Below are 72,089 nucleotides of genomic sequence, written 5' to 3'. Positions count from 1 at the left end.
CGCACCTTCAAAAAACTCTGTCACCTGTACCACCGGGCATAGCTGGTGCCCTGGAAATTCAAACAACACCACCAGGCGTCCACGGCCCACTTGATCCGTCTTTGAAAACCGTAGCCGGCATTCCACTCTATCCATCCCAAGCATCACATCCTCCATCAACAGTCCGCCTACCGCTTGCCTAGCCGGGCTAACCAATTCTCCGATGCGAAAGGCCCCAAAGACCGCCAATACGAAGGCAACCGTGAACAAGGCTTGTTCATAAGGAGATGAGCATATATCCCCCCAAACACCCACCAAACGAACCAACAATGGGAACGCTGTAGGCCGCTTTGTGTCCCGCGACCGGGCCCCCTTACGAAAACCCCTCATCGCCTGCCGCTCTAGAAAATCCTTTGTCGCGTCCCGAACCCCTTGCATTTTAAATAAGAAAGCCCAGGCCGCCAACTTGTAACTAGAGATGAGCGAACCGGTCCCGGTTCGGCTCGAGGTCGGTTCGCCGAACGGAGGTCCCGTTCGAGTTCGGCTCGTCGAACTGAACTCGAACTGCATAGGAAACAATGGCAGGCAATCACAAACACAGAAAAACACCTAGAAAACACCCTCAAAGGTGTCCAAAAGGTGACAAACAACTCACAACACAACACAAACACATGGGAAAGTGACAAGGACATATACTCATGCGAAAACAAAACAGCTGGACAAGGAAAAAGAGGAGGACACACAGATATAGGCATGGCACGCCCTTCTAAAATCATGTAAAACACCGCAAGGTGACTCCAAGCGTAGTCTCCCTTTTTTCCAAAAATTGTGCCCCACACACACCCACCCCTTCAGTGGCAGCACTTGTGCCCTAGTTGTACACTTCACAGCTAGATTTGCATCAAGCACATTCAAAAATACGCTATTCTTAACCGTCCCCAGGATGACACCGGGGTAGGTAGCAAAGTCTTTGCTGAACCATGACTTGTTCATCTTGGCTTCTTTTAAAAACAATGTAAGCAAGGGTTACTCCAAGCGTAGTCTCCCTTTTTTTCCAAAAATTGTGCCCCACACACACCCACCCATTCAGTGGCAGCACTTGTGCCCTAGTTGTACACTTCACAGCTAGATTTGCATCAAGCACATTCCAAATCCACAAGCATTTACTCTCCCCAGGATGACACAGGGGTAGTAAATTCCTTGTGGATCCATGACTTGTTCATTTTGATGAACGTCAGTCTGTCCACATTGTCACTGGACAGACGCGTGCGCTTATCTGTCAGCACACACCCAGCAGCACTGAAGACACGTTCAGAGACAACGCTGGCAGCTGGACACGACAAAATCTCCAAGGCGTAACTGGATAGCTCTGGCCATTTTTCTAGATTTGAAGCCCAAAATGAGCAAGGCTCCATTTGCAAAGTCATGGCATCGATGTTCATTTGGAGATACTCCTGTATCATCCTCTCCAGCCGTTGACTATGTGTCAGACTTGTTGTCTCTGGTGGCCTTGCAAAGGAGGGTCTAAAAAAATTATGAAAAGATTCCATAAAATTGCTGTTACCAGCACCAGATACGGTCCTACTGGTACGTGTAGACTGTTGAAGATGACGAGACCGTCCCATGTTTGTCAAGTTACAACTGGGAGAATCACTCCCTGCACCTGCACGGTTGTTTGGTGGAAAAGCGGATCTAAGATCGAGTAACAGCTTCTGCTGATACTCCTGCATACGTGCGTCCCTTTCTATGGCTGGAATTATGTCACAAAATTTGGACTTGTACCGGGGATCTAATAGTGTGGCAAGCCAGTAGTCATCATCACTTCTAATTTTGACAATACGAGGGTCATGTTGGAGGTAGTGCAACAAGAAGGCACTCATGTGTCTTGCGCAGCCATGCGGACCAAGTCCACGCTGTGTTTGTGGCATAGAGGTGCTAACCGTTCTTTCTTCCTCTGACATCTCCCCCCAACCTCTTTCAACTGAAATTTGACCAAGGTCTCCCTCATCTGCTGAGTCTTCCATGTCCATGGACAGTTCGTCCTCCATTTCTTCATGTCCTCCTGCACCTTCCTCAACATCTCGCCTGCTACCATGCGCCCTTGTTGATCCCTGTCCCCCATGCTCCCATGCCTGGCGCCTTGGTGATGATGAACGTCTGGACCTTGGTGATGTTGTTGTGTCTTGCGCATATGAATCCTCCTGTAGTTCCTCCCCTTCCTGTTGTCCCACCCCCTGACTCCGAATAGTGTTTAGCGTGTGCTCCAGCATGTAAATGACTGGAATTATCATGCTGATAATGGCATTGTCAGCGCTAAACATATTCGTCGCCATGTCGAAACTGTGCAGAAGGGTGCATAGGTCCTTGATCTGAGACCACTCCATCAGGGTGATCTGCCCCACCTCTGCATCTCGTTGGCCCAGGCTATACGTCATGACGTATTGCACCAGGGCACGGCGGTGCTGCCACAGTCGCTGTAACATGTGGAGAGTTGAATTCCAGCGTGTCGCCACATCGCATTTCAGGCGATGAACCGGCAGGCCGAAAGACTTCTGGAGCGATGCAAGTCGCTCAGCTGCGGCGCTTGAACGGCGGAAGTGAGCAGACAGTTTTCGTGCCCTGTTCAGAAGGCCATCTAGGCCGGGATAGTGTGTTAAAAATTGCTGCACGACAAGGTTCAACACGTGAGCCATACAAGGTACGTGTGTCACCTTGCCCAGGCGAAGGGCCGCACCCAGGTTTGCAGCATTGTCGCACACGGCCTTACCAGGCTGCAGGTTGAGTGGAGACAACCATTTATTAAACTCGGACCGCAGAGCTGACCACAACTCCTCAGCTGTGTGACTCTTATTCCCAAGACATGTCAAGCTAAAGACCGCCTGATGCCGTTGCGCTCTGCTGCCAGCATAGTAATGAGGGGTGCGTGATTCCTTCTGCGCTGTGAGAACGCTGGTGGCCTGACCAGGCAGGCTTGGGGCGGAGGTGGAGGACCCAGATGAGGTGGAGGATGCAGAAGCAGTGGCGGAACTTGGACAGACAGAGGATTGACACACAAGTCGTGGGGACGGCAAGACTTGTGCAGCAGACCCTTCACCATCTATCACCATAGTTACCCAGTGCCCAGTGAGCGACATGTAACGTCCCTGTCCATGCTTACTGGTCCAAGTATCGGTGGTGAAATGCACCCGTTCACACACAGAGTTTCTCAAGGAAGCGGTGATGTTGTGTGCGACATGCTGGTGTAGCGCGGGCACACCTTTCTTAGAGAAGTAGTGGCGACTAGGCATCTGGTACTGGGGCACAGCGACAGACATAAGGTCTCTAAAATCCTGTGTGTCCACTAGGCGGAAAGGCAGCATTTCGGTAGCCAACAGCTTACAGAGGGATAGAGTCAACCTCTTAGCTTTGTCATGGGTCGCAGGAAATGGCCTTTTATTTGTCCACATCTGAGGGACAGAGATCTGGCTGCTGTGTGTAGACGGTGTTGAGTAGGGTGTCCCTGGAAAAATGCAGGTTTGTGAGGAAAGTGCAGGCGGAGACATGATGTTGCCTTCATCCAAAGTTGGTGCTATCGATGTCTGAGAGAGCTGTACACACTCACTTGTTTCCCCTTCCAAAACAACTGATGACCTACCAAGCAAACTGCCTGTTGCGGTTACAGTGGTGGAAGTTGTGGGTGGAAAAACAGGTGTGACAGCTGTCCCCACAGTCCTAGAAGATGACGAGCGCGCGGAGGCACTGGAAGGGGCAGGCGGTGGATGGTTCGCTCCGCTAGGCCGCATTGCAGCATGGTGAGCTTCCCACCGGGCCATATGATATTTATTCATGTGACGATTCATGGAAGAAGTTGTCAAACTGCTGAGGTTTTGACCTCTACTAAGAGAACCATGACAAATTTTACAGATCACATAATTTGGGCGATCTTTTTCTATGTTAAAAAAGGACCAGGCTAGGCAAGGCTTAGAGGCCATGCGACCTGTTGATCCACCCCGAATAATGCTCAGAGGCAGAGTGGTGACTGAGGATGCAGTTGTAGACGTGCTACCAGTACTCCGACTCTGTCCAGGAAGGCGCAAGGTAACTTCGTCATCAGTTGCATCCTCCTCCACCACCTCTGTTGACCTCCTCGAGTGCCTGACTGTGGGTTGACAGTAGGTGGGATCTAGAACTTCATCATCAATTGTTGTGTTTGCACTCCCCTCCCCCTCAGACCGAGCCTCTTCTTGCCCTGACCGAATATTTAAGTTGTCATCCCAATCGGGTATCTGAGTCTCATCTTCATCAGTATGTTCCTCATTGTCTATAACCACAGGTGTTACAGTTTGTGACAAAGGGTCAACATTATGCTCAGAAACTTGGTCCTCACGGCCTGAATCAGAGTCACAAAGGTTCTGGGCATCACTGCAGACCATTTCCTGTTCTGTAGTCACTGTAGCTTGGGAGCAGACCTCTGATTCCCAGGCTATAGTGTGACTGAAGAGCTCTGCAGACTCAGCCATCTCAGTTCCACCATACTGTGCAGGGCTGATGGAGACTTCAGAGCTGGGAGAAAGCAAGTTTGATTGGGATGACAACTCAGAGGACTGGTGTTTTTTGGATGCGGTACTTGAAGTGTCTGAGAGGGCACTTGTTGGACCACTTGAGATCCATTCAAGCATTTTCCTTTTTTGGCCATCATCTACCTTTGTTCCTGTTGTTCGTGTCCGTAAAAAAGGGAGCACATCGGATTGTCCACGGTAAGTAGTAGACATCTTACTTTTGCTGGTAGATGGTCTATCTTCAGCAGATGATAATGGAGCTTTGCCACCTTCACCACGGACAAAACCTTTTTTGCCTTTTCCACCATGCCTCTTCCCCTTTCCACCAGCATCTGTCATTTTGCCACTCATGTTGATTGCAACAAGATTGTGGACTGAAAATGTGGTAGTAAAAATTGAGAGGTGGTGTAGATTGCAGTGGTGGTCTAGCTTTATTAACAGCAGAATAATAAAGAATAAATATCCCTGACAATGCAACTACGGCCCTTAAACTGGCAGCAAAAATTGCTAGTATAATGGCTTAGTTATAATGAGTTGGAGTGTGCAATGCAGGCAGACGTGCTCTGCAAATGTCTTTGCACTAGTGGGACTATAGCAAAGTCCAATAGCCACGTTTAGGATGCCACTAGGTACACTGAGTGTTTGCTAGTATAATGGCTTAGTTATAATGAGTTGGAGTGTGCAATGCAGGCAGAGGTGCTGCAAATGTCTTTGCACTAGTGGGACTATAGCAAAGTCCAATAGCCACGTTTAGGATGCCACTAGGTACACTGAGTGTTTGCTAGTATAATGGCTTAGTTATAATGAGTTGGAGTGTGCAATGCAGGCAGAGGTGCTGCAAATGTCTTTGCACTAGTGGGACTATAGCAAAGTCCAATAGCCACGTTTAGGATGCCACTAGGTACACTGAGTGTTTGCTAGTATAATGGCTTAGTTATAATGAGTTGGAGTGTGCAGAGGACAGGAGGGTACAGTGCCAGGATTGTGGGGCTCTGGGTAGAGGAAAGGAAGCCTGCCTTTCTATTCCCTCCTAATAGGGAAATGCAGGGAGGAAATCCCTGACCTTAGCTACACAGACGCTGTCGCTGTTTTCAGGACCTGTCACCTATGGCTCTGACCCTGCCGGTACGAGCCCTTAAAAGGACTGATGGAATGTGCTCTCCCTAAGCTGTCTAGCGCTGTGTATGGAGCGCATACAGCTGTATCAGCGATAGGACAAAGGACGGAGCTGCGCCAGTGATGTCTGACACCAAAGACGCAGAAGAGATAATGGCGTCCTGGAGGAAAATGTCCGGTTTTATAATGCAGGGACATGTGACATGCAGATCCTATCACACATGCCGTTGCTTCTCTGGCTAAAAGTCCACTTAGCTGTGTGTGTGTCTGGGATTGGCTGACATGCTGGCCCGCCCCACAAGACGCGCGCGCTTAGGGAAGGAAGACAAGGAAAAAAAAAAAAAATGGCGATCGCCATTATAGAAACAGCAGTGATCTGAATGCGCTGTTCCCGCACACTATACACTGAAATGTCATAATAGTGTGATTCACAGAGTGACTTACACTATTACAGAGGAAACCAAGCTAGGAATTAGCTGTTTTTTTTGCTGCTAGAACCGTTCTCGAACGTTTCTAGAACTATCGAGCTTTTGCAAAAAGCTCGAGTTCTAGTTCGATCTAGAACAGGCCCCAAAATCACTCGAGCCTAGAACTGGAGAACCTCGAACCGCGAACCGCGCTCAACTCTACTTGTAACCTATGACCGAAAAAGACCGACCTGCTGAAAAATCCCCACTAATCAACGACAAAAACCCCCAACACTCGTCCCGTGTAACCAGGCTCCATAAAATCCGCCTTCTCCAACTCTCCCCATTCCTGCCACACCGACTGGTATTGGCATCAAGTAGCCTCGGCCACCGATCTCCTAATTCCCTCAAACGCTACACAGACGCCAGGTCCCATAGCCATTCCGGGCATAGTTCTCCATCCGCTGTCTGGCATTTGTAACACTCTCTTTGCCTGTGTCTGGCATTTGTAACACTCTCTTTGCCTGTACTGTCTGTCCTTTTGTGACGCTCACTTTATTATTAAAAATACTGTGTATTTCACCATATATTTTGCTTTTTGGTCTCCTTTATACCAGCGGTCTTCCTTTTACTCTATACATTGGTACAAGTGATCACTGGGATTTTTCTTGGTTTTATAGTTCTCCATCCTCGTCTGTTCCCGGCACCAGTCTCCGTAACCTGTGAAACTGAAACCGAGATAGCGCATCAGCCACCTCATTTTGAACCTCGGGCACATGCCGCGCCACCACACAAATGTTTAGCGCCAAGCAACGCAACACCAGATACCTCAAGTACCCCACTACCGGAGGTGATTTAGCCGACAGTGAATTGATAGAATGCACCACCGCCATGTTATCACAATGCATGCAAAGCTTCTTGCCTGCAAATTAGGGGCCCCATGACTCCACTGCCACTATGATGGGAAACAGTTCCAGCAGCGCGAGATTCTTTAACAGCCCCTGTTCCACCCAAAGCCGTGGCCATTTCCCAACGCACTAATGTGTTTGAAAAATTGCCCCAAAACCTGACGCCCCCGCCGCGTCCGTAAATAATTCCAGCTGTCTATTTGACAATGCCTTGCTCATCCATAACATCTTTCCGTTGTATTGGCTGAGAAACACATCCCGCACCAGCAGATCTCCTTTCATCACCTTCGTCACTCTGACAAAATGATCCGGAGTTGTCACCCCTGCAGCTGCGCTCGCCAATCACCTATTAACTATTCGCCCCATCGGCATAATGCGACAGGCAAAAATTCAATTTTTCAAGCACTGACTGCAAATCCCGCAACCGCACCTTCTTAGCCTGATACAAAACCGCACTGACGCCTTCAAATCACGCAGCTTGCCCTCCGGCAATCGGCATTCCATAGCCACCGTATCAATTTCGATGCCCAAAAACTCCGAGCCGTCACTGGCCCTTCCATTTTTTCCTTTGCCAACGGAATACCCAGGCTTCGCGCTATCTGCTCTAACGTAAATAACAACAAGGAACAAACCGAGGAGCCCGCCGGACCAACGCAAAGAAATCATCCAAATAGTGAATCACTGAATGGACTCCTGCCACATACCTGACTACCCATTCCACAAAAGAACTAAATGCTTCAAAATAAGCACACGAAATGGAACAACTCCATGGGCAGGCACCGATCCAGATAGTATTCACCATCCCACATGCACCCTAAAAGCTGAAGACTGTCTGGATGCACCGGAAGTAAACGAAAAACTGCTTCTACGTCCGCCTTGGCCATCAGGGCCCCCTGCCCGGCTACCCGCACTGACTCCAATGCTGTGTCAAACGAGACATACAGACCGCAGACAACTCAGGTGAAATCCCATCGTTCACTGACAACCCTGCCGGATAGGATAAATGATGAATGAGCCAAAATTTGTTCGGCTCCTTCTTAGATACCACCCCAAGTGGCAAAAAGCTCAAGCTGGAGAATGGCGGGTCCCTGAACAGGCCCGCCATCCTCCACAACTCCACCCCCTTCTGCAGCTTTTCCCCTACCATTTCCGGATGTTCTTTAGCAGACCTCAAATTACCCGGGCAAAACACCGGCGCCTCGGATTCAAACGGAATCCGAAATCCCCCTTAAAACCTGTCGCCAACAGCTCCGCCGCCCGAACATCCGGATATCTATTTAAATAGGGAAGCATCGCCTCTACCCTCACTGGCGTCCTCCCTTTTTCCATACCCCTCCCCCAACTTTCCTTTATCTTTTTGAAACACCTGGCAAAGAGTGGGAACCTCCACAACCGGAACACTCGTATTTGAACCGACACGACGCCCCAAACTTACATTGCCCCTCATTAAATTGCGAGCATGCCCCTTTTTTCTGTTCAGCCGGGGACCCGCCGCTCGCACCCGGGCTCCCGGCACCCCGTCGAACAGGCTGAGCCGGGACAGTCATTAACCGCATCCACAAGGATATATCCTTGTGGTCCCACCGGATGCCAGGCCGCAGAGCCTTCCGTTGCCGGAACCGCTCGTCATATCGCAGCCAGCCTAAACCACCATACAATCTGTATGCCTCGCTGATCGAGTCCATGTAACCGAAAAGGGCGGAACGATGCTCCGGCTCCTTTTCCCTAATCACACTGGCTAGGGTCGCAAAGGCCTGTAGCCACGTAGTAAAAGTTCTCGGGATCAACCTATACCTCCTTTTCTCCTCATCCTCCTTTTCCTTCTCAGAGTCACTTGGCTTCACTTTGTCCAAGTTAAACTTTTCCAAGGGGAGCAGGGAAAAAATTTCCACATACTCCCCTTTTCATATCTTCTCCCTCACCTCCTTTTTTAAATGTACCCCTAACGGACTTTCAAAGCACACGTATACTTCACTCCGTGCCCTATCGTCCAAACGTACAACCTCGTCCTCCTTTTCCTTTTCCGCGTCCTTGCTAACCACCGCCTCAGCCGCCGCGCAGTCCGCCTGACCCGCAACCGCCGGCACAGCTTCCTGAGCATCTACCTCGCATACCGGCACCACCGGCAGCACACCCACGGGGGGCCCACCCAAGCCCCCGCCGGAGACCCAGGCCCGCTCCGTCCTAACCGCTCAGCCAACAACCCCTGCGACACCCCCCAACAGCTGACCCCAAAAATTCCGCCCTGGGTAACCCCGACTGACTGATTGCCCCCGCACTCAGCATACTACCCCCCGTGGAGGAACCCCCGCCCCCGCTACCCACAACAGTAAACATATTGGTCGTCCTCTCACCGGGCTACCTCTGAACCGAATCCGGAGCAGCCGTAACACGAACGTCCTGCTGCCGCTCCATCCGTCCAGCCGCCTCCTCCGGTCCCTCTTCCTCATCGGATTCAGAAAACGCCGCTGAAGTCCTCAGGGGGGACCAGTGAGGGGACAGCCTGCTACTGGCGGCCATCAACCCCCACGGTCACCACACCCTGCTCCTCCGGGCGTCTCCCGCTGGGCCTCTTTCTTTTTCTGCGACGTGGTGTCCTGCCGCTGTTCTTCTTTTCTGCCTCCACTCCTGCCTGCTGCGCCGTCCCCACTTCAGTCATTTTTAAGGGTCTCCCTCCCTGACGACTGCAGGGAGGCCGTGCCGCTCCCGAAGTATGCAGGGAACTCCCCCCAGCCTGATCCCCGCTGGGGGGGAACCGTTACTACTGACCGTAGCATCCGGCCCTGCGGACTGCAGGGCCCTGCCCCCGGTCCTCTCTGGCTGCCGCTCCGATCTGCGCCGCCCCTCATTCTCCGATCGCCGCCCTGCCGCCTGCAAGGGGTCTCCGCTCCCGCTCCATAACGCTGGGCACCACCCCCAGCCAGCACTTCACTACTTCACTGGGGGTTGCCGTCGCTCCGGTCCGGGGCCGTGCAGGCCGCAAACCGGAAGTAGGCCTCGCCGAAGCTCCGCCCACTTCCGGCCCACGGGATCTCCGGCGAGGATTCCTCCCGGCGGCCGGTGACTCTCCAGACAGGTAAGGAGGGCTCTCCTGCCCCGGAGGGTCCCAGAGGGGGCTCCTAGATCTGTTCCTCCTCCCCCCGCTGGGGGAGTAGCGCTCCAGTGGTCGCGCCCGCTGAGCGCGCAGCGCAGGCCCAAGTGCTGAAGCAGCAGGCCTAACCGCTCCAGCCCCGCAGACCGCCGCCAGCTGCTCCCGCAGCGCGTCCACTCCAATGACTTCAGAGGCCCCCACAAGCAGTGCAGCCAGGGGCGCCATCTTGCAGGTCAGCAATGCAGCAGCACAGGTGGGACACACTGGTTGTAGGACAAAAGAGGCAGTGACCTATGCACAGCCCCCTTTATACCCCCTGCAACACCCCACCCCTTCTAGTCTATCCCCCAATCCCCATTGCCGTTACTCCCACCAATCCAAAAGCTCCATATACAACCCTCTAGCCATATACCTTAACCCTTTCCTACCCTGAACCCTACCGATCGTCATGGGGCCTATTCACCCCTATGGGGCTCACTGCCCATCTAAAAGTTAATTTATTTCAGTAATTCAATACAAAAAGGAAACGCATATATTACACTGCTCAAAAAATTAAAGGGAACACTTAACCAACCGAATATGACTCCGGCCTTAATCAAACTTCTGTGAAATCAAACTGTCCACTTAGGAAGCAACACTGACTGACAATCAATGTCACACGCTGTTTTGTAAATGGAATTTAGATGGAAATTATTGGCAATTATCAAGACACACTCAATAAAGGAGTGTTTCTGCAGGTGGGACCACAGACCACATCTCAGTTCGATACTTTCTGGCTGATGTTTTGGTCACTTTTGAATGTTGGTTGTGCTTTCACACTCGTGGTAGTATGAGACAGACTCTACAACCCACACCAGTGGCACAGGTAGTGCAGCTCATCCAGGATGGCACATCAATGCTGTGGCAAGAAGGTTTGCTGTGTCTGTCAGCGTAGCGTCCAGAAGATGGAGGCGCTACCAGGAGACAGGCCAGTACACCAGGAGACGTGGAGGGGGCCGTATGAGGGCAACAACAGAGCAGTAGGACCGCTACCTCCGCCTTTGTGCAAGGAGGAACAGGTGGAGCACTGCCAGAGCCCTGCAAAATGACCTCCAGCAGGCCACAAATGTGCATGTGTGACGCCCCGGACTAGTCGGGTCGTCCCAGGTAGTCACACACACAACACCACACCCCCTCCCGATTAGGTAACACCAGTTAACCTAAAAACCTTCTCACCGCCCTCCAGGTTCAATGTCCACAACAGGGGGGGCGGAGCCAGGTGGTTGGCTCCGCCCACCAAGGAGTTCACAGGCCTGGAGGCGGGAAACACAGTAGTCAAGTTCAGGTTCTAGAGGAGTGAAGTTCAAGTACGAGGAGAGAGCAGACAAGGTCACGGGCAGTCCTGTGTCCGTGCCCTGACAAGAGACTACCAGATGGCTGGGTTGGAGCCCAGTCGCCATTGGCAAAGAGGCAAACGGTGGTGGCCGCCTGCAGGAGACCGGGAAGATGACCGGTGGAACCGTAAGGGACCGGGACAGGGTAGTGGTCCGCCGGAACCGAACCGGGGAGCTAACTGGATACCGGACCACCAGGCAGGGTACTCAGACCCAGTACAAAGCCCTGAACAGACAGGGCCAAGTCGAATCAACTGATTTCGGACTGGACTTAAGGACCTATCCTACACAAGTCCCTTTAGAAGACAACAGCCCAACCATACAGGGTAAAGCCACCGCCAAGGCATAGAGACCCAAAGGGCCAGCGTCTGCGAGCAAATGGGCTCCTACGGCATATACAAGTCGGGGAGCGGACTACCGGTGTCTAGGCACAGGAGTCAAACATTTACACACAGAGGTGCAGGAGAAAGGCGGAAACCACCAACCTACTCTGGGAGAAGCTGCAGCCGGCTGTGGGCCCCGTTCATCACTCCGTTTGGTTTACCAGAGACTCCAGTGTCTTGTGTCAGATTGAGTACACCAGTGCCATCAGGCACCGCACCGCACTGCAACACTTCACCCTGCACCCCGGCCCTCGTCTACCGGGCACCGGGACCAACACCCCCTACCCATGGAGGGGTCAAAACCTAGCTGCGCCATTACACTGCTCCAAAGAGCCCCCATACCTTCACCGCAGAGGTGGTGTCTACAATCACCACAACCCGTGGGTGGCGTCACAAACTATCATCCCAAACCAAACACCCAAATCCCCGCGTGCAGCGCCAACTCCCTTGCAGAGCGATGTGACCCCGGGTTCGTGAGAGGCTCGAGCCACCACCCGCAGTACGAGCACGGATCCGAGCGGCTCGGCGGTCGCAGCCGAGCCCGCGGGGCGGTACACATGTGTCTGCACAAATAGTTAGAAACCGACTCCATGAGGATGGTGTTACGGGGGGACCGGCAGATTAGGACCAGGGGGTATATATCCTAATCGCCAGTCGGGGCCCACCGTGCTCCAGATGACAAAGGAGCTGCTGGCACCTGAGGGTTAGGCGGAGACTATAGAGCTGGATGGCTCTGAGATAACCCAGGAACTCTGGGAACCGGTCATGTGTGTTGGGACACGTCAGACCGGACGACAACCCGATTAGCGTTTTGGTGCACCTAGCGCTACACCAACCACGTATGCAGGAAACACGTCAGGCCGGGTGGTAACCAGGTAGCGTTGACCGGAAGACCGCCATGAAAGCGCCCTGTCGGCCACGTATGTAGGACACGTCAGGCCGAGCGGTCCTCCGATTAGCGTTTCTGGCCACCTCTCGACTGGCCACATGTGTGTAGGACACGTCAGGCCAGATGGGTACACCAGTAGCGTTGACCGGGAAGCCAAGGAGGATAAGGAACACCCTGTTAACTCCACAGGGGTCCTGGGGTACGCTGTCCGTGCACGTAGGGGGCACAACCGGACAGGTGGCGCAGCAGGTGCGTTGTCCGTGTGCGTAGGGGGCACAATCGGACAGGTGGCGCAGCAGGTGCGTTGTCCGTGTGCGTAGGGGGCACAATCGGACAGGTGGCGCAGCAGGTGCGTTGTCCGTGTGCGTAGGGGGCACAATCGGACAGGTAGCACAGCAGCCGCAGCCCAGGTAACGCCACTGGACTGACATAGCAAGACTGGAACGGCAGAAGGGAAGCACGGCGCCTGACCCTGATGTGCCGAGCCATGAATCTTGGCGTGACAGGCACCGTTCGCCTAACCCTACCTACTGCTTCCCAACATAGGCTTATGCCGCAATGAGGCTCAAACATGGAGGTGTGCTCTGACTGAGCAAAAGTGAAGACTGCGCCCCTCCATGTTGTCTCCAGCCCCTTTTATAACCTGGGTCCGCCCCAAACCCAGGGTGGAACCACCAAGGTCCAATAGCAGAGTGCCATGTCATCAGTGACGTCACATGCGACCTATCCGGAACCGCCACGTCATTGATGACATCATGGCAGCCACGCCCCAAACACTTCACCAGTCATCGTCTGACGACCAATACTAAGGTGCCAGATCATAGGGGTGGGCCTCTGCGAGCCAGTCCGGAGTTGCCACGTCATCAGGACACCTGACACCCTCTGCCCTATCAGGGCCTGCCACCTCACGGACATGCTCAGTGAGGTCCTTACCGGACCTAGCCTCTGATGCACTAAGTGCCTGAGCATGCTCAGTAGCCTGAGCCACAGGCTTAGAAAGCAGACTATCAGTTTGAGCATGCTCAGTAGGCACATCCCAGAACTTAGACACAGCACGAAGTCCAAGTACCTGTGCAAAGAGGCTGTTAGGGTTAATTGTGGGAGCATGCTCAGTAGCCTGAACTGAGGACTTAGTCTCAGACATAACACAATCAGGCTGAGCATGCTCACTAGGCAAAACACCGGGCTTAGACTCTGGCTGGGGTAAATCGGCGCACGCATGCGCACTAGCCGCCTCTCCACACTTAGACGTGGTGGAAGGAACAGCCAACTGGACGACCCGAGGCACGGCCAAGAACGGCAGCCGGCGCCTGGGCGCAACAGGAACCGCAGCAGGCTGCTTGCGGCTGCTTGCGGCTATGGCGGCGCCGGTTCGTAACAGATGGCATGAGGGCCCAACGTCCACAGATGGGGGTTGTGCTCACTGCCCAACACCGTGCAGAACGCTTGGCATTTCCGATAGAACAACAGGATTGGCAAATTCGCCACTGGTGCCCTGTGCTCTTCACAAATGAAAGCAGGTTCACACTGAGCACATGTGACAGACGTGACAGAGTCTGGAGACGCCGCAGAGAGCGATCTGCTGCCTGCAACATCCTTCAGCATGACCAGTTTGGCAGTGCGTCAGTAATGGTGTGGGGTGGCATTCCTTTGGAGGACCACACAGCCCTCCATGTGCTCGCCAGTGGTAGCCTGACTGCCATTAGGTACCGAGATGAGATCCTCAGACCCCTTGTGAGACCATATGCTGGTGCAGTTGGCCCGGAGTTCCTCCTAATACATGACAATGCCAGATCTCATGTGGCTGTAGTGTGTCAGCAGTTCCTGCAAGATGAAGGCATTGAAGCTATAAACTGGCCCGTCCGTTCCCTAGACCTAAATCCTATTGAGCACATCTTGGACATCATATCTCGCTCCATCCATGTCACGTTGCACCACAGACTGTCCAGGAGTTGGCGGATGCTTTAGTCCAGGTTTGGGAGGAGATCCCTCAAAAGACCATCCACAACCTCATCAGGAGCATGCCCAGGCATTGTAGGGAGATCATACAGGCACGTGGAGGCCAGACACAATACTGAGCCTCATTTTGACTTGTTTCCACTTTCATTTTGTGTGTGTCTTCAAATCCAGGCCTCCATTGGTTAAAACATTTGATTTCCATTGATGATTTTTGTGTGATTTTGTTGTCAGCACATTCAACTTTGCACAGAACAAAGTATTCAAAGAGAATGTTTCATTCATTCAGATCTAGGCAATGTTACTTGAATGTTCCCTTTAATTTTTTGAGCAGTGTATATAGTCATTACACACAGAGGCATCTATTTTTATATATTATATAGAGTCATTACACACAGAGTAATCTATTACTATATATTATAGAGTCATTACACACAGAGTGATCTATTCCTATATATTATATAGTCATTACACACAGAGGGATCTATTCCTATATATTATAGAGTCATTACACACAGAGGGATCTATTCCTATATATTATAGAGTCATTACACACAGAGGGATCTATTCCTATATATCATATAGTCATTACACACAGAATGATCTATTGTTATATATTATATAGAGTCATTACACACGGAGTGATCCATTCCTATATATTATATAGAATCATTACACATGTTACGGGGGGACTGGCAGATCAGGATAAGGTGGTAAATATCCCAATCGCCAGTTGGGGCCCACCGTACTCCAGATGACAAAGGAGCTGCTGGGAACCCGAAGGTTAGGCGGAGAATACAGAGCTGTGTGGCTCTGAGATAACCCAGGAACCCTGGGAACCAGTCACGTGTGTAGGGACACGTCAGACCGGACGACAACCCAGTTAACGTTTTGGTGTACCTGGCCCTACACCGACCACGTGTGCAGGGAACATGTCAGGTCGGGTGGTGACTGTGCCGCTCCGTGCCAGTAGCCGACGCTGCTCGAGTCCGGACCTTCAGGGATGGTGGCTCGAGGGTCTCCGGACCCGGGGACTTCATGGACACACCGAGTGAAAAGGGGGATGGACATATATGTATGTTGTAAGTTCGTGATGCCACCCACGGGGAGATGTTGTGCAGGAAGCTGTTAACCCCTCCGTGGGCATGGATGGTGGCCATGGGACCCGATGGCTCCAATGCAGGGGAAGTGACGGCCGCCAGGGGGGTGTTGGTGTACTCACTGTTGGAATTAAACACACGAGTCTCTGGTAAACCAAGGTGATGGTGGCCGGTGCCATGGCTGGCTGTACTCAACTCAGGGTCCCCCACCCAGCTGGTGGTCTCTATACTTCTCCTGCACTGTTTTCTTAGAGAATGACTTCCCCGTATATAACGTAGGATGGCTGGAAGTGGCCTAAGGAGCTGTGCCCGCAGACGCTCCTGGCTGGATGTGGCCTAAGGAGCCGTGCCCGCAGACGCTGGCCCGTGGGATCTATGGGCCTTGGCGGTGACCGCTTATCCCCAATCGGTGGGCTGTTGTCTTCTATGAGGAACTTTGGGTGGGCCAGAACCTCTAGTCCTGGCCTTAATCGGTTAATTAACCAGCTCCAGTCGATTCTGGTTTCTGGCTTCAGGGTCCAAGTAACCCCCTTTGTGCTACGGGTTCCGAGTTTGTTCCCCGTGTCGGTAACGGCGGGCTACAACCCTGGCCCAGTCCACCTCGGTTCCACCGAGCCGTCTTCCCGTCTCCTGCTGACGGAGACCACCGTCTGCCTCTTAGCCAGTGGTACCAGGGCTCCAACCCTGGAACCTTCAAATTGAACTCTCTCTCCTGCTGCTGGGACTACACCTAGCCCCAGCTCCTCTCAACTTGAACTTCAACAGGATCTCCGTCTACTTTCCCGCCATGGGCTGTCTAAACCCCTGGGTGGGTGTGCTTCAACCGCCTGGCCACGCCCACTGGTGTGTTTATCTGTCCCTAAGGGGGTGACTAGGGTTTAATGGTTTGCTGAATGTTTCCTAGATGTGGGAAGGTGTTATGCAGGGGCCTAATTGTGACTACCTGGGTTCTCCAGGGCGTCACATGACCAGGTAGCGTTGACCAGAAAACCGCCGCAAAGCACCCTGTCGGCCACGTGTGTAGGACACGTCAGGCCGAGCGGTCCTCCGATTAGTGTTTCTGGTCACCTCTCGAATGGCCACGTGTGTGAAGGACACGTCAGGCCAGGTGGTCACACATATAGCGTGGACTGGGAAGCCGAAGACAATAACATGGTCCGCACACCCAACCCAGGAACTCCCTGTTAATGTGACACCCTGGCCTATCAGATCGTCACAGGGTATTGTGCAATCTGCCATTCAGCACAGTATCCACCCTCCTTGGTTATGGGTCCTGGTCCTTTGGTGTTGCAAACAGCTAAAGCCAATCAAAACCCCTAGAAATACTTCCCATATTGACCTACCAGACGCACCATTGGGAGGCCTGAAGGGAATAAGGCCACCCACATGGGGGTTGGTGAGGAAAAAGTGAGGAAAGTGGAGTTGACAGTTGAGCAGTGGAGAGTGGAGGAGTGAAGTGGAGAGGAGCAGGGCTCCTGTGTACTAGGTGGCAGACGTTGGTCTGGGCCTGGTAGGAGCTGGAACCCCGGTCGCAGGGGATAGGGTCAAGGGGCACGGACTGCTGAGGAGGGCGGCCGGCGGGCTTGAGCTATTGTGACACCCTGGACTAGCCAGGTAGTCACAGACATAACTCCACACACACACACACTCCCCTGGATAGTAACACTAGTCAAACAAAAACCCTTGTTGCCTCCCTCCAGAGTCTGATGTCCACACCAGGTGGAGCAGAGCCAGGCGGTTGGCCCCACCCACCAGGAGTTCACAGGCCTGGAGGCGGGAAAAGCAGGGAGTAGTAGTTTCAGTTTGGAGGTGAAAGTGAGAGGACAGAAACTGTTAGTGTCTGGGTAGGAGCCCGGGCACTGTGAGCAAGGTAGGCATACGGTGGTGGTCGTCTGCAGGAGTTAGTGGATCTCTGTGGAACCATAAAACCGTGGTCGGGCGGTGGCACGCCGGTACCGAACCGGGGAGCGGAGTGAAGCTAAGCACAAAGGCAGGGTCATCGGACCCTGACTAGGCTTGGAGCCGCCGACAACGGTCAAATCCGAAAGTGACCGGAACCCCAGGGGTTTTCTAACAACCAAGACCTGACAGAAGGCAACAGTCCACACCGTGAGGATACACAGCCACCGCCATAGGCTAGAGATCCAAGGGCCAGCGCCTGCTGGCAAAACGGGCTCCTTCGGTACCTATACGCCGGGGAGCGGACTACTGGTGGGCAACCACAGGAGTCGGAACATTCTAACAAGGTGCAGGGAAAGATAGCCACCATCACCCTGTCTGGGGAGAACACCAACACTGCAGCCGGCTGCGGGACCCGTCCATCCAGCCGTTTGGTTTACCAGAGACTTTGTGCATCTGTGTCTGAGTTAGTACCACAGTGCCATCCGGCACCGCGCCGCGCTGCCCCTGCAACCCTGCACCCCAGCCATCCTGCCTCCCCGTTACACCACCGGGCCCCGGGATCACCAACCCCTACCCACGAAGGGGACAACATCCAAGCTGCTCCCTACCATCGCTCCTGGGATCCCCGTCATCATCAGCGGTGGTGCCCATTATCACCACGACCCGTGGGTGGTGTCACGAACTATCTCCCAAAACAAACCACCCGTTTTTCACTCGTGGGCGAGGAGCGCTGCTCGAATCCCCGGGTCCGGCCCACCGCTCAAGCCACCGAGCAGCAGCAGCAGCAGCGGACCCGAGCGTAGCGAGCACGGCCCCTCCGCCCGCGACAACTTGGCGTCTACGAACAGGATTAAAACCAATCTACCTACCGGTAAAAGTGTGCTTGAAGTCCCCGCCGGTGGCGTCCGGACGAAAAATTTGAAGTGCAGCTATCTTTGGCGCGAAGATTTCCCGCTCGAGCGTCTTCCCCGAGCAGGGAAGGCGCAAAATTGAAGCCCCGCCCCCTGAAGAGGGAAGTGCTAGAAAGAACCAAGGGGGGACGGGAAAAAAGATGTCTGCACCCGACGGAGCCGTTGGAGGAGTGGCGGTCGCAGCCGCAGCGGCGCCCGCAGACGGAAATGGGGCAGCCCGTGCTACGGCCGCTAGAGCGGGGGAGGCCGCGGGTCCAGCGGTCCCCCAGGTAATGCCGTTCTCCCTGCCCTATGTGCCTGGTGCTACCTGGCTACCGCAGTACGATGGGAAGCCTGATGCTTTGCAGGTGTTCCGTAAAAAGATTATCCCGGTCCTCGAATAGTATCCCTTGACTGACAGGCAACGGGCGGCGGTAGTGCTAGGGCAGCTAACCGGCGCGACTGAGCAGGAGACTAGGGGCTCCTATTTCCGATTCCCATGCGGCTTAAGGGCATTGGTTCTCTCCTCCGGTCTCTACCTATTCATTACCAGCCTAGCCATCTCACCATACTGACAAGGAGCTCCAACTTTGAGACAGTGTCCTATCACACTGCGCGGCATATTTCACACATACGTGTCCTTATACGGTACAAATGGCAAACCGCACATCCATATGATTGGCGGCTTTCACCTTGGCCTCTGGTGCTCTCACGGACATTTTAGTCCCTTTTCTTCATTGGGTGCTTCTACCCATTGCCTTAACATACCAAGCGCCCTCCGACATCTTACCCTGAGACAGTTTCTCCATCTACAGCGCAACTACATATACGTACTATGAGTTCCTCCATGACATAGAGGCATATACTTACTCATATGATAAGGTGGTTTCCATAGTAGCCGCATTCTAGAGTTACCTACACCTGACAACCGAAGCCCTCTTCTTTGGGAAGATCCATATTTCTCTGAATCGTCTCTAGCGTTGCTAATAGGTTTCTTTCTATGATAACAACAATATGGTACCTTGTGGTCCCTTATGAAGGCTTAATTTATAGCCGAAACGTTGGACTGTCATTCATTTTCCTGTCATCATGAAAAAACTTTATTACAACTTGCTATGAGAACCTTTTTTGAATAAAATCACAACATACAACAAGAATTTTGGATTATCTCCTTTTTTCCATACTGTGTGCCAGGATTCTTTTTGGTTTATACGGACATATTCTCCTGAGCACCAGGCATAAAGTAGTGAGCCCAGCATACTCCTCATTGCTGAGCAGGAGACTGAGACCTGGACCGACGCAGACCGGGCCTCAGTGACTAGCATTTTTGAGAAACTCCAAATCGCTTTTGAGACCCGCACGGAAGCAGAGTTGCGGATGCAGTTTTATCAGTGCCGACAGCGGCCTGCGGATAATATCAGACACTATGCCTTGCGCCTGCAAACAGCCCTCCGTACGCTGAAGCAGGTGGACACCATTAACGATGTGGACAGCAATAAGATGCTAGTAGAACAATTCCTGCAAGGGCTGGGGTCCACGGAAGACCGCAAGCAGCTACGGCTGTGGGCCCTGGAACACCCCAATCTGGACTTTGCAGTATTGAAAGAGCGGGCTATCAAGGCCCTGCAAGCCCCAACACCAGACGCTCCTGAGGCGGCCCCCATGGCCGGCTGAAACTGCTCCCATCTCGGTGGCAGCTGCACTCCTGGCTCTACCGGCCCCTGCAGCGCCTGTAGGGATGATGGAGGAGCTGGCTGCCCAGGTCCGCCACATGGATGGAGACCTAGCCAAGATCCTCGCCGCACTCCAGCTTCCGACGAGAGTTAAGCCCCCAGGGAGGATCCAGCTCGCCGACAGTCCGGAGAACGTCCCCTGGATGCAGTGGAGAAGGACCAATGACTCGCGGTATGGGCCTCCTATTTGTTACAGGTGCAGCAAGCCTGGCCACTACTCTAGGCGATGCCCGTTAAACGAGCAACCCCTGGGGCCAAGGGCCAATCCTCAGGAGTAGACACCAGTGGCCCCCCTGATTGGCGAGACTGGTACGTTGGGGCTCGCCCCATCATCCCTCTGACGGTGGACGGTATTCCGCTCATGGCCCTATTGGACACAGGATCCGAGGTAACCACTATACTGTATACATTCTACCAGCAGTATTGGGGTACTGGTGAACTTTCCCCCCCCCTGATGATAGCCTGACCCTTGTCGCGGCTAATGGACTCCCTCTGACCCAGGTGGGATACAAACAAGTGACCCTGACCGTGGGACGTGCGGAGCTAAAACACCAAGGAATGATTGTGGTGATGAATGAACCCAGTGACCATAACCCAAAAGTAATTCTAGGGGCTAATGTGATGGAGCATTGTATGAGTGAGGTGCTGAGTTTGTTGCAGCAGTTGGCCGCCACAGCAGGAGGCGGCCGACAGAGGGCTGTGCAGCATGAGATCCGGGCCCTCTTGTATCAGCAACAAGTGAATTCGACGGGTGGAGAGACGGGTGGAGAGATTGGTGGAGTAAGGGTGATGGATGTGGCCCCCTTGGTGGTGCCACCAAGAAGCGAGATAATGATTTGGTGCAGGGCAGCAGTAGGTCGACAGGGGCGCGACTGCCCGGCGATGGTGGAGCCCACGCCTTCTGAGCACTGACCCACGGTGATGGTAGCCAGAGGGGTGGTGGACGTCAAAAAGGGGAGAGTGCCTGTGAGAGTGCTGAATTGTGAGGAGGAAGAAGTTAGGCTTCCCCGTTACGCTACCCTTGCCAAGTTGCTTACCCTAGACCCTCGCACCATTCACGAAACCGCCCCTCCTACCTCAGCACCCCCTGCCAGTAACCATATACCCCCCGAACAGTTAGGGGAGTGGTGCCAGGAACTACATGTAGGCACTGAAGCCACACCCACGCATCACAAAGGGGGGGTATACAGGGTAGTACAGGAGTATGAACAGGTTTTCAGCAAGCACCCATTAGATTTCGGGAGGATTAAAGGGGTTCAACACCATATCCCTACAGGCATACATCCACCCATCAAAGAAAGGTATAGGCCCATGTCGCCAGCACATTATCAATGCGCCAAAGACATGTTGAGGAACATGAAGGAGGCAGGGGTCATTCGGGATAGTTGTAGTCCCTGGGCAGCCCCACTGGTGCTGGTGAAGAAGAAAGACGGCACCATTAGAATGTGTGTGGATTACCGGAAGATCAACCAGATAACGCATAAAGATGCCTATCCTCTCCCCCGTATCGAAGAGTTGCTAGCTGCGCTGAGAACTGCTAACTTCTTCTCTACCCTTGACCTTACCAGCGGGTACTGGCAGGTGGCGGTCGCACCAGAGGACCGTGAGAAGACTGCATTCGCCACTCCCATGGAACTCTGAGAGTTCAACACCATGCCGTTTGGGCTGTGCAATGCCCCTGGAACCTTCCAACGGCTCATGGAGTGTTGCCTGGAATATTTCAATTTCAAACTGTCTTGCTGTATCTAGATGATGTGATCGTGTACTCCCAGACGTACGAGGCCCACCTGGAGCACCTGGCTGAAGTGTTCGCGTCCCTGGCCAAGTATGGGATGAAGCTGAAGCCCTCCTAGTGCCACCTACTGAAGCCTAGGGTACAGTACCTCAGACACGTGGTGAGCGCAGAAGGTGTCGCCCCAGATCCTGAGAAGATCACTGCTATCCAGGACTGTCCGAGACCGACCACAGTGAGAGAGGTGAGACAGTTCTTGGGCCTGGTGGGCTATTATCGTCGCTTCATCAAGGGTATACGAAGATGGCTGCACCTATGCAAGACCTCCTTGTGGGACAGACCAAGGGTGGCAGGGCCCCTGGGCTCCTGTTTGTGTGGGAGGAGAAACATGTCCTTTCACCGGCTGAAGACGGCCTTGACAGGAGAAGAAGTCCTGGCGTACCCAGACTACAGCCTCCCGTTTGTCCTCTACACCGATGCCAGCAATGTGGGCTTGGGGGCAGTCTTGTCTCAGGTCCAGGACGGGAAAGAAAAGGTGATCGCCTACGCCAGCAGAAAGCTCCGGCCCACGGAAAGGAACCCCGAAAACTACAGCTCTTTCAAGCTTGAGTTCCTGGCCCTGGTTTGGGCAATCACCGAGAGGTTCCGACATTACCTCGCAGCGGCAAAATTCACTGCCTACACGGATAATAATCCATTGACCCATCTGGACACAGCCAAGCTGGCCGCTCTGGAGCAACGGTTGGTGGCTAGGCTGTCTAACTATGACTTCACTATCAAATACAGAGCCGGCCGCAAGAACACCAACGCGGACGCGTTATCCCGGATGCCTCACCTGCCGGATGGGGGGGCCGGAAGACGATGACCTCGAAGAAATCGAGTTGCCCGCGTTCCATCGGCCACCGGTCGAAAAACTATATGTCAAACAGTAACAGGCAAACCTGGACCCGCTACCCAGCCAGGGATGGCAAGAAGCCCAAGACCAAGCGCCTGCCGTCCAGCTGGTCAAGACCATGATTGAGCAGGGCTCCTCCGGAATGGATCCTGCAGCTCCCTCTGAGGCCCAGCGGCTGTGGAAAGAACGAGCCCGGCTGTACCTGCACGAAGGGAAGCTGTATTAGGAACTGATCAACCCGAAGACTCACGAGAAGGTTCGCCAGCTAGTGGTTCCTCAGGCCAGCGTACCCAAAGTCCTACAGGCATATTACGATGGCGCCGGACATTTCTGCTGGAAGAAGCTGGAGATGCTGCTGAGAGAGCGGTTCTATTGGAGTGGGATGCGAGAGTCTGTGGAGGCCTGGTGCCAAGAGTGCGGCCCCTGTACGCTGAGAAGGAAGGATGAAGTCAGCCAAAGAGCCCCTCTACAGCCGATCGTCACCCATCAACCGCTGGAGTTGGTTGCCTTGGACCACGTCAAGCTCACACCCAGCCGGAATGGATATTCCTATGCCTTGACCATTGTGGACCACTACTCCAGGTTCATAGTGGTTGTTCCAGTCAAAGATTTGACCGGCCGTACCGCAGCTAGGGCATTCCAGGCCTACTTCTGTCGACCGCACGGATACCCAGAGAGGGTGCTTACAGACCAGGGTTCAGCCTTTGAAGCAGAAGTGTTCCAGGAATTTTGCCAATTATATGGCTGCAAGAAGATCAGGACCACGCCATATCATGCCCAGACTAATGGAATGTGTGGCGCCCTGGACAAGCAAGGTCGTCACAGAACTACACCAACACACCCTACACCCCGGTTAGGCACACCGAAGTCAAACACAAAAATCCTTGTTGCCTTCCTCCAGGGGCTGATGTCCACACCAGGGGGTGGGCCAGGCGGTTGGTCCCGCCCACCGAGGAGTTCACAGTCCTGGAGGCGGGAAAAGGAGTCAGTTTAGAGATCAGTTTTGAAGTTAGAGGGAGTGAGGTGGTAGAGGAGCAGTCTGACGGCGTCCGGGTGTGTGGCCCGGACGGTACAGCAAGGTTGGCAGACGGTGGTGACCGTCTGCAGGAGAGGCTGATTGGAGCGAACCGTAAGGACCGTGGACGGGCGGTGGCTCGACGGTACCGGATCGGGGAGCAAAGAGAAGCCAGCACCATCCGGCAGGGCTTACGGACCCCGACCAGGCTAGGAGTCGCCGTAAAACTGGTTAAATCCGTTAGCGAAGGGAACCTCCAGGGTTTCCCAGCAGTCAAGACCCGATTGAAGGCAACAGCTCACACCGTAAAGGGAAACACAGTCACCGCCAAGGCTACAGTTCCCAGGGCCAGAGCCTGCGGGCAAAAGGGGCTCCTTCAGCATCCATCCAAGCTGGGGAGCGCCTTACCGGTGGGAAGCCATTGGAACCGTAAACACAACACAGGTGCAGGGAAAGGCAGTCACCATCAACCTACCGGGAAGAGAAACACCGCAGCCGTCTGTGGGACCCGTCCATCCAGCCGTTTGTTTTACCGGAGACTTTGCATTCGTCATTGGCTGAGTGAGTACCACCGTGCCGTGCGGCACAGCGCTGCCCCCGCGACCCTGCACCTCACCAGGCCCCGTAACCCGCCTGTCATCCCTAACCCTCACCGGGCCCCGGGACAACCAACCCCCCTACCCACGGAGGGGAGGACCAACATCCAAACTGCTCCTTGTCATCGCTCCCGGGATCCCCGTCCAGAGCAGCGGTGGTGTCACAACCTCACCACAACCGTGGGTGGCGTCACGGACAATATCCCTAAACCACACACCCAAACCACCCCCTTTCACTCACGGCGAGGAACGCCGCTCGAGTCCCCGGGATCCGGCCCACCGCTCGAGCCACCACCGAGCAGCAGCAGCAGCAGCCGGACCCGAGCAGTGGGTGAGCGCAGCGTCCCCTCCTCCGCCCGCGACAACTTGCCGTCACGAACAGGATCTTACCACTCTGCTGTCTGGTAGAGGTGCGCCCTGTGACCGCCAGAGGTGTCCGGCCGAAAAACTTGAGAAGCCGCCATTTTGGCCGCGAAAAGTCCTTGCTCAAGCGTCTTCCCGAGTAGTGGAGGCGTGAAAACCGAAATCCCACCCCTGTAGAGGAGGAGCCGAAAAAAGACTAAGGGAGACGGAAACAAGATGTCTGCGCCCGACGGAGCCGCTGGAGGAGTGGCGGTCGCAGTCGCAGTGGCACCCGCGGATGGGAATGGGCCCGCCCAAACCCTGGCCGCACTAGCGGGAGGTGCCGTGGCCCCAGCTCTCGCTCAGGTGATGCCGTTCTCCTTGCCCTATGTGCCCAGAGCTACCTGGCTGCCGCAGTACAATGGGAAACCTGATGCGTTGCAGGTCTTCCGGAAGAAGCTTAGCCCGCTACTGGAATTGTACCCCCTAACTGATAAGCAACGTGCAGCAGTAGTGCTGGGGCAGCTAACCGGCGCGGCTGAGCAGGAGGCGGAGACCTGGGCCGAGGGGGACCGGTCCTCTGTAGCCACCATCTTTGAGAAGCTACAGACTGCCTTTGAGACCCGTACCGAAGCCGAGCTGCGGATGCAGTTTTACCAATGCTGGCAATGGCCCGCGGATAGCATTCGGGACTATGCCTTGCGTCTGCAAACCGCCCTCCGCACACTGCAGCGGGTAGAGACCATCAATGATGCGGACAGCAACAAAATGCTAGTGGAGCAGTTTGTACAGGGGATGAGGTCCTCGGAGGACCGCAAGCAACTCCGGCTATGGGCCCTAGAACACCCTGATGTGGGCTTTGCTGTGTTAAAGGAACGGGCCATTAAAACTCTGCAGCCTCCAGCATCGAAAGTCCCTGAGCCCCATGGCTAGCTGAGACGGCTCACGTCGTGGTGGCCCCTGTCCTCCCAACACCTCCGGTACCTGCAGCCCCAAGCGGAATGATGGAGGAACTGGCTGCCCAAGTCCGCCGCATGGATGGGGACCTCGCCAAGATCCTCGCCGCACTCCAGCCTCCGACCAGGTCTCAGCCCCCGGGGAAGATGCAGCTCGCCGACAGCCCCGAGGACGTCCCCTGGATGCAGCGGAGAAGGGCCAATGACTCACGGTATGGACCTCCGATTTGTTACAGGTGCAGCAAGCCCGGCCACTACTCCCGGCGGTGTCCATTAAACGAGCAACCCCTGGGGCCACGGGCCAATCCTCAGGAGTAGAACCTAGTGGCTTCCCCGACTGGCGGGACTGGTACATCGGAGCCCGGCCCATCATCACCATGGCAGTGGACGGTATCCCACTGATGGCTCTCCTGGACACTGGATCGCAGGTAACCACAATATCATACACACTGTATCAGCGGTATTGGGGAAAGGACGAACTAGCCCCCCCAGATGCCAGTATGACACTGATTGCCGCTGATGGACTCCCATTGACCCAAGTAGGGTACAAACAAGTGGCCATGACTGTGGGACGAGCTGAACTGCAACACCAGGGTTTGATTGTGATAATGAATGAACCCAGTGATCATAACCCGAAGGTAGTGCTAGGGACTAATGTGATGGAGCACTGTATGAGTGACGTGCTGACCCTACTGCAGCAGCTGGCCGCCACAGCAGCGGGGAGCCGACAGAGAGCTGTGCAGCGTGAGATCCGGGCCCTTATGTATCGCCAACATGTGAACTCGACAGGAGGAGAAATTGGTGGAGTGAGAGTGATGGATGCTGCCACTTTGATTGTGCCTCCCATGAGCGAGATGATGATTTGGTGCAGGGCAGCGGTAGGGCTCCAAGGGCGAGACTACCCCGCTATGATAGAGCCCATGTCCTCTGAACACTGGCCCACAAAAATGGCCGCCCGAGGGGTGGTAGATGTCAAAAAGGGGAGAGCTGAACTGTGGGGAGGAAGAGGTTAGGCTTCCCCGGTACGCTACCCTTGCCAAATTGCTCACTCTAGATCCCCACACCATCCATGAAGCCGTTCCCCCGATCGCACCGCCTGCTGCCAGTCCCCACCCATCCCTGGGGGAGTTAGACGAATGGTGTCAAGAGCTACACGTCGGCACTGATGATACCCCCACACACCACAAGGAAGGGGTATACCGGGTGGTACGGGAGTATGAGCGAGTTTTTAGCAAGCACCCCCTAGATTTTGGGCAGTTTGAAGGGGTCCAACACCACATCCTTACCGGTACCCACCCCCCTATCAAAGAGAGATACAGGCCTATTCCCCCTGCGCACTACCAATGCGCCAAAGACATGTTTAGGAACATGAAGGAGGCAGGGGTCATTAGGGACAGTTGTAGTCCCTGGGCCGCCCCGTTGGTGCTGGTTAAGAAGAAGGATGGCACCATGCGGATGTGTGTGGATTACCGGAAGATTAACCAGATAACGTAGATCCGTCTATCCAGCCGTTTGGTTTACCAGAGACTTTGTGCATCTGTGTCTGAGGGAGTACCACAGTGCCATCCGGCACAGCGCCGCGCTGCCCCTGCAATCCTGCACCCCAGCTATCCTGCCTCCCCGTTACACCACCGGGCCCCCGGATCACCAACCCCTACCCACGGAGGGGACAACATCCTAGCTGCTCCCTACCATCACTCCCGGGATCCCCGTCATCATCAGCGGTGGTGCCCATTATCACCACGACCCGTGGGTGGCGTCACGAACTATCTCCCAAAACAAGCCACCCCCTTTTCACTTGTGGGCAAGGAGCGCTGCTCGAGTCCCCGGGTCTGGCCCACCGCTCGAGCTACCGAGCAGCAGCAGCGGACCCGAGCGTAGCGAGCGCGGCCCCACCGCCCGCGACACTATCACCGGGCAGGAGCCAGGGCATGATGGGGTATGTGGACCCTAGGCCGAGAAGTAGCTCCACGCAGCCCGGCAATTTTCCCGACGGGGGTGAAGACTTCAAGTGTCATCCCCAACTCACTACTCCAAAACCGGGCTACTAGCGCACCGATGGGAGATGACTCTCCCACTAGTCCAAAGGAATCCTAAGCGTGAACCCTGAGAGCAAGCTCACACAGTTAGCCACACGGGTCAGCGGGACCCGACAAGTTTTAAGCTTCCGGGTCCAACAGAGAAAATACAGGTGCCAGGAGAGGGCAACGGACCAACTGCAACACCAAGGGCACAGACACCAGCGTCCTCCCTCCCAGCTGCAGCAGTGCTCGGAATGTTGGTTTACAAGCTATCGGTGTGGTTATTTCAGGACTGTGTGAGTACCCTGAAAACCCCTCTCCTACATCCCAATGGCACCCCTACATCATCTCCCTCACCATCACCGGGCTCCGAGGCAAAAAAACCCTACCCACGGAGGGGTTAAAAACACCTAGCTGCCATTCCATTGCTACCGGGCGTCCCCAACAGCAGCGGTGGTACCTGAACTTACCACGCACCGTGTGTGGCATCACGAACTTTCCTAATCCCCTTGTATATATCTACCCCCTCTCACTTCGAGTGTCCGCGTGGGACTCCCAGGTCCGGAGGCCCCTAGAGGTACTGCGGCTCCGGATCCGAGTGGCTCGGCTGCTGCTGCGGGGGCAGTAACACCACAGGTGTTCTGGGGTACGCTGTCCGTGAGCGTAGGGGGGGGCACAACCGGACAGGTGCCGCAGCAGCTGCAGCCCAGTTAACGCCACTGGACTGCTGCAGCAAGACTGGAATGGCAGGAGGGAAGCACGGCGCCTGACCCTGATGTGCCGAGCCACGAATCTTGGCGTGACAGGCACCATTTGCCTAACCCTACCTACTGCTTCCAGACAAAAGCTTATGCCGCTCTATACATGGAGTTGTGCTTAGAACAAGCATATGAGAAGACTGCACACCTCCATGTTGGCTCCAGACCCTTTTATAACCTGGGTCCGCCCCAAACCCAAGGTGGACCACAATGGCACCTCCAGGGTCCAATAGTGGAGTGCCATGTTATCAGCGACATCACCAGCGGCCTATCTGGAACCGCCACATCATTGATGACCTCATGGCAGCCACGCCCCAAACACCTCACCAGTCATCGTCTGACGACCAATGGTGAGTTGCTAGGTCATAGGGGTGGGTCTCCGCGAGCCAGTCCGGAGTGGCCACAGTCATCAGGACACCTGATGCCCTCTGCCCTATCAGGGCCTGCCACCTCATGGACATGCCCACTGTGGTCCTTACCAGACCTAGCCTCTGATGTATCAAGTGCCTGAGCATGCTCAGTAGCCCGAACAACAGTCTCAGAAATCAGACTGAGCATGCTCAGTAGGCACAACACAGGACATAGACACAGCACGATGTCCAAGTGCCTGAGCAAAGAGGCTTTTCGCACTAAGTGTAGGAGCATGCTCAGTAGCCTAAACCGAGGACTTTGCCTCAAAAATGGCACTATCAGGCTGAGCATGCTCACTAGGCAAAATACTGGACTTAGGCTCTGGCTGGGGTAAATCGGCGCATACATGCGCACTAGCCGCCTCTCCACACTTAGACGTGGAGGAGGAAGTAGCCAGCTGGACAACCCGAGGCACGGCCAAAAACGGCAGCCGGCACCTGGGCGCAACAGGAACTGCAGCAGGCTGCTTGCGGCTATGGCGGCGTCGATTTGTAAGAAAACACAGAGTGATCTATTCCTACATAGTATATAGAGTCATTACATCTTTTCCCATCCCTTTGGGGTGTCCCAAAGCCCTGGGGTGGGCGAGTCACCTCTGCGGCTTCAGGCGCCACAGGGTACTGCACCTCACTTAAGGTGCAGTACTCATCTCGGATATCGAGGAGGTCGTGGCTGGTAACAACCACAATCACAACCACAAGCAACACATAACACGGGGTTCTCTCTGTCACTGGTACCAGGCTAGGGTAGGTATGAGACCTCATGCCCACTAGTTAGGAACCTGGGAGGCGGGGAACACACAGGGGAAGTAAGGAGTCATCCGACACACAATAGGCAGTCAGCACCGGACAGGGTCCATGTGAGGTCGCACTGAGGAGGAGTAGGCAGACAACAAACAGTTTTTAGCCCGTGGTCTGGAGCCAGAGGCTCGACCCGGGTTCTTAAAAAAAAAAAAAGGGGATCCCAGGGTTCGTGGGGAGTGCAGCAGGCACCCGTGACATGTTCCACGGACCAGGAGCTGGGGTGGAGGGAGACCGTCGAAAGGAAACCAACTGAGAGGACTGCCGGTCACGACTTCCGAAGTATCTGGAATCATCTGTAGCCCATCGCAGTGGGTATCGACATGTCTAGCAGCAGTTTGTATGGGGAGATAAGGTATGCACACCAGTGACTATGGAAGGGGAATACATGGAATAGCAGAAACTGCTGTGTGAATACTGACATGAAAAATTCAATAGCTATTTGTAAGAATGAAATGTGAAAAATGGAACCTGCATTACTGCCATGAATATATGAATAAAGAGAAATTTAGCTACTGAATTGATCAATGCAGAAGAGCCCCAACACTACGCCAAAGTATTTCTCTACGTTGGGGTCCCTAGCTTGTGTGTGTCCTCTCATGCAGTTAAAAAACTTACCGTGTATGGGACGCTGAGACCCAGGCTATATATGCGTATAATGTGGATTGGCAATAGGTGTGTATGGGGAGGGTTCACAAACGAAAAACTACTAACATTAAGGAATAACGTTTGGAACTCCATTCTATGTCTGAACTGGGTGCAAAAAACCTAAAAAACATCACTATGGGGAGATAAGGTATGCACACCAGTGACTATGGAAGGGGAATACATGGAATAGCAGAAACTGCTGTGTGAAGATACTTGGGGCTCTTCTGCATTGATCAATTCAGTAGCTAAATTTCTCTTTATTCATATATTCATGGCAGTAATGCAGGTTCCATTTTTCACATTTCATTCTTACAAATAGCTATTGAATTTTTCATGTCAGTATTCACACAGCAGTTTCTGCTATTCCATGTATTCCCCTTCCATAGTCACTGGTGTGCATACCTTATCTCCCCATAGTGATGTTTTTTAGGTTTTTTTGCACCCAGTTCAGACATAGAATGGAGTTCCAAACGTTATTCCTTAATGTTAGTAGTTTTTCGTTTGTGAACCCTCCCCATACACACCTATTGCCAATCCACATTATACGCATATATAGCCTGGGTCTCAGCGTCCCATACACGGTAAGTTTTTTAACTGCATGAGAGGACACACACAAGCTAGGGACCCCAACGTAGAGAAATACTTTGGCGTAGTGTTGGGGCTCTTCTGCATTGATCAATTCAGTAGCTAAATTTCTCTTTATTCATATATTCATGGCAGTAATGCAGGTTCCATTTTTCACATTTCATTCTTACAAATAGCTATTGAATTTTTCATGTCAGTATTCACACAGCAGTTTCTGCTATTCCATGTATTCCCCTTCCATAGTCACTGGTGTGCATACCTTATCTCCCCATAGTGATGTTTTTTAGGTTTTTTGCACCCAGTTCAGACCTAGCAGCAGTTTGTGACCTGTGAGTAAAGGGGACCTTGAACTGCACAGCTCGTGTCATCTCGTTACTGCCGGCGCCCTCACCATCGTGCCCCCAGTGCTAACAGCATTTGAGAGACTACCACCATCATCATCCTCCCTGGGGCCTAGCTCTACCTGTGTAGAACTGCAACATCTGAGCTGCGTAGTCATCCGCCTCAGCAGAGAGAAAGCACCTGCAGCGGCGGTCATATTGGCTGCACACCACTGGTGGCATCACAAACTATTACCCCCCATTGTCCCCATCCCCAGCCTTTTTATTGACACCAGGGGTCACAGAATCGGGCAAGGCCACCGCAGCGACCCAGCCCTGCGACGAGTAACCTCCGACCCCATGGGTGCATCACCTGCCTCGGGAAATTTTCTTATCACCCAAGCTCCTGGGAATCCCCAGTATAGAGGACAGAAATGTGAGCGATGAGTATATAAATATTTGTATAGAAGAAGTTCTTTCAATGCCATCCTGACCACACAAATAAAACTGTGTGGGTGAATGGAGAATTAGGCAGCTCTTGGGGAACCTAGAATCAAAATTAACCAAACTTTTGTATCAAAAATTATTTTTTGGATGTTTTGTGCTAATGAGGTCCCTACCACTTGCTTCCTCATGCTACATTCAGACAAAGTCCTCGAGAGCAGCCTTACACAATCCTCAGTCCTGTAAGCTTGTGTGGTTACATCAATTCTCTCTCGACCATCACGCAAGTCCTTTGTGTATTTCATCATTTTGCACCATAGTGACCATATCTCCAACATGAAGATGGAGGAATCTATGAGAAGCTTCTACGCTCCACTTATGGCTGTGATCGTACTTGTATTAGGTAGGTCTAATTTTGTTAATTCTTGAGCTTATGGGGGACTATGGTACCACCGGTCATTGAGACGCCTCAGTTGATATGATCATAGGTTAGGACCTTCAGTAACCATATATCAAGGGGGTTTGGGGGTCTACAGAGCAAATTACTACATCACTTGATGCAAGAAAGTTCAAAAGTATCCAGCACCTGTTCCTCCAAGTGCACGGCATCTATCCAAGAGAATCCAAGAAAAACATTTTTTCCAGCACATACGGAGTATAAACTTATTTAATTAGAAAAATATAGTCAAAAAACACACACAGATGGTAAATGAAAAAAACAGCAACCTGGCCCCAGAAACACCGGCTTTTACTACAACACTTGACTTAGATATCCATATCCCAATGAAACACTGATTTAACTTTTTTCAAGCCAGTGGATCGTCCAATATTATTTATGGCTGGTGGCGTAATTTTATTACTACAATTACATGGGAAGGGTAAACCATAAAAACATTGTGTCCTTTTGTATCTTGGGCAATTTAATCACTTTTCGACTGGGCGATTTTCTGTTTTTGCATTTTTGATTTTCCCTTATCATGCTGTGACTGCAGGATAGCAAGAGACAGGGGAGTTTTTGTACTGTACCTTATGCTAGGGGACCCTAAGCTTTCCCTAAACTCCAGATTACCTCTGATGGTGGAGATGCCAAAGTCCCATACCTTACTATTCTCCTGTCCCATACCTTACTATTCTCCTGTCCAGAACTAAACTGTTCCTCTCTCCCCGGGGCAGGGAAGTAAGGGGCAGGAGTGTGATGGCAACACAGATAAAGACAGACAGGGAAAAACAAAAACTCAGACACACTGCACACTCACAGGAGAAAACAATAAGAAAAAAAGGAGAGAAGCAAGAGAAGTAAGGCAGCAAAAAAAAAAAAAAAAAAAAAAAGGACAAGGGGTAACACCATAACCGCTCACAGCTATGAAGTATTACAACCATCAATAAGTCTAGATCACAATACCCCATCACGTCAGTATAGAGAAGCTATAGCTGGTATTAATTGAATAGTTCACCCAGCATATATAAGAAGAGAGCGAATGTGATTGGCTCCCCCACAGCATGTGATCAAACAAGACTAACAAACAGCTCAGCAGAGATTAACTGTTGCTAGCCTGCAAATCATGTACAAGGTTGTAGGTCAACGCCCGAGTCTCCATGTGCTGATCACAGACATCAGATAAGTTAGCAGGCAGAGTGAAAGTATAAAGTCTCCACATATCCTGACACTTCCATGATAGTCGGCGATGTTTGTAAAACCCCCTTGTGGCATTCCTCCCTTTCAAAGAGTCATTGAAAAAATTACCCTGGAGACAGGGAAAGATAGAAAGAGACAAACGCGGCGCCAATCTGAGTGTAGTGAGGTTTTTATATATTAAGGTGTTGAAATAGTGGAACTCTCACCTGGTTCAGAGGTTAGAAAGCCTGGCATAATCCAAGAGGAGTTGATCCGCTTTCCAATAGGATTATGGTGCAGTATGCAGCAATCGCACTGGATACTATAGGGGAGCCCTGCAGCAGGTCCACTTAGTGAAAGAAGTTCCAAAGGCAATTACCAGTCTTGCGGCGCTCCTGCTACCAATGGTGGAACAGATTGGATGATTTTTGGTCATATGACTGTATACATCTTTTCTCTCAATTATACCTGAAGGAGGCTGAAAGATAAAACATCCGAGCCGAAACGCGTTGTACAATTAACCATATTTTAATGTACAAATAAAATATCTCTTTACTTATTTGTATATTGGTCCAGTCATATGACCAAAAATCATCCAATATGTTCAACCATTGGTAGCAGAAGCGCCGCAAGACTGGTAATCGCCTTTGGAATTTCAAAGAATCATAACTTTTATGGTGTTCTGTCGACATAGCGTTGTGTTGTTGTGGCAGAACAAAAAAAACGTAATTCTGGCATTTTGATGTTTTTTCTCTTTACGTCATTTACCAATCAGATTAATTTATTTTATATTTTGATAGATCTGACTTTTATGCATGCAGTAATACAAGATGTGTATTTATATTTTTTGTGTCATAATTATTAATGTGGGAAAAGGAAGGATTATTTTATTTTTTTTCATATTTTTTGACTTTTTTTTCACTTTTTACTGAATTTTTTTTTAGTTGATTTGAACCTGCGATCATCTGATCCCTTGTGCTATATACTTCAATACCACTGTATTTTGGTATATTGCAAAAATCACGGACTCCTATGAACGTCAGCCATAGGCTGGTTTTCACAGGAGAACGTCATGAGAGGTACGGGGTCATTAGAAGCCATTGGCCCCCTTGCTACGTGAACGTGGGAGCACAAAACTGTCCCCTGGGCACTGGATATGCCATTATCAGACTCCACCCGCAGCTGCTAGAGGCAGATGATGGCTGAAAAATACAGCCATCATCTGCCGGGAATTTTGCGGACTCAACATGCAATCCCACATCAAAGGCAGGGACCTGACTTATGAAGTACCAGTTTGTCAAGTGTCGGTAAGTGGTTAAGGGTCCTTATAGGGGCCTTAACCCCATTTCTGACTATGATGTATAGGAATGTTAGATCTCTTCATATTTTTGGCTTTGTAAAGCTAGTCCTATACGATGACAAGATCATAAACTTGTTAAAGAGCTCAGAAATGTCATAGGGTCAAAGTCAAAGTCAGTTCACAAATCTTTATATTGAAATCCTATTGTTTTTAAAAAAGGACGGGACTCTAAGGGTACCTTCACACTTAGCGATGCAGCAGCGATCCGACCAGCGATCTGACCTGGTCAGGATCGCTGCTGCATCGCTACATGGTCGCTGGTGAGCTGTCAAACAGGCAGATCTCACCAGCGACCAGTGAACAGCCCCCAGCCAGCAGCGACGTGCAAGCGACGCTGCGCTTGCACGGAGCCGCCGTCTGGAAGCTGCGGAGACTGGTAACTAAGGTAAACATCGGGTATGGTTACCCGATGTTTACATTAGTTACCAGTGTGAGCAGGGAGCAGGGAGCCGCGCACACTGAGCGCTGGCTCCTTGCTCTCCTACCATAGCTACAGTACACATCGGGTTAATTAACCCAATGTGTAATGCAGCTACATGTGCAGAGAGCAGGGAGCCGCGCACACTGCTTAGCGCTGGCTCCTTGCTCTCCTAGCTGCTGTACACATCGGGTTAATTAACCCGATGTGTACAGCAGCTACATGTGCAGAGAGCCGGAGCCGGCAGCACAGGCAGCGTGAGAGCTGCAGAGGCTGGTAACTAAGGTAAATATCGGGTAACCACCTTGGTTACCTGATGTTTATCTTGGATACAGCTTACCTCAGCTGTCAGACGCCGGCTCCTGCTCCCTGCTCGCTTCATTTGTCGCTCTCTTGCTGTCACACACAGCGATCTGTGTGTCACAGCAGGAGAGCGGCTTTGAAGAAAACGAACCAGGGCTGTGTGTAACGAGCAGCGATCTCGCAGCAGGGGTCAGATCGCTGCTCAGTGTCACACACAGCGAGATCGCTAATGAGGTCACTGCTGCGTCACAAAAAGCGTGACTCAGCAGCGATCTCGGCAGCGAGCTCGCTGTGTGTGAAGCACCCCTTAGGGACTGAGGATTTAAAAAATGCCACCAAAGACTGCTCAATGGATTGTCTCTAATTTCACAAGCAATTTAATAGGATGGATACTCATATGAGGAAGAGAAACTAAAAAGAAAACAAAAGGAGAAATAAAAACCACAGAGAAGGTCACATTGGAAGTGAAACTCCAAAATTTGAAGAATCTACAATTGTTAAAAAAAGTAAAATTCCAGCAGGACATAAAATATTCATTTATACTGTTGATATGCTAGGAGATAAATATGTGCCCCCCCTCCACATTTTGACGCTCCTTAAACTGATTTAGAGAGTCTATGGGGTACTCCGTCCCGGGCCGTATGTGTACGGGGATGCTGTGAAACGGGTGTATACTGGCCGATGCCCGGTTCCGTGACCCTGGTGGCGGGGTCTCCTTTTTCGCGCGCTTTTGCCGCGGGCGGGGGCAGCCGCCGCTTCTCTCTCTCGGGGGCCTGCTCGGATCCAGGTTACTGCTACGGCTCGAGTGGTGACCGGACTCGGGCTCTCACGGCCGCCCGTCCTCACAACCGTTGGAAAGGGGATATTTACAAGGGAGGTTGTCTGTGATGCCACCCGTGGGTTGCGGTGAGGGATGTTGGCACCGCCGCTGCCTGTTGATGGGGCACCCGGGGCTGATGGAGCGGGGCAGCAAGGTGGGATCCCCTCCATGGGTAGGGGAATTGTAGTCCTTGGGCCCGCGGGTCGAGCACGATGGTGATGGCTGCTGGAGGTGACACACCGGACCGGACCGAGGGACAGTGGTGTACTCACAGTTCAATAACTGCACACATGTCCAGTAGTAAACCAAGTTGCCAGTGGCCGGCTGCCGTTGGAGGGTGCAGTCGGGTCCCACACCCAGACTGATGATCAGATATCCCTTCCTCCTGCACTTTGTGTTTCCTTCTCTTTTGGACGACTTCGCATGGAACGGAGAAGTCCACTCCCGGTTCTATTTGTGTTGGGAGCGGTGGCCCGCGAAAGCTGACCCTTGGGATTTTAGTGGGTTCTTGGCGGACACCCTATCCCCTGCGTTGGGCTTCTGTTTCACTCTATCTGGGCAGTAAATTGGGACTATGCCTGGAACTTGTCCCCGGCTGGTTAATTGGAGAGGGGCTTCCAACCTTCCTCGCCCTAGGGTCCAGGCACCTCGACTGTGCACGGCCTCTGGACCGGATTCCTGCTGTCGGTACCGGCGGGCTACAACCCTGCCCCAATCCACTTTAGGTCTCCTGCAACCGGATCTCCGTCGCCTGTGGCTCTGCTCACCGTCTGCCACCTAGCCAAGTAGTCTAAGGGCCACTACCCCTGACTACACTGAACTATCAGCTCCTGAACTTGACTTGTCTGTACTCAAACTTAACCTAAACCTCACTGACGTGTTCCCGCCCCTAACACCTCAGGACCCCTAGGTGGGCGTTCTCATCCGCCTGATCCTGCCCACTGGTGTGTCCCTATTATCATGAGGGGGTGGCTAGGATTTAATGGCTGTGTTGTGTCTAAGTGCGGGTTTCTGATGGTAATGTGGCGCCCCTGACCTGGCCAGGCACCACTGAGTACTGCACCCATGCTGGGTGCAGTGCAACACAGGTAAACCAGAAGGCTGATCGAGGTGTGACTAAACAGGCGCATAGTAATCAGGTCTCACACATCTACCTTTGATAGGGACCCCTGGGGAATCCAGGAGGGGGCGTAGCCTCCATGTCCACTCAAGGGGTGTGGTAGAGAGCCTGGTTGCTAGGTGGCGTAGGCAGGCACAGTGGGGAGGGAGTAGCGAGCCAGTCTGGAGTGTAGCTCAGGGAGAGGAGATGTGAGGAGCAGACCCTGGAAGCTGACACAACACTGACAGCGTCCGCGCAGTGACTACCAACGGGAAGACCGGTCACCTGGTAGTGCTACCCGAAAACCACCCAAGGCTAGAGAGAGCAAAGGGGTGGCTGAGTAAGGGGACTGCCAGGGAGGTACCAGGCCCGTACAAGTGCAGGTTGTCAGAGTAGGGGGCCATTCAGTTGTTCTGCTCAACCTGCAGATGGGGGTACTTTACGCCCTCACCACCACAAACAGAGTCCGGAGCCACGTAGCGAAGAAAGGGCCCATGGTTCACAGGAGGCAACTAGCCAGAGTGACCTGGTCCAAGCTACAAGCAAACGGGCCAAAAGAAGGGGAGAGAGGCATCCGCAACTTCCCTGGGCGACCCCAGCAGGGCTTCAAGTAGGGGTCACCCCAAAACACAAAGGGCTAGGAAGGTGAGTTGGTAGTCACCCTCATCAGCCAGCCGGAAGGATACCTTGTTCCAGCCTGGTTCATCCCAGCTACGCCCGGGTTACTCACTCTACCATCAACTGTGAGTAAAAACTCTGAAAGACTGCCTGGACTGTGTTTGAGTCATTCTGCGCCTTGTGGTTCCACCCACTCAAAACGGGCACTGGGGCAGCCCTAGTCTCAGGGGGCCACACCATCTAACTGCAACTACCAACAACCCCAGGCGTCCCTTAACCTGCAGTGGCAGTCCCCTGACCGCAATAAAGAGAGTGGTGTCACGAAAATCCTAAAGAGAAGGTTCCCTACCTGTGACCAGATCATCCCACGTGGAGTCCCTGAAGGTAATTCACCGACACAACACCTATGGGGCTTCACAGTAACAAGGAGAATGTGCACATTTGTGACTACCTGGTTTTGCCAGGGCGTCACACTTTCACCATAGTGATGGTGCAGTCACTTTTTTACTCAAAATGGTGACAGTTGCACAAGTCATAAAAAACAGTCCATAAGGCGCACGTCTCCCGTTTTACCGGGTCTAGTCCACATCCTTTTCACTACGCCAGAAAAAACTGTGGCACACCAGGGCTATGGGGTACTCGGTCCTGGACCGTATATGTACAGGGATGCAGTGTCACGGGTGTATACTGGCTGATGCCCGGTTCTGTGACCATGGGGGTCGCTTTTAAAAGGGGAGTTATATACAAGGGATATTAAAGAGTTTATGTCGTGATGCCACTTGTAGGTTGCAGTTACGAGGATGGAACCGCCGCTGCCGTCTAGGGCTGTTGTTAATGGCAGCCTGGATGTTAGATCCTCCGCAAGTAGGGCCAGGGCTCCAGCGGGATGGATGATGGAATTCAGGGCAGAAAGAAGGGAGACCACACGTTATGGATGCATTTCAACTGGTTTATTCACAGCAGTAATGATGCTGGTGTGACGCCCCTGGACTATCAGGTCGTCACAGGGTACTGCACAAACTGCCCTTCCGTGCAGTATTCCAAGTCCCTCATGGTTCTGGGTCCCTATCATACAGTGTTGCCTCCAACAGCAAATCAAATCCTAGATACACACTGCACTACACCCACCAGGCACACCAGTGGACGGCTTGAGCGGAACAGAGTCGCCCACCGGGGGGATCAGGGAGGGGAGGTGAGGAGTGTGGTCAGTGAGTAGGTAGTCAGTAGAAGGAGTGAAGTGAAGGAAGTAGCTCTCGAGCTGTGAAGAGCTCAGAGGAGGTTGGGAGTGGTAGCTCCCAAGAGAAGCTGTCTAGGTTGCAGACGGTGGCCTGGACCTAGAGAAGTTGGACCCCCGGTCACAGGGGATTGTGGCTAGTTGCCTGGACCTGTCAAGGAAAACGGTCAGCAGCCTGGCACTATCACTTATCCGGGAACAAAGGCACGGTGGAGTACAAGGACCCTAGGTCGGGGAGAAGCTTCAGGCAACCCGGCAATTAACCTGAGGAGAACGGAGCCTTTATGATCTGTTCCCACCCGCTCCAGAATCAGGGCAATAGCACAACGAGGGGGATAGGGCCTTCCACACTAGCAGCCCAAGAAAATCCCAAGTGTGCGCCCTGAGAGCAGGCTCCCACACTTAGCCACAGTGGGGAGCGACGCCCGGCAAGTTTCAGACTACTGGGCCACTACGTTGAAGTTAACCTTAGTGCCAGGAGGCAGGTCACAGATCACCAGGCAACACTGTAGGGGACGGGACCCGGACGAGCTCCCCTCAAGCGGCAGCGATAACCCGAGATTTGGTTTACCCGGTTGTCAGTGTCTACTTATTGACTGAGTGAGTACTTGAGTGACCCCTGCATCCCACGGCTTCCCACAGAGTCCTGGGGCCTTCCCCTACCCATGGAGAGCAACGACACCTTGCTGCCCCACTCCATTACCCTGGGTACTCCCATCGGCAGTGGCGGTATCCCATCATTACCGTACACCACGGGTGGCGTCATGAGCTATACCTCCCCTGTAAATAACCCCCCTCTTTTAGATTTAGAGTGACCCCAAGCCCCCGGGTCCGGAGACCCTCGAGCCACAAGTCATCACACAGATCCGAGCGGTTTGAACCGCTGCAGGGGCAGCATACTGGTTCCCTTAGGACAGTTGGTTCTGTGGTCCCTTTTGTCTCAGTGGCGGTGTGGTAACCTGGTGGCTTCTTTCCTCTGCACCTCTCACTGGCTGGTGGAACCCCGTGGCTTAGAGCGTCTTGGGGTCCCCTACTGTCTGTCGGCAGTCTCTAGTCCGTACGGTGGGCAGTGTGAACCCTGTAGGGTCAGTGTTCTGTTCCGGTCCCTGGTTCTGTCTTTACTGCTGATGCCCCCGGATCTTTGGATCAGTGAGGTCCTGGATGGTTCCCCTCACTGTGCAGGTATATGCCAGGTAGCCTGAAGCGTTCGCCTGACCTAGGGCCCTGTGCCCAGTCGATGCTATGGTTCCAGGGGTACCTCGTCGTACCCTCGCTGGCAACCACTCTCCTTCACCACCTAGATCACTGTTACATGACCCCGTCCTCAAGGCACGTCCGTCTCCTCTCACTGTTACTACAGACTGAACCACTGTCTCACTCCTCCCTCCAGGTTGTTGGCTAGTAGACTGGATCGGCTCCACCCCTGGGTGGCCATCCATTGGGTCCCAAACTAGTCAGTCACCCCTGATTGGGAGATTGAATCTGGGGATGTTTGTGTGTTTTGATGTTACTGGCACTGGACTTCCAGGTCTCTGGGAGTAGGCCCTGCATCTTTGACAGGATGCAGTACCTTGTAGTGCCCTGAAAGGTTCAGGTGCACTACAATTATTGCAGGCATCAGCAACTGTCCTGGTGGCATCAGGATCTATGGAGACTACAGATTCTGGCACTCTACCTGCTAACTTCTCTGATGTCTGTGGTCAGTGCAGGAAAACGTGGGCTTCAAAGCACAAACTTTGGTAGGCTAACAAGAGAATCTCTGCTGGGTTACGTGTTAGTCTCTTTAATAAAATGTTGTGTAAGAACCAATGATATTCACTCCGCTTCTATATATGCTGGCTAGACTATTCCATTAATGCCAGCTATAGCTTACCTATACTGGGCTGGAAAGGTGTTGTGATCCAGACTTACCGGTCGATGCTGTGCATTTGTGCTGTGAGTAGTTTTGGTGTCCATCTGACCGTGAGTAATGGAACCAGTTACACTGCAACCCCTTGTGTGGCCTGCCTTCTTTCAACACCCATCTACATCTGTCATGCTCTCCGGGTCCCCTGCTCTGCTCCCCGGCTCACCTGCCACGCTCCCCGGCTTCCCTGCTTCTCTCCCCGGTCTCCAGCCTCCATTGCCTGCGGTCTCCAGGCGGCCCGGTCCCCGCTCCCGGCGCCCGTCGGCTACTCAGCCCCAGCCCGGCTCTCCTGCTTCCTGCTCACCGCTCCCTGCCCTGGCTTCTGGCACCCGGGCCTCGCGCATGCGCATTAGGGCGCGCGCGCGGTCATTGACCCTTTCTTAAAGGGCCAGCGTCCACTGACAGGAAATTGAACACACAGGTACAGGGTATAAAGGGGTTTAGTGTCCAAGTGGGCGGGGCCTGTTCTTCGTGTTTCCTAAGCTAGGAGTCAGGTCTCCTTGTGTCTCTGTGCCATACTTACCTATCTCTCTTCTAGAGCCGCTCCTGCCTCGCCATCCGGTCCTGCCGATTCCCGAACGCTGACTATCTGCCATCCCGTCAGTCCGTTCCATCTCTGATCCCTGTGGTGACCCGTCCTCTCGCTCCATCGGTTCCGGACTCTGCCTGACAACATCTCGGCCTCCGAACCTGAGCTCCGTCACCCGGACTACCATCAGTGACTCCGTGGTCCCAGGGACTTCTCCATTCCACTCTTGTGCACGCATGCTCTCTGGCTCCCTGCACACGTCACCAGCTTTGGTTGGTTACCCGATATTTACCCTGGTTACGGTGCAAGGAGCCAGCGCTAAGCGGTGTAGGCCCGTAACCAAGGTAAATATCGGGTAACCAAGGTAAACATCGGGTGCTTTGCTGTTACCCGATATTTAGGCTGGTTACGTGTGCAGGGAGGCCGACACTTCCCCGCTCGGCCCCGCCCCCTCCCGCACTCCGCACATGTATGTACACACACACACACACACACACACACACACCTGTCCCCAGCCATGCAGACAAGCACTGCCACTGACACCCTCGTCTGGCCCCGCCCCCCGCTCGGCTCCGCCCCCTCCCGCACTTTGCATGTGCACACACATACATACATACATACATACATGCATACATACATGCACATACACACACTCACTCACACATACACTCACCTGTCCCCAGCCATGCAGACCGCAGCACTTCTACTGACATCCTCAGCGCCTGGCCCCGCCCCCCGCTCGGCTCTGCCCCCGAACTCCGCCCCCCGCACACAACGGAATCCGACAAAGAATTCTGTTCTTTGTCATCCGTTGTACAGCGTTGAACAGCGCATCAGTCACATGCGTCAAGCGACGCATGTGACTGATACAAATCAACGGAAATGTGAACTTAGCCTAAGTGAGGTTCTTATGGTCTGTGATGACTGTGACCTTATGTTTGGCGCCTTTGAGGAAGTGGCGGCATTCCTCGAAGGCCCATTTAATAGCAAACAGGTCACGATTACCAATGTCATAATTTCTCTCTGTGGGAGAAAACTTGCGGGAAAAGAAGGCACAAGGACGAAGCTGAGTGAGAGACGGAGTACCTTGTGATAGCACCGCTCCCACTCCAACCTCGGATGCATCGACTTCCACAATAAACGGACGCATTAGGTCAGGCTGAACCAGAATCGGGTCTGAGGAGAAACATCCTTTTAATTTTGAGAAGGCATGGATCGCCTCTGGCTTCCAATTAACCACATCAGCCCCCTTTTTAGTCAAATCGGTGAGGGGTTTGGCAATTTTGGAAAAATCTCTAATAAATTTGCGATAATAATTAGCGAATCCAAGGAAACGCTGCAAGGCTTTCAGAGACTTGGGTTGTACCCACTCCTTAATCGGCTGAAGCTTAGAGGGATCCATGCGGAAGCCTTCTGCAGACAATATATAACCCAGGAAATTAACCTCTGCCTCAAAAAAAACCACATTTCTCATATTTAGCAAATAGGGAATTCTCCCTGAGTCTCTGGAGTACAGTGCGGACATGTTGGACATGTGACGTAGCATCAGGAGAATAAATCAGGATGTCATCCAGATAGACCACCACATATTGACCACAAATATCTCTGAAAATGTCATTTACAAAGTTCTGGAACACAGCCGGCGCATTACTTAATCCAAAAGGCATTACCAGGTACTTATAGTGTCCCTCTGGAGTATTAAATGCCGTTTTCCACTCATCTCCTTCTCTGATACGGATTAGATTTTATGCTCCCCTAAGATCAAGCTTGGTGAACCACCGGGCTCCTATGAGCTGGTTAAACAGATCGGGGATGAGTGGCAGAGGGTACTGATTCTTTACAGTAATAGCATTCAGTTCACGGTAGTCAATACAAGGTCTGAAGCCACCATCTTTCTTATCAGCAAAAAAGAATCCAGCGCCGACTGGTGACCTGGATGGTCTGATGAACCCTCTCTGCAGACTGTCTGCTATATAATCTTTCATGGCCTGATGCTTCGGACCAGAAAGATTATACATTTTACCCTTGGGGAGTCGGGAATTGGGGACCAAATCTATGGGGCAGTCATAATCTCTGTGCGGAGGTAATTTTTCAGATTCAGATACAGAAAACTCATCAGCAAATTCCCTGAATGCATGAGGTATGAAGATAGGTTCAGCTCTAGTCAGGTTCACAGATAAAGACATACACGTCTCCTGACACTCAGGGCTCCAGCGCACAATCTCACCCTGATGCCAGTCTATGACGGGGTTATGCTTACGCAGCCAAGGCATGCCCAATACCACTGCTGACATCAGGTTCTCAAGAACAAAAAATGACGCAGATTCTACATGCAGAGCACCAACAAGCATGGAGATCTCTGGAGTTACAAGAGTAACCACACCCTGAGTGAGAGGTGTACTATCGATAGCAGATATTCTAATAGGTGCATTTAACCTGAGCAAAGTCAAACCCAGCTCTTTTGCTAGAATAGTGTCTATAAAATTAGCAGCAGATCCACAATCAACAAAGGCCTGCAGCCGTACAGATTTTCCCTGGTGAGACAATGAGACAGGTAACATTAACCTCATTGGGTCTGCAGGAAGTACCTGGGCACCTGAGCGGGTATCCTGGGGTCCGCTCAGGTGGTGCTGCTGCCTTGGAAGCGATTGCCTCTCTGATCCAGGCACTGCAGCACGTGATCTGTTCCCTTGCAGTCGATGGGACTCTGGACACGCTGAGGTAGGTACTGCAGCGGGGGCTTGGACCTGAGCAGACCTGAGATCCTGCACTTGCTGTGTCAGTCCATGTACAAGCCCAGAAAGGGTGTGCACCTGATTTAGCACAGCATGGAGAGAATCCATTTTTTTTCTCTCCTGGTTAGAGGGCCAGATATAATGTAACGCCTGCCTGGATCCACAGACTCAGATGGGCTGTAAAGGGGAGGCTAGAGGGAAGCCACTCACCAATAGGATACCCAGAACCCTGAGACCCTTTAACCCCTATACAGGGATTTGGAATTACACCGGGAACTGGAGATCACTACCTGTGGAAGGCTGCAGTCCGATGAGAGTAGTAGTCAGGCAGGGTCAAACCAGGAATTGCGAAACAGGGACAGAATCGGCAGGCAGTGACGAAGTCAGCAAACGTAGCAGAGGTCAGATCCGGGTCGGGCAGCAAGGTACAAAAACAGTAGGCAGAAGGATAGTCAAAACATGCAGAAGTCAACACCGGAATCACCAACAGAATAGGACGTAACAGGAGCCAGGAAAATCAGAACTATCTCTGGCAGAGGTCATGTGACAGGAGGGGAAATAAGAAGGGTGTGGTGTCTTCCCATTGGCTGTAGCTGAACGCTGGCAACTTCAGCTGGAAGACATGCCACCCACAGTCAGCCAGCGGTACTGCAGATCCCAAGCTAACCCAGCCCAGTGGATGATCGGAGCCTGCAGCCACCGGTGCCGCTGGCATCAACGCCTCTCCCATCACCAGCACCATCCACGGCAGGAACACGGCGTCGCCTGGCGATCGGAGCAGAAGTCGCTGGAGCAGACTCCGGCGGTGACGTAACAGTGACATTTCCCCAGTTATACACCGCCCGGGACCGAGTACCCCATAACCCTGGGCGACACAAGTACATGGAGGAGCAAAGCAGGGGCAGTACATGGAAGAGCACAGCAGGTGCAGTACATGGGGGAGCACAGCAGGCGCAGTACATGGAAGAGCACAGCAGGTGCAGTACATGGGGGAGCACAGCAGGGGCAGTACATGGAGGAGCACAGTAGGGGCAGTACATGGGGGAGCACAGCAGGTGCAGTTCATGGAGGAGCACAACAGGAGCAGTACATGGAGGAGCACAGTAGGGGCAGTACATGGGGGAGCACAGCAGGGGCAATACATGGAGGAGCACAGCAGGAGAAGTACATGGAGGAGCACAGCAGGGGCAGTACATGGAGGAGCACAGCAGGGGCAGTACATGGAGGAGCACAGTAGGGGCAGTACATAAAGAAGCACAGCAGGGGCAATACATGGGGGAGCACAGCAGGGGCAATACATGGATGAGCACAGCAGGGGCAATACATGGAGGAGCACAGCAGGAGAAGTACATGGAGGAGCACAGCAGGGGCAATACATGGAGGAGCACAGCAGGAGCAGTACATGGAGGAGCACAGCAGGAGCAGTACATGGAGGAGCACAGCAGGGGCAGTACATGGAGGAGAACAGCAGGGGCAGTACATGGAGGAGCACAGCAGGGGCAATACATGGAGGAGCACAGCAGGGGCAGTACATGGAGGAGCACAGCAGGGGCAGTACATGGAGGAGCAAAGCAGGGGCAGTACATGGAGGAGCACAGCAGGGGCAATACATGGAGGAGCACAGCAGGGGCAGTACATGGAGGAGCACAGCAGGGGCAGTACATGGAGGAGCACAGCAGGGGCAGTACATGGAGGAGCAAAGCAGGGGCAGTACATGGAGGAGCACAGCAGGGGCAGTACATGGAGGAGCACAGCAGGGGCAATACATGGGGGAGCACAGCAGGGGCAATACATGGGGGAGCACAGCAGGGGCAATACATGGAGGAGCACAGCAGGGGCAGTACATGGAGGAGCACAGCAGGGGCAGTACATGGAGGAGCACAGCAGGGGCAATACATGGAGGAGCACAGCAGGGGCAGTACATGGAGGAGCACAGCAGGGGCAGTACATGGAGGAGCAAAGCAGGGGCAGTACATGGAGGAGCACAGAAGGGGCAATACATGGAGGAGCACAGCAGGGGCAGTACATGGAGGAGCACAGCAGGGGCAGTACATGGAGGAGCACAGCAGGGGCAGTACATGGAGGAGCAAAGCAGGGGCAGTACATGGAGGAGCACAGCAGGGGCAGTACATGGAGGAGCACAGCAGGGGCAATACATGGGGGAGCACAGCAGGGGCAATACATGGGGGAGCACAGCAGGGGCAATACATGGAGGAGCACAGCAGGAGCAGTACATGGAGGAGCACAGCAGGAGCAGTACATAATTGAGACATACTTCGTATACCCAGTTTTTTTTATTTTAATGTAATAAAAAATGTTGTCACTCACTGGCAGCAAACAGATATATATAGTGAGAGATGGAAAAGTTAAATATTTTAGAAAGACGCTAAAATTTTTAATGATATAATGATTAGTGATGAGCGAGTACTAAAAAGCTCGGGTGCTCGAGGCTCGGGCCGAGCATCCCAAGATACTCGTGTACTCGGCCCGAGCACCGAGCCCAATGTTGGAGACCTGAGTATTTTTGTGAAATGAACCCCGGCAGCATGTAGAAACCCTAAAAATGTCACAAAAGTCTCAGAAGAGTGCTCAAATGACATGGCAACAGCATGGGGAAGACCCCTTGAAGCATTTATCACTCAAAAGTCACAGCTGTGAACAATTTTGTCCGCGTTTTACGCCATTTTTACGGACTCACCAGAAAACCTTCAAAAATGACACCAAAATGAATTTTCATGGCGGAAATGTTAAGGGCACATACCCAATAGTGAGATAGAGCTGGTGTATGTTACTTTTTGAGATTACATGAAAGATTTTACGTGAAACATTGTGTGGCACTCCGATGTCCCTGAGAAGAGACGTACATGAAGGCCTCTTGAGTCTAATGTGCCCATTTTGAGGAAGTGAGTCTTTGTAGTATTTTCCTTTGCCAGGGCAGTCCAAAATTGTGAGGTTCACCAATGCCCCTGCATACAGACGTGCATGATGGCCTGTAAGCCTGAAGTGCCCATTGTAAGGAAGTGGGTGTATTATAGTATAGCCCTTTGGCAGGGCAGCCAAAAATTGGGAGGCTCCACGTTGTCCCTGGATAGAGACGTGCATGAGGGCCTCAAAACATTAAGTGTCCATTGTCAGGAAGTGGGTGTATTATAGTGTAGCCCTTAGGCAGGGAAGCCAAAAATTGGGAGGCTCCACGTTGTCCCTGGATAGAGACGTGCATGAGGGCCTCAAAACATTAAGTGTCCATTGTCAGGAAGTGGGTGTATTATAGCATAGCCCTTAGGCAGGGCAGCCAAAAATTGGGAGGCTCCACGTTGTCCCTGGATAGAGACGTGCATGAGGGCCTCAAAACATTAAGTGTCCATTGTCAGGAAGTGGGTGTATTATAGTATAGCCCTTAGGCAGGGCAGCCAAAAATTGGGAGGCTCCACGTTGTCCCTGGATAGAGACGTGCATGAGGGCCTCAAAACATTAAGTGTCCATTGTCAGGAAGTGGGTGTATTATAGTATAGCCCTTAGGCAGGGCAGCCAAAAATTGGGAGGCTCCACGTTGTCCCTGGATAGAGACGTGCATGAGGGCCTCAAAACATTAAGTGTCCATTGTCAGGAAGTGGGTGTATTATAGTATAGCCCTTAGGCAGGGCAGACAAAAATTGGGAGGCTCCACGTTGTCCCTGGATAGAGACGTGCATGAGGGCCTCAAAACATTAAGTGTCCATTGTCAGGAAGTGGGTGTATTATAGTATAGCCCTTAGGCAGGGCAGCCAAAAATTGGGAGGCTCCACGTTGTCCCTGGATAGAGACGTGCATGAGGGCCTCAAAACATTAAGTGTCCATTGTCAGGAAGTGGGTGTATTATAGTATAGCCCTTAGGCAGGGCAGCCAAAAATTGGGAGGCTCCACGTTGTCCCTGGATAGAGACGTGCATGAGGGCCTCAAAACATTAAGTGTCCATTGTCAGGAAGTGGGTGTATTATAGTATAGCCCTTAGGCAGGGCAGCCAAAAATTGGGAGGCTCCACGTTGTCCCTGGATAGAGACGTGCATGAGGGCCTCAAAACATTAAGTGTCCATTGTCAGGAAGTGGGTGTATTATAGTATAGCCCTTAGGCAGGGCAGCCAAAAATTGGGAGGCTCCACGTTGTCCCTGGATAGAGACGTGCATGAGGGCCTCAAAACATTAAGTGTCCATTGTCAGGAAGTGGGTGTATTATAGCATAGCCCTTAGGCAGGGAAGCCAAAAATTGGGAGGCTCCACGTTGTCCCTGGATAGAGACGTGCATGAGGGCCTCAAAACATTAAGTGTCCATTGTCAGGAAGTGGGTGTATTATAGTATAGCCCTTAGGCAGGGCAGCCAAAAATTGGGAGGCTCCACGTTGTCCCTGGATAGAGACGTGCATGAGGGCCTCAAAACATTGTTCCCATTGCAAAGGAGCGGGTCTCCTGTCGTTGTAATGTCCATTCTGCAAAGAATGGGCGAAAAAATTTACCACTGGGGGTATACCTGAAACAAAGGCCTAACTATTGTAACGGTCATCATGGTGGCGCATGAGGAGAAGGAGGAGCAGTCCAGCGATTATCCAAAGTCCAGAAGTGTGTACCCATGGGTGAGTGGAGGTACATGGCAAATTCCCGTTACAAACTTTAAATTCCGCTCTCATTTGCTGGTGGTGTGGTGAAGTCTGGCCCAATCCAACCCTTGTTCATCTTGATCAGAGTCAGCCTGTCAGCATTTTCAGTTGACAGGCGGGTGCGTTTATCTGTAATGATTCCACCTGCGGCACTAAAACACGCTCTGACAAAACGCTAGCGGCAGGGCAGGCCAGGACTTCCAAGGCGTAGAGAGCCAATTCATGCCACGTGTCCACCTTGGATACCCAATAATTGTAAGGCACAGAGGAATGTCGGAGTACAGTTGTTCGATCTGCAAGGTACTCCTTGAGCATCTGGGCAAACTTAGGATTTCTTGTGGCACTACCCCGCACCTCAGGGGCTGTGGTACGTGAGGGGCTGAGAAAACTGTCCCACATCTTAAAGACTGTTCCCCTACCTCTGGCGGATTGGACTTGTGCCTCTCTCGGCTGTACGCCTTGGTTGTCCACTGATTCCTGACCTATGCCGCTAGCGTTTTGTGAGGGGAATGGCCGTGAGTATGGCCTTCCGGAACTGCTGCATTTTGGTTGACCTCTCCACCTCGGGAATAAGAGACATAAAGTTCTCCTTGTAGCGTGGGTCTAACAGTGTTACCAACCAGTAATGATTGTCGGCCAAGATGTTCTTAACGCGAGGGTCACGAGACAGGCAGCTTACCATAAAGTCAGCCATGTGCGCCAGACTCTTAACAGCCAAGACTTCAGTAGCCTGACCAACACGATGACTGAACATGCTGTCCTCCTCCTCCTCCTCCTCCTCCTCATCTACCCTGTCCTCTGGCCAGCCATGCTGAACCGAGGATATGACTGGTGTGCATGTCATATCCTCAATTTGGCCGGAGAGTTGCTCCATGTCTTCATCCTCCTCCTCGTCATAGTCCTCCACTGCACGTTGTGATGAGACGAGGCTGGGCTGTGTGTTATCACCCACACCCACTACTGTTTCTTGCTGCAACTCATCGCGCTCCGCCTGCAATGCATCATGTTTGTTTTTGAGCAGAGACCGTTTTAGAAGGCAGAGTAGCGGTATGGTGACGCTAATAATGGCGTCATCACCACTCACCATCTTGGTGGAGTCCTCAAAGTTTTGGGGGATGGTACATAGGTCGGACATCCATCTCCCCTCCTCAGGTGTTATGTGTGGAGTTTGACCCATTTCCCGACGGCTTAGGTGATGCAGGTACTCAACAACTGCCCTCTTCTGCTCACATATCCTGACCAACATGTGCAGAGTTGAATTCCAACACGTGGGGACATCACACACCAGTCTGTGAGCCGGAAGATGCAAATGGCGCTGAAAGCCGGCAAGGCCGGCTGAAGCAGTAGGTGACTTTCGAAAATTTGCAGACAGGCGGCGAACTTTTACAAGCAGATCAGACAGCTCTGGGTATGACTTTAGAAACCGCTGAACCACGAGGTTGAGCACATGGGCCACGCATGGAACATGTGTCAGCTGGCCTCGCCTCAAAGCCGCCACCAGGTTCCGGCCATTGTCACACACGACCTTTCCTGGCTTTAGGTTCAGAGGTTTGAGCCAGTGATCTGCCTTGCTGTTTCAGAGCTGTCCACACCTCTTCTGCATTGTGGGGTTTGTCACCTATACAGATTAGCTTCAGCACAGCCTGTTGCCGCTTCGCCGAGGCAGTGCTGCAGTGCTTCCAGCTTGGGAATTTAGCATTTAGAACTGTGGCATGTAGGGCGTTGGCAGTGTATTTGCGCCTGCGTTCAAAGGTTTGCTGAATGGATAACTGAACGCTGCGCTGGGACAAGGACGTACTTGATGATGGTGTTATTTCTGCGTAGGCAACTGCAGGTGCAGGACCGGAGGAGGCTTGTTCGCAGGCAGCATGGACAGGGGATTGGCTCGCATGCACAACCAGCGAAGACGTAGCAGTGACATCAGCAAGCACTGCTCCTCGACTCTGTTGTACTTCCCACAAAGTCGGGTGCTTGGCTGACATGTGCCTGATCATGCTGGTGGTGGTCAGGCTGCTAGTTTTGGTACCCCTGCTGATGCTGGCACGGCAGGTGTTGCAAATGGCCTTTTTAGAATCATCTGGAGCCAACTTAAAAAACTGCCAGACTCGGGAAGACCTAACATTTGTACAGGCACCTTGTGTCGTGTTGTTGTTCCGGGGAACGGTTGCCTGACTTCTGCCTGGAGCCACCACCCTGCTTCTTACTGCCTGTTGGGATGCTACGCCTCCCTCCCCCTGTGCACTGCTGTCCTCGCTCTGCATATCCTCCTGCCAGGTTGGGTCAGTTACTGGATCATCCACCACGTCGTCTTCCTCTTCCGCACCCTGCTCCTCCTCCTGACTTCCTGACAATTGTGTCTCATCATCGTCCACCCCTTGTTGAGACACGTTGCCAACTTCGTGAGAACGTGGCTGCTCAAATATTTGGGCATCTGTACATACGATCTCCTCATCACCCACTTCAACATGAGCTGGCGAGAGGCCAGAATGTGCGAATGGAAACGTGAACAGCTCTTCCGAGTGTCCAAGTGTGGGATCAGTAATGTCCGAGGACGTGTACTCAGCCTTGTGGTAGGAAGGAGGATCAGGTTCTGAAATGTGCGGTGCAGTATCACGGCTACTGACACTTGACCGTGTGGAAGACAGAGTGTTAGTGGTGGTGCCAATCTGACTGGAAGCATTATCCGCTATCCAACTAACAACCTGTTGACACTGGTCTTGGTTCAAGAGCGGTGTACTGCTGCGGTCCCCAAGAATTTGGGACAGGACGTGCGAGCGACTAGATGTGGCCCTTTGTTGTGGCGAAATTAGAGCTTGCCCACGACCTCGACCTCTGCCTGCACCACCATCACGTCCACTTCCTTGTTCCTTGCCAACGCCCTTGCGCATTTTGCAATGCTGTGCTGACGTGTATTCACTAGACTTGTGCGTTATATCCAAGTTTGTGCAAATCGTGCACCTGTACGCTGCCACCGACAGGCACACACGTGCGGTTTTTAAATGCAAGCACGGACGCACTAAGAACCTAACAGGTTTTTAGGAGCGACAATTACTGAGAAGTCTGACACTATCTGGACTGTTTTAGACTGTGTACACCAGCCCCAGATATGATGAAGGCTGGTATACGGTCACCACTAGGAATGGCTATATACCCTGCCTGCCTGCCTGCCTGTATACTGCTACAATAGTCCTGACAAGGACTCTTCTGGTCACTAGCCTGTATTCCGACCTGGCTATACCCTGCCTGTATATAGCAACAATAGTCCTGATAAGGACTCTGCTCCTGTACTCCGACCTGGCTATACCCTGCCTGCCTGTATACAACTAGAATAGTCCTGAGAAGGACTTCTGGTCACACTGTTTGCAGCCCTGCTACGGAAATAACTATAAAGGGCCGTAAACCTTTCCCTGAAGCAGCGACACTCTCCCTGCACTGACTGTCTGGATGGCTGTGTGCAGAGCACAGCGCGCCCGCCGGTATAAAGGCTCGGTCACGCTGTGCAGGCCGGCCAATCACTGCAATTCCACAACTAACAGGGCTGTGGCATTGCAGTGGTCTGCCAGCCAATCCCTGCATGAGGGCTGGCTCTCAAAAGAGCGCCAACATGCAGGGATGAAGACCCCGAGTACAGCACGAGTATCGCGAGATTACTCGATCCCCGCCGAGTAGCCCGAGTACAGTGATACTCGTGCGAGTACCGAGTAGTAACAAGCATACTCGCTCATCACTAATAATGATAGTTTTTTTGTTATACAATCAGAATGAGATTTAAATCAGGTGATACTAATCTTTTATGTTTTCCGCATCTGCAGGGGGAGAAGCCAATATCCCCGAGCACCGTCCGGCTCTACTACACGGGTCTGTGCAGATTTCATATTCTCCTTCACAGAAGATGGGAACAATTCAGTCAATTTCCTGGAGGTTTGATCAAAATGGAAAACGCTTCACAATCCTGGACACCTCAGCGAGGCCGTATTATATATATGACTCGCAGTTCAGGGACCGTCTACTGATGTCTGATGACTTATATACAATGACTATACAGGACCTGACCTTGCAGGACGCAGGGGTTTTCACTGTGGATGTTGCAGATACAAATGGAAGATCGGATTTCTATTCATTTAATGTCACCGTCCATGGTACGTGTTCATTACTCAGGGAGGTTTTTCCATCCCTTTTAGTGGTATACATCGGAGGAGATTGAGGTCGTCAGGAAGTTACAAAGTGAGCTCTGCGCTGTGTCTGGGGAAGCCACTGTCTCAAGTTTACATTAGGATATCTTGTGCTCAGTGGTGGACACACACAAAAAAGGGCCCTTGTACACGAACAATACAGCTCTGGCAAAAATAAAGAGACCACTGCAGAATTGTCAGTTTTTCTGATTTTTCTCTTTATATTTTTGAGTCAAATTGTAACTTGTTCTTTTATTCTATAAACTACTGACAACGTCTCCGAATTTCCAAGCAATACATTTTGTATTTATTTTGTGAAAATGAAAAATAGTCAAAATAACAAAACAATGCACTGTGCTTTCACACCTCAAATAATGCAAAGAAAACAAGGTCATAATCATTTAGAAACAACCACACTAATATTTTACCGCAGGAAGATTGAGAAATCAATATTTTGTGGAATAACCATGATTTTTAATCCCAGCTTTTATGCGTCTTGGCTGCTTTCCACCAGTCTTTCACACTGTTTTTGGGTGACCTTATGCCACTCCTGGTGCAAAAATGGAAGCAGTTTTTCTTGTTTGATAGCTTGTGACTATCCATCTTCCGCTTGATTACATTCCAGAGGTTTTCAATGGGGTTCAGGTCTGGAGATTGGGCTGGCCATGACAGGGTTTTAATGTGGTGGTCCTTCATCCACACATTGATTGACCTAGCTGTGTGGCATGGCGCATTGTCCTGCTGGAAAAACCAGTCCTCATTGTTTGGGAACATTGCCTGAACAGAAGCAAGCAACTGTTTTTCCAGGATAACCTTGTATGTGGCTTGATTCATATGTCCTTTGCAAAGTTTAATCTGCCCAATTCCAGGATCCCCAGATCATCACCGATCCTCCACCAAATTTCACAGTGGGTGCAAGACACTGTGGCTTATATGCCTCTCCAGGTCTCTGTCCAACCAGTAGACAACCAGGTGTTGGGCAAAGCTGAAAATTAGACTCATCAGAGAAGATTACCTTACTCTAGTCCTCTATGGTCCAATCCTTATGGTTTTTGGTAAACTTCAGCCTGGCTCTCCTTTGCTTCTCGTTGATGAAAGGCTTTTTTCTAGCTTTACATGACTTGAGCCCTGCCTCTAGGAGCCTGTTATGAACTATTCTTGATGTGCACTTCACCTCAGCTGCCATTTGTCATTCCTTTCGTGGGTCACTGTCATGCCAGCCCAATCTCCAGACCTGGACCTCATTGAAAACCTCTGGAGTGTAATCAAGAGGAAGATGGATAGTCACAAGCCCTCAAACAATGAAGAACTGCTTACATTTTTGCACCCGGAGTGGCATAGGTCACCCAAAATCGTCGTGAAAGACTGGTGGAAAGCAGCCAAGACGCATGAAAGCTGTGATTAAAAATCATGGTTATTCCACAAAATATTGATTTCTGAATCTTCCTGAGGTAAAACATTATTAGTATTGTTGTTCCTAAATGATTATGAACTTGTTTTCTGCATTATTTGAGAATTGTTTTGTTATTTTGACCATTTCTCATGTTCAGAAAATAAATACAACCTTTATTGCTTGGAAATTCGGAGACGTTGTCAGTAGTTTATAGAATAAAAGAACAATTTACATTTTACTCAAAAATATAAAGAGAAAAATCAGAAAAACTGACAATTTTGCAATGGTCTCTTAATTTTTGCCAGAGCTGTATGTACAGTATGTCTTTGGCAGCCCAAGAGCTCATCATAATGCACGAATCCTGTGTGACACTGTATAATTTGGGATGGTAGACTATAGACTATGTAATAGGAGATGGCACCAGGAGTCCTTGCACAGGCCGTCCTTTGGGGTAACGCCACCCTGTTGACAGCTATGTAACGTCTATGCCATCATAAGGTGTACTTTCTTTTTTAGAGCCTGTTTCTCATCCATCTCTGATCACAGAAGTGAAGGAGAATAGCAGAGAGCGATGCGGTGTCACCCTCCATTGCTCGTCCCAATCCAATACATCCGATCTCTCCTATGCATGGTCGCTCTCTGGGTCCGGAGTGATATTATTGCTGAATATTTCTCGAGCCTACATGCAGATAGCAGTGAGTAAAGACTCCACGGATATGAGAGTCCTGTGTACAGTCCAGAACCTGGCCGACCAGAAGAACGTCTCCGTCCAGCTGCCAGACGTCTGTCCATCTGCAGGTGAGAGATATATAGGGGCCTTCATATAGGGGGAGGGTGCACATACAGATATATTGCCTCTTTTCCACATTTCCTGGGGTCTTCTGAGCTATGATGGATGACAGCTCCTCAGCGGAGCGCACACTGCTGCCCGGGGCCACAAGGGGGCGCTGGAACTGTGGAGAAGCCTTCCTAGTTACACTATGTCTTGTGATTTTCTTTGCAGAAAAGTCTCTCCATCTTCTGATCATAAAGCCGGTACAATGTGCGCTGTTCACACTGCCGCTAATATTGTATATCGCTATAAAGGTTACTGGAAGGAAAGGTAGGAATGTGCCGCTATGTACAAATCTCATAATATTATTATTATTATTATTATTATTGTTTATTTATAGAGCACCATTGATTCCATGGTGCTGTACATGAGGGGGTTACATACAGAATACATGTACACGTTACAATAGACAGACTAGCACAGGGGGAAGAGGGCCCTGCCCTTGCGGGCTTACATCCTAAAGGATTTTGGGGAGGAGACAGTAGGTGGGGTGTAGGTGGGGCGGCAGCTCCGCACGGTGGTGGGGCGGCAGCTCCGCACGGTGGTGGGGCGGCAGCTCCGCACGGTGGTGGGGCGGCAGCTCCGCACGGTGGTGGGGCGGCAGCTCCGCACGGTGGTGGGGCGGCAGCTCCGCACGGTGGTGGGGCGGCAGCTCCGCACGGGGGTGAAGCAGTGAGGTCATTGAAGGTTATAGGCATTTCTGAACAGATGAGTCTTTAGGTTCCGTTTGAAGCTTGCGAGTGTAGTAGATAGTCTGACGTGTTGAGGCAGTGAGTTCCAGGAGACTGGGGATGCTCAGGAGAAGTCTTGGAGTCGGTTGCATGAGGAGCGAATGAGAGAGGAGGATAGAAGGAGATCTTGGGAGGACCGGAGGTTACGTTTTGGAGTGTAGCGAGAGATTAGTTCAGAGATATATGGAGGAGACAGATTATGGATAGCTTTGTAGGTCAGTGTTAGTAATTTGAATTGGATACGGTGGAAGATTGGGAGCCAGTGGAGGGACTTGCAGAGAGGAGAAGTGGGGTGGTATTGAGGAGAGAGGTGGATCAGTCGGGCAGCAGAGTTAAGGATGGACTGGAGAGGTGGATAATATACACCACCTCCTCATTATACCCCCACACCACCGATCTGCGTGTCTCTCGTCACTCTATATACCCCTGAGGTGGGCGCCTATACCCCTGAGGTGGGCGCCTATTAGTCATCGGACTCACAGGACCGGTCATTCCTGTGTACGAGGCATCTTGTCCTCAGCGTATGTGGTTGTGTGCAGAACAGTCCTGTAATTCCAATGGCGGACGACAGTTCTGGTGTTGTGTTGTTCTATTGTGGAGAAGGAAGGGGCTGAGCACTTTAGGTAACTAACTACGGTATTACCCAATGTGCGATATATTTAAATACATCGAACTAATAAATTATTTCTGAATGTTCTGCGCCATTATGGCCATCTGTCAGCTATGACTCCTTGTTTACAAGTCGTCTTCCCCATGTTAGCACATCACTATGTGCATAATATTTACACAGATTTAAGGGTGCTTTACACGCTGCGACATTCGCTAGCGATTGCTAGCGATGTCACAAGCTTTAGCACCCGCCCCCGTCGTTCGTGCGACATGTGGTGATCGCTGCCGTAGCGAACAATATCGCTACGGCAGCGTCACACGCACATACCTGTTCAGCGACGTCGCTGTGACCGCCGAACAATCCCTCCTTCAAGGGGGAGGTGCGTTTGGCGTCACAGCGGCGTCACAAAGCGGCCGCCCAATAGAAGAGGAGGGGAGGAGATGAGCGGCCGGAACATGCCGCCCACCTCCTTCCTTCCTCCTTTCCAATGGACGCAGGTAGGATGATGTTTGTCGTTCTTGCGGCACCACACATCGATGTGTGTGACACCGCAGGAACGACGAACAACCTGCGGAATGAAACACGAACGACATGATTTGGAGCGACGAGTCAACGATCAACGATTTTTGCCGTTTTTGCGATCGTTGATCGTCGCTCCTAGCTGTCACATGCTGCGATGTCACTAACGACGCCAGATGTGTGTCACAAACACTGTGACCCCGACAATATATCGTAGCGATGTCGCAGCGTGTAAAGCACCCTTAAGGGAAACATAGGATATTCATCCGCACCCGCTAAAGAACTCCACTGTTCATGCACTAGTCTGTTCTCCACATGTGCTGGACTCTTGTCTCTGTCGCGGACGGGTGCCAGTCCAGGGCAGAGGGGCTGCTCGGGGCGCCCGGATCCAAAATCGTGTCTGGGGCTCGAGTGGTGACCGGACCCGGGGCTCGTACAACTGCCCGTCCTCGCAACAGTGAATGGGGGTATTTACAGGGGAGATAGTTTTTGTCTGTGACGCCACCCGTGGGTTGCGGTGATGGGATGGTGGCACCGCCGCTGCCTCTTGTGCAAGTGCCCGGGACCGATAGTGTTTGGCAGCAAGATGGTATCCCCTCCACGGGTAGGGGAGGTGTAGTCCCGGGGTCCAGGTGTCAGTGGGGAGCAGTGCTGGGGCGCCGTCAGCAGGTTGGACAGGATGACACCGGTGTACTCACAATTAAGAATGATCCACACAGAGTCTGTACTGTAAACGAAGGCCGGATGCCGGTTGCCGTTGGAGAGGTGTGCTGGTCCCGCACATGGGTTAGCAAGGTAGGGACCCTTCCTCCTGCACTTGTGTCTTGCTGTGTGTTGATTTAACCCGCTTGGAACGGGAGAAATCCGCTCCCCTGTGGCTTTGTATACAGAGGGAGCTGTTGCCCGCAAACTCTGACCCTTGGGATTTCAGTGGGTTCTGGTGGACACCCTATCCCCCGTGTTGGGCTTCCATTTCGCTCTCTGGGCATATATGAAACAAAGCCTGGAGCCTTGCTCCTGACTGGTGAATTAACAAGGGGCTTGCAACCTTCCTCGTCCTAGGGTCCAGGTACCGCACCTGTGCACGGCCTCTGGACCGGATTCTCGCTGTCGGTACTGGAGGACTACAACCCTGCCCCTGTCCACTTCAGGTCTCCCGCGACCGGATCTCCATCGCCTGTGGCCCTACACTGCCGTCTGCCACCTAGTCGGTTCTCCTGTAGTCCAAGGGCTCCGACCCCTGACCACTCTGCCACCTCAGCTCCTCACTTCTCCACTCTTCACTCCAAACTCAAACTCCACTGACTCCTTCCCGCCCCTGATACCACAAGACCCCTGTGGGCGTTCCCATCCACCTGGTCCCGCCCACTGGTGTGTCCCTGTTGTCATGGGGGGTGACTAGGCTTTGTAGCTGGTGTTCCTGTGTGTGGGATGTGGTGTTGAATCCCAAGGAGGAGGCGATTCCTGTACCCTTGGTGGGGGGTACAGTCCTCTGTGACTACCTGGTTTTGCCAGGACGTCACATCTCTATGCACTGGACTCCTCTCTCCATGTGCCAGACTCCTATCTCCATCCATCAGCCTCCTCTCTCCATCCGCCAGACTCCTCTCTCCATATGCCAGACTCCTCTCTCCATCCGCCAGACTCCTCTCTCCATCCGTCAGACTCCTCTCTCCATCCGTCAGACTCCTCTCTCCATCCGTCAGACTCCTCTCTCCATCCGTCAGACTCCTCTCTCTATTCGTCAGACTCCTCTCTCCATCCGCCAGACTCCTCTCTCCATCCGTCAGACTCCTCTCTCCATCCGTCAGACTCCTCTCTCCATCAGTCAGACTCCTCTCTCTATTCATCAGACTCCTCTCTCCATCCGCCAGACTCCTGTCTCCTTGCATCAGACTCCTCTGTTATGATTCAGGGACCGAGGAGGATCAAAAATGTGGAATCCCAAAAAGGTAACACAGTGGCTGGAAATTTAATGGACTCCTATCTCCATCCGTCAGACTCCTCTCTCCATCCGTCAGACTCCTCTCTCCATCTGCCAGACTCCTCTCTCCATCCGTCAGACTCCTCTCTCTATTCGTCAGACTCCTCTCTCCATCTGTCAGACTACTCTCTCCATCCGTCAGACTCCTCTCTCTATTCGTCAGACTCCTCTCTCCATCCGTCAGACTCCTCTCTCCATCCGCCAGACTCCTGTCTCCGTGCATCAGACTCCTCTGTTATGATTCAGGGACCGAGGAGGATCAAAAATGCGGAATCCCAAAAAGGTAACACAGTGGCTGGAAATTTAATGGACTGCAGACCTAATCCTGACACACAACTAACAGTAGCTGTGGGGCGTGCCTGTGATGACCTGGACGCCTGGACAAAGCCAGAGAACTAATTAATCTCACAGATAGAGATATAAGAAAGCTAATCTGCCATGGAGTAGTCCCCAAAGATAGATAGATAGCCCCCACGTGTAAAGACTACGGTGATATAGAAAAATACAATACAAAGCCAGAAAAAACAGATTCAGCAAAGGTGAGGCCCAAACTATCTTTATAGGAAAGGATAGGAAAGAGCAACTGTCTGCAGCCGTAAAAACCCTAATATACACCAGCACTTTTGATATGGAAAAATCTTGAGGTCACACAACCTCTCCCCCACTGTACAGCACTCAGATGTTACTGGGATCGAAAACCACTAATACAGATGAGGGACTGAATTACTACCAAGCATGACAAACACAAACCTTGCAGAATCATGGAGCGAAGTATACAGACACTCCCAGCAGGGAATGATCCCATTCCATCACGAACTCCACACAGACAAAATAGAAATCATGCATTAGTATCAAAGCAGAAAAAACAACAAGAATGTTATGATCCGGAACCATGGAAGACCACCATAAATCATTGGTAAAAGGTGACAAGAGCATTGTCAACTAATCTGGCCGCCATCCCCTTACTAACCATCAACACTAGAAGTAGCCGAGGGGTGAACTAACATCCTGTGCACCGCGAACCCAGCCAGAGAACTAGCTATCCTAAAGGAAGGAAAGATGAATAACTCTCTGCCTCAGAAAATAGATAAAGAATAGCAAGCCCCCCACACTCAAAGACTGCGGTGATATAGGAAAACACAATACACAGATAGATGATAGGATTAGCAAAAGGTGAGGCCCTACTGACTAAATAGGACAGGATAGGAAAGGGACTGATGGTGGCCAGAGAAAAACCCTACAAAAATCCCAAAACCTGATAGTACAAAAAGCCCTCAGATCACTAGATCTGAACTCCGTCCTATACCAGGCGCTCTTGTCATACCAATGAACAGAAAGCAGGAACCATTACAAATTCAAGAAGCAACAAACACATGGACCTATAGGAGCAATACTCCAAAAATAGCTGCAGGGAGCTTCCCAGCTAAGCAACTGAGAGGGAAGATTCCTGCATGCAAATAAACTGACAGTAACCACAGCAAATGACAAACTCAGATAAGAGCAAAAAAAACCAAACAACAAATAAAGAGCCAAACACTTATCTGGGGTAGATGCGGTAGGGAGCAGATGGAGCAGGATGAAGCAGGTTGGTGAACAAAGAAGAGCTGACATCCGGCATAGCCTGCCAGCAGACCAGGGTTTAAATAGGCAGAGAGTTAGCAATGGAAACGCCCATTGCTCAACACACCTGGTCTCTGTCCAAACCATTCCTGGCCACAAGAGGGAGCCTCACAGCAGCAAAAGCATAACTGACATTCACAACACAAGAAAGTGGAAAACAAACAGGAGAGGTACAAAGACCACTTATCTGAGAGGAATTCTGGAAGTGAACAGAGCTGGTTACAGAATGTCCTTAACACACAGAAGCAATTGACCACCGGCAAGTAACAAGAGAAAGCTACTAAGTTAAATATCCCAATCTGACCCTGATTGCCAGTTATCTGCAGGTGTGTTGCTTTCATTCCACACATCAACTAAACCGCCAGTACTGACCACAAGAGGGAGCCCCAAACTGGAAAACGTATGCACAACACTCCTCTTTCCATGTGCCACTCTCTTCTCCACATGCGCCAGTATCCTGTCTGCAAGTGCCAGTCTCCTCTCCACACATTAGTCCCCTGTTCACATATGTTAGTTCCCCTCCACATGCACTGCTGACTGCTGTCCACTCACAGACTTCTCTCCACGTGTGCCAGTCTTTTCTCTACATGCGCCAGTCTCCTCTCCACATGCATCAGCCTCCACTACACAGGCACAAGTCTCTTCTCCACAGTCGCCAGTGTTCTCACCACATGCAGCAGTCTCTTCTCCACATGTGCCAGTCTCCTCTCCACACATCAGTACCCTGTTCCCATGTCAGTTTCCCCTCCACATGCACTGTTCTCCACTCCCAGTCTTCTCTCCACATGTGCTGGTCTCCTCTACACATGCACCAGTCTCTTCTCCACATTCGCCAGTCTCCTCTGTGTCGCCCGGGGATAAGGGGTACTCAGATCCGGGCCACGGGGTCACTTCTGTGGGTATCACGGTGGCGTGACCCGGTCTGTGATCCCAGGCTCCACAGTAAGAAGGGGATTAGGTAAGGGAGATTGTCCGTGACGCCACCCGTGGTGTGCGGTGAAGTAACGGAGCACCGCCGCTGCCGATTAATGGATCCCGGGGATGGTGGTGGGCAGCAAGGTGGTGATTTCCCTCCACGGGTAGGGTGTTGGTGTCCCGGGACCCCGGTGAGGTGGTGCAGGGAGGAGATGGAGACCGTCTGAGAGCTGTGCACCCGGTTGGACCGGGGGATGTTGTTACTCACAGTTCGCTATGCAAGAAAATTCACACAGAGTCAGGAATTAACCAGAAATTGCCGGTGTCTGCAGCCTTCGGTGCGGAGGGTGTTTGGGGTCCCACACACAGTACAGCAGGATCCTGGTTTTGTTTTGCAGCCAGACGCTTCTTTCTCCTTCCTCAGTCGGGAACGGGGAGCCCCCTCCCCCTGCAGTGATCCGGGTCACCCCTGGATGCCGGCGGGCCACTACCCTGCCCCGGCCACCTCGGGCCCCTTCCTCACACTTGCCTTCCTTATAGCAGCCAGGAGCTATCTCTCCTGGTCTGCTCTCTTCACACTCCAAACTCACTCTGCTCCAGCCCCTCCCCTCCTGCTCTGTTTAACTCTTACACTGGGGGAGGGGGTGTTTGTCCTTCTGCACTGGTGTGGGATTAGGTTACCAAGGAGGAGAATGGCCTGCACTTTGCTGGATGTCTGCAGGCTCTGTGACACCCTGGTTTTGCCAGGGCATCACACCTCTCCACAGGCGCAAGTCTCCTCTCCATGTGTGCCAGTCTTCTCTACACAGGCGCCAGTGTTCTCGCCACATGCAGCAGTTTCTTCTCAACATGTGCCAGTCTCCTCTCCACACATCAGTACCCTGTGCACATGTCAGTTTCCCCTCCACATGTACTGTTCTCCACTCACAGTCTTCTCTCCCCATGTGCTGGTCTCCTCTACACATGCACCAGTCTCCTCTCTACAAGTGCAAGGCTCCTCTACAGGCAACAGTCTCCTCTCCACAGTCGCGAGTGTTCTCGCCACATGCACCAGTCTTTTCTCCACATGCGCAAGTCTCCTCTCCACTGTCCACACACACCAGTTTTGTCTCCACACATCAGTACCCTGTGCACATATTTCAGTCTCCCCTCCACATGCGCTGTTCTTCACTCCATATGCACCAGTTTTCTTCCTACATGTGTTGGTATATGTGTCGGTCTCTTTCCCAAATGTGTCAGTGTCCTCTGCACTTATGGGTGCCTGTCAGGAGACCAATCCAAGCACAGAGGTTTCTTTAGAAATTGTGACTCGAGACTACTGTCAGTAAAATGAGTGACTCAATTCTAAAGGAATATAATTGGCTGCAAATTACTCCACAATTTGGATTCTTAGAAGTCTTAATTTGGGGCGGATTCGATTTGCGTGATTCCAGCAAAATGGCAGGCTACTGGGCATCATTTTGTTATATGCTGAGGGCCAGGAAGACTAAAAAAAAAATAGTGTATATGCTCACTTCTCTTCACCCCTCTCCTCCCCTGCACTGCTGCTGAAGCCATCATCAGAAAGAGGTCTTCAGTCTTCTCTTTGGTTGAGAATCTTCCAGCACCAAATAGTCTTTGTGAGATTGTGCCGCCCCCGTGCCAGTAGCTGGCGCTGCTCGGATCCGGGCCTTCAGGGGTGGTAGCTCGAGGGTCTCTGGACCCGGGGGTCTCGCGTACACGCCGAATAAATGGGGGGACATAGATGTACGGGCTGGGCCGTATTAAGTTCGTGACGCCAGCCACGGTGCGTGGTGAGGTGGGACACCACCGCTGCTGTTACGGGGCACCCAGGGGAGATGTTGTGCAGCAAGTTGTTAACCCCTCCGTGGGCAGGGATGGTGGCCCCGGGACCCGGTTGGCACGTGCAGGGGATGGTGACCGCAGGGGGTGCTGGTGTACTCACAGTTAGTAAAACACACAAGTCTCTGGTAAACCAAGGTGATGGTAGCCGGTACCGCGGCTGGTTGCGTTCTGGTCCCCCACCCGGCTGGTGGTCTCTTTCCTTTTCCTGCACTGCTGTATGTAAGATGGACTTTCCTAGTATGAAACTCAGGAGTCCGCTCCCGGCTGGATGCAACCTAAGGAGCCGTGCCCGCAGACGCTGACCCGTGGGATCTATGGGTCCTGGTGGTGACCTCTTATCCCTAATCGGTGGGCTGTTGTCTTCTATGAGGGACTTTGGGTGGGACAGGACCTCCAGTCCTGGCCTCAATCGGTTAATTAACCAGCTACAGTTGGTTCTGACCCTGGCTTCAGGGTCCAAGTACCCCCCTTTGTGCTACGGTTTCCGGGTCAGTTCCCCGTGTCAGTACCGGCGGGCTACAACCCTGTCCCGGTCCACGTCGGTTCCACAGAGCCGTCTTCCTGTCTCCTGCTGAGGGAGACCACCGTCTGCCTCCTAGCCAGTGACACCAGGGCTCCTACCCTGGTACCGTTCAATTTGGACTTCACCGCTGGAGCTACCCCTAGCTCTAGCCCACACTCCTCTCCAAACTGAACTTCAGACACTTTCTGACTGTTTTCCCACCCCGGGCTCTCTGGACCCCTTGGTGGGCGTGTCCCAACTGCCTGGTCACGCCCACTGATGTGTCTATCTTTCCCTAAGGGGGGTGACTAGGGTTTTCTGGTTGGCTGTGTGTTTCCTAATGAGGGAAGGTGTTATGCAGGGGCCAAACTGTGACTACCTGGTTTTGCCAGGGCGTCACAAGATCATGTGAGGCACAGCTGACGTCATTGACAAACTAACTAAAAAGTACAAGTCAACCTGAATCAATGGAAAAATATAAAAGTTTACCTCTTCAGTCCTCTCTTTGATCTGGAATCCTTTGACACCAACCCATTGTGACAGCATTGTACCTCGTTGGGTGATGCCAGACCAAAGAGGAGACTGAACATTGAGCTCCAGTGGAAGTCAGGGTCAAGGAAGGCCATAATATTTTAGTTTTTTTCTATACCCTTCCTAGTAGACTTGATTTTGACCAAATTTATTCTGCGTGACTTAGAGCAAATTTCAGGAGATCACTTGATTTACTTGTGACATGGAAACTGCAGATAGGAGCTCACTACATCCTTACTTTGGTCATACCATCGGGGACATAGCTGTTGAGGGTAGAGAGCAAGCTTCTGTCCTCAGACACAGAATCACAAGGAGGTCTTAAAGTCCCGCTATCACATAAGGGTACTTTCACATTTGCGTTGTTTTCCTTCCATTACAATCCGCCCTTTTGGAAAACAGCGGAATCCGTTAACGGATTCCGCTGTTTCCCATAGACTTGTATGGGTGACGGATTATACCAAAAGGACCTGCGTTGCTTCCGCTGGGCGACGCTCCATTGCTTCCGCCCAGCGGGAGGAACGCAGCATGTAACGTTGTTTTGAGCAGCGGAATCCTCTGGATTTCACTGCGCATGCTCTCTCTTTTTTTTTTTTTTTTAAATCAAACTTTATTTTGGCTCGCGGTGGCCGAACGTTCAGCTGAGCGCCCGGCCACCGGCAAGTGACAGCGCTCAGCTGATCACCCGGCGGTCGGCTACAGGGAGCGATCAGCTGATCACCCGGCGGCCGGCTGCAGGGAGCAATCAGATGATCACCCGGCGGCCGGCAAGTGACAGCGCTCAGCTGATCACCGGCGGTCGGCTGCAGGGAGCGATCAGCTGATCACCCGGCGGCCGGCTGCACGGAGCGATCAGCTGATCACCCGGCGGTCAGCTGCAGGGAGCGATGAGCTGATCACCCGGCGGCCGGCAAGTGACAGCGCTCAGCTGATCACCGGCGGCTGGCTGCAGGGAGCGATCATCTGATCACCCGGCGGCCGGCTGCAGGGAGCGATCAGCTGATCACCCGGCGGCCAGCTGCAGGGAGCGATCAGCTGATCACCCGGCGGCCGGCTACAGGGAGCGATCAGCTGATCACCCGGCGGCCGGCTGCAGGGAGCGATCAGCTAATCACCCGGCGGCCGGCTGCAGGGAGCGATCAGCTGATCGTTCTCAATAGTCTGCCGCTAGTAAAACTGTAAAAAAAAAAAAAATCAAAACGAATTGCGTTGTTTTGCAGCATCCGTTGCATCTGTTGTGCCACTATATGCAACACATCCGTTGCATCCGTTACACAACGCAATGCAACGGATACCGTTCAACGCAAGTGTGAAACTAGCCTAAGAAGATACATTGTGGGTAAGGAATGAAGAAGATAGGACAATGGGTACGTTAATTCCTCCACATATTTCTTTTATCAAGATTGCAAGTCTCCTTGGAGAATCCGAATATTGTATCTCATGAACTGATCACATGTTAAGCAGATTTCATCACTCAGTTAAGAGGCAAAAATTACCGATTACATCATTGGATATCACCGAGAAGGTTCTCACATAATGTGACGCCCTGGACTAGCCAGGTAGTCACAGGTAGGCCCTTACACAAACACCTCCCCCTAATAAGGTGACAGCAGCCAACCTACAAAACCCTTGTCACCTCTCTGTGTTCAATGGTCACACCAGGGGGCGAAGCCAGGTGGTTGGCCACGCCCACCTAGGAGTCCAGAGAGCCTGAGACAGGAAACAGTTAGTCAGTTTCTGAGTTTTGAAGTGGAGTGGAGTCAAGTCCAAGTGCAGTAGGCCTGAGGCATCAGGTCTGCAGCGACAACACTGACCGGTGCCGGGATCGTAGCCCTGGTACAGTGGCAAGGAGGCAGACGGTGGTGGCCACCTGCAGGAGCTGGGATTATAGCCGGTGGAACCGTAAGGGACCGGGACTGGGTAGTGGCCCGCCGGTACCGAACCGGGGAACCGATTGGAAACCGGAGCACCAGGAGGGGTACTCAGACCCAGTACGAGGCCCAGAAACCATTGGATGTCGTTGAATCCACTGATTGAGGATTGGACTTTAGGTCCTTTCCCACCCAAGAACCGACTGAAGACAAAAGCCCAACCATAGGGATAGAAAGCCACCGCCCAGGCATCGAGATCCCACGGGCCAGCGTCTGCGGGCAAACGGGCTCTACCGGCACACACAAGGCTGGAGAGCGGACTACCGTTGCTCAGGCATAGGAGTCATCATTTCTTCCAAAAGTGAGGTGCAGGAGAAAGGCGGAAATCACCAACCTGAAAAGGGGAAAAGCGCAGCCGGCTGCGGGCACCGTCCACCATCTTGTTTGGTTTACCAGAGACTCCAGTGTGTCTGTAATAGTGAGTACAACAGTGCCCTCGGGCTGCGCACCGCACCACACCGACACGCCAGCACGCATCCATCCATCCCCGCCTCAGCACCTCCCTCAGGCCCCCGGGACCATCATCCGCCTACCCATGGAGGGGTCAACACCAAGCTGCGCAACACCGTCCCCGGGAGCCTAGTCAACGGCAGCGGTGGTGTCCATCCATTCACCACAACCTGTGGGTGGCATCACGAACTTAATCCCCAAACAACCGCGGCCTCGGCCGTGGACCTCCCCACCGAACACCATCCCTCACATAGCGCCAGCATCCCCTTCAGAGCGACGTGACCCCCCCCTGGGTCCGGGAGGAGCTCGAGCCACCCACCAGAAACGAGCCCGGATGCGAGCGGCTCGGCTGCGGCCGAGCGCGGGGCGGTACAATTACATGTCACTGGGTTCAGCCAAAGTGTGGCCATCAAAATGAGAAGGCTTTATTAGATATTAATTTGGGTCCAGATTTCCCCAAAAAATCAAATTCTTCCAAATTCGAATTGCTTGTGATTCTCTTTTGCTTGAATCCAGCAAAAAGTATTCCAGCCAATTATTTCGGGGCATGAAAGAGAAATACTTTATATCCAGCACATCATTTCACAGTAGCAGGAGTTACCTGGTCATCAACGCTAGTCTCCTGATCTTCTGGTCTTCCTCTAAGGCGGCAAATGAGCGCAATCTGATTGACCACCTATTGTCATGTCATGATGTGCTTGGCTTTCCCACGCAAGGTCAATTTCAAGCCTCAGATTGACATCTAGTGCCAAAATGGAGGAAAAACATAGCGTCAGAAAAAAAGAAAACCGGTGACGTGAGGAGGCAACATGAAAACAGGAGAGGAAAGTAGAGTTTAAAATGTTTTGGCATGAGAATTGGGGCAGTTTCGAGTCAGATTGAATTTACTTGGACTGAAATGAGTCTGCAAAATGTAGGTGACCAAGTCGGATTCCAAGGGAAAGTTATTACAGCTGCCACAATGTTTTTTTTGCTGTATTTTCTTTTTCGGGAAAAGGTTCATGGTAGTTATAGGGTGGTATAAAAACTTAATGGGCATGTAACGTGACGGAGAACGGATTCTAACTTGGATATTTTTCTTTTTCCTTTTTAACAGCACAATAAATTGTGGAAATATCAAGTAGCTGGAGACCAAGTCTTGTCTACCGGTATCTTCTTGTCACGATCTTCGCTAATGAGTCGCCTCCCAACTTAAAAATGTACAAAGTAAGAAAAATGTAAATCGGTGGTCTGTGGTCTGTCTGTAGTAAAACCAATTCCAGTAGATAGATGGAGACCACTTATGTAAAAATAAAAAGAAGGCATACTAACTGTAAAATAATGTAAAAATAGTGCATAAAAATAAAGAAAAATTGTCTAAAAAACCTCAGATTTTAATATTTTACTGTCCTGGTTTCAAAACAGTTTTTGATCCAATTTTCAATCAGTTTTTCTCGAATGAGAAGAAGAAAAAAAAAGTTTCTCTACCTTCTTGTATCTGATAGTCTGGGAAAAATGAAGACCATCCGAGTCCTGTTCGATTTTTTCATGGACTGATAAACTTGTTTTGCCGACTTTGATCAGACACATGGTTCATTATCGGAGATACCTCCTCGATTTTGTGCTGACCAATCATTGTGTAAAATAAATCGGACATGTATAAAGCCCCATGGACTTTACTAGGTGCAAGATCTGATCATGATAAACAAGGAAAGACCTCGAAAAACAGACGCCCTAATATTGTGTAGTTTGAGTTTCCCTGTGTGCCATAATAACAACTCTGACCTGTCAAGACTTGGACTCGAGAAGACCTTTGGAAACTTTTAATTCTGTAAAATGTGAGGTATGGCTTTCAAGTGTCGGAGGTTTTTCAAACACATCCCAAGATCTGGGGACTTTGGAGAGAATAAATCATCTTCTTCATGTCCTTCAAGTATCATTGCAGAGTGGCCAGCTGAAGGAGGACACTGCCATCAGGGAATGCCCCATCATGTTGCCTCTGTTGTCTTGTCTTCTTCCCATAGTGTATTCTGGTGACATCTTTCCCAGGTAAGTGACGCACACATGGTCCACCTATATGAAGTAAAAAAAGTTGGCTTTTTCCATTGCTCCATGGTCAAGTTATCTCAAGTTATCAAGTTTCTCAGCCTTGGACATGGGCACTCTGTGTGGTCTTCAAAGCAATAGGGCCAAGCAGATTAGCTTTCACTCCACATGTGTCCCGAGATGACTGTTAAGATATCGACGGACAGGGTATCCCATGCTGTCACTCACGCTAGTGGGCCCTAGGCTATGCCTATCCTCAGTGTTACTCCTGATAGTGGAGATGTCTGCGTCTCATTCTTAGCTAAGCTCCTGACCAGTACTACTTTGATACCCCCCTCCTACCAGGCAAACATGGGGCAGGAGTGTGACGGAAAACAGACAAAGTTGGACAAGAAAAACAAAAATTCTGACACACTGCACACACATAGGAATAGGCAAAAGGACTCAGGAGTAAAGTAAGAGCAGGAAAGTAACAAAAAAAGGCCACAAGGCTTAACTCTACAATCATGCTGAGCAACAAGAATAACAGCCACCAGAAAGTCTGGTTCACAATACCTCACTAGGACATCTAAGATAAACTATAGTTTGCATAGGAGGAAGAGTCTAGCCAACATAGGAAGGGGAGCAGATGTGATTGGCTTACCCACAACATGTGATCAAAGGAGACAAACAAGCAGACCTGCAGAGATTAAATCTTTCTAGCCTGCCTATGAATCACCACCCAGCAGGTCAACACCTGACTCTCTGTGTTGATCACAGACACCTGAGAAGTTATAGGATAGCGTGTCAGAATCTATAGTCTGAACAGAACACAATAGTGCCGTGACAGTGGGCGAAGTTTGTAAAAATTTCCGTGTGACAACAGGCTCATCGATGACCCATGGGCATCCACATCCTTCGTCTTGTTCACCACTTCCTTAGACTTCCTTTGGATTTCAATGTAATAACTTTTTCCCATCTCTGTTGTAACCACTACAAATCTTATAACTAATTGTATAGCGGTATTATTTACTCATCTTAATATCCAACACTGCCCAAAAACAGAATGAAATTTGGTGTTTGACGTGTTATGATTGACTTAAAAAGGTCAATTTGGATCTAGTATTGGGTTGGTCTTAAAAATAATTGTACTGCGTGTCCAAGGCCTTCCCTAAAATTGTTTGTTCTGCCTCCCATAGTTTTATGCTTTAGAAATACATTAGCATTGTTGAAATACCAGTTCTTTAGTCTAGGTCCTGCTATGACACGCTGTACTTATTATGTACACATCATTTCTGTTTTGTATTAACACAGAAGAAATTTTCTTGTGCTCTGCACCTAAACAACTAGAGAAAATACTGCTATCATCTCCTGAGTAAAATTACTGCTCTTTAGGATAGCTTACACAAGAGCATCTCAATAGATTACAATATCAGCAAAAAGTTCATTTATTCCAGTAACTCAATACAAAAAGTGAAACGCATATATTATATACAGTCATTACACACAGAGGGATCTATTCCTATATATTATATAGAGTCATTCCACACAGAGGGATCTATTCTTATATATTATATAGAGTCATTACACACAGAGGGATCTATTCCTATATATTATATAGAGTCATTCCACACAGAGGGATCTATTCTTATATATTATATAGAGTCATTCCACACAGAGGGATCTATTCCTATATATTATATAGAGTCATTACACACAGAGGGATCTATTCCTATATATTATATAGAGTCATTACACATAGAGGGGTCTATTCCTATATATTATATAGAGTCATTCCACACAGAGGGATCTATTCCTATATATTATATAGAGTCATTACACACAGAGGGTCTATTCCTATATATTATATACAGTCATTACACACAGAGGGTCTATTCCTATATATTATATAGAGTCATTACACACAGAGGGATCTATTCCTATATATTATATACAGTCATTACACACAGAGGGTCTATTCCTATATATTATATAGAGTCATTACACACAGAGGGATCTATTCCTATATATTATATATAGTCATTACACACAGAGGGTCTATTCCTATATATTATATAGAGTCATTCCACACAGAGGGTCTATTCCTATATATTATATACAGTCATTACACACAGAGGGTCTATTCCTATATATTATATAGAGTCATTACACACAGAGGGATCTATTCCTATATATTATATAGAGTCATTCCACACAGAGGGTCTATTCCTATATATTATATACAGTCATTACACACAGAGGGTCTATTCCTATATATTATATAGAGTCATTACACACAGAGGGATCTATTCCTATATATTATATACAGTCATTATACACAGAGGGTCTATTCCTATATATTATATACAGTCATTACACACAGAGGGATCTATTCCTATATGTTATATAGAGTCATTACACACAGAGGGATCTATTCTTATATATATATATTAGATAGAGTTATTACACACAGAGGGTCTATTCCTATATATTATATAGAGTCATTCCACACAGAGGGATCTATTCCTATATGTTATATAGAGTCATTACACACAGAGTGATCTATTCCTATATATTATATAGAGTCATTCCACACAGAGGGATCTATTCCTATATATTATATAGAGTCATTACACACAGAGAGATCTATTCCTTTATATTATATAGAGTCATTACACACAGAGGGATCTATTCCTTTATAATATATAGAGTCATTACACACAGAGGGTCTATTCCTATATATTATATAGAGTCATTACACACAGAGGGTCTATTCCTATATATTATATAGAGTCATTCCACACAGAGGGATCTATTCCTATATATTATATAGAGTCATTACACACAGAGGGTCTATTCATATATATTATATAGTCATTCCACACAGAGGGATCTATTCCTATATATTATATAGAGTCATTCCACACAGAGGGATCTATTCCTATATATTATATAGAGTCACTACACACAGAGGGATCTATTCCTATATATTATATA

At 51.3% G+C, this 72,089-nt stretch overlaps 1 protein-coding gene across 1 annotated transcript; it reads left to right on the top strand.

The window, feature by feature from the left end:
* Positions 1-32,124: 32,124 nt before the first annotated feature.
* On the top strand, positions 32,125-68,417 carry LOC142257603 (SLAM family member 5-like). Its single transcript, XM_075329740.1, has 5 exons — positions 32,125-32,191; positions 52,869-53,195; positions 55,138-55,419; positions 55,625-55,723; positions 68,185-68,417. Exons 1-5 carry the CDS (start codon positions 32,125-32,127, stop codon positions 68,190-68,192), a joined length of 783 nt encoding a protein of 260 aa, XP_075185855.1. The 3' UTR covers positions 68,193-68,417.
* The last annotated feature ends 3,672 nt before the right edge of the window (positions 68,418-72,089 follow it).

The sequence above is a fragment of the Anomaloglossus baeobatrachus genome, chromosome 12 (genome assembly GCF_048569485.1).
Source record: "Anomaloglossus baeobatrachus isolate aAnoBae1 chromosome 12, aAnoBae1.hap1, whole genome shotgun sequence".
Taxonomy (NCBI): domain Eukaryota; kingdom Metazoa; phylum Chordata; class Amphibia; order Anura; family Aromobatidae; genus Anomaloglossus; species Anomaloglossus baeobatrachus.
This window is presented reverse-complemented; position numbering and strand designations above follow the sequence as displayed.

Bases quoted from the DNA above. Each gene is read 5' to 3' on its own strand.
- LOC142257603 (XM_075329740.1), top strand. From the start codon at position 32,125: ATGAAGATGGAGGAATCTATGAGAAGCTTCTACGCTCCACTTATGGCT. The intron at 53,196-55,137 runs GTACGTGTTCAT...TTTCTTTTTTAG, and splicing joins ATTTAATGTCACCGTCCATG to AGCCTGTTTCTCATCCATCT. The intron at 55,420-55,624 runs GTGAGAGATATA...TTTTCTTTGCAG, and splicing joins AGACGTCTGTCCATCTGCAG to AAAAGTCTCTCCATCTTCTG.